Here is a 55996-nt window from a genome sequence, read left to right on the forward strand (position 1 = left end):
TTGCCAGATTTGTTTGTCCTGCGGTCTGAATGGACGGAGTGAATATTATTGAGTTGTCCGTTCCTGCTGTAATATCATTTGTCAAACATTCTTCTTATCGTGCTTTATTATCATTACTGTCAAGTTTGAACGAGTGTATTCTTTCTCTCTCTCTCTCATTTTCCCCTCTTTGTTTTCTACCACTCTTTTATAACACCCTGAAGACTTCTTCCTTTGAAGCAGTTAGAATGACAGGTCAAGTGTAGGTGGTGTGTAAACACTTGCACCTTGTGCAGTGTGTGTGTGTGTGTGTGTGAGAGAGAGAGAGAGAGAGTGGGATAGAGAGAGAGAGAGAGAGACTCCCTCCCCTTGTTCCCTCTCCTGCTCAACTTTCCAGCTGTTGTTGCATTCCTCTACACGTCGCACTTGGCTGCAGCCGCCGGCTTTTACGGTTGTGTGTGTATGTGTGTGTGTGTGTCTGTGAGTGTGTGTGAGTTCTGTTTGAAGTGTGTCGTCGTGTGCATGTGCCGGTCAGGAAAATCACTTCTAAACATCCAGAGGTTGTACACGGGGGAAAGTATGCATCTGCTATGCGGACGGAAACTGTGATCACAAAAAGGAAGAAGTGACAGGATCATTTCTGCCCACAGTATCCTGGAACTTGGAGTCGCTGCTGCTGCTGCGCAACAGGGTCATTATGACAGAAGTGGCCAGTCCTGCTTCTATAATGGTGAGTCCACTTCAAATATCCCAGAAGCCAATTGTTATATGATCCAAATGGATTTGTAGATGTGTTAGTTTCTTGAGGTTGTTTACATATTCTCCATTCTGCTTCATTATAAACACACAGAATAAAACTACACGTCCAGTCTCCTATAGGTTGAATAACCCTAACCACATGAGGACTGTGCCTTTAAAATATGCCAATAAGCTTGAATATTGTTAGTCCTACTATGTTCCACATCTCAGATTTATAGATATAAAGTAGTATGTTGTGTAATATCTGCCTGTATATCTGTGTTTGTATATTGTATATTGTATATTATAACTGTGGATATTGTATTAATTGAGTCAGTGTGGCTTTATAGCAGCAGTCCTGCATCCACTGATGTTTAAACCATTATACCTGTCGAGTTGTCTCTGGCTAGACTGAGGTTTGTATTAGCTCCTGGAATGAAAACATGTGGTGTGTTGTCTGTGTCCTGCTGATACGCAGTTACAGAAGCAACATCGCTAAAATAAATCTTTCAACCATGTAACTGTGAAAGTTTATTTATATGTAGTTTTGCTAAGATAACTGGACTCACAAAAGTGATTGAGTACAAACTGAACAACTTCTTCAGTGCTCTCAGAGGAGTGGGGACCATTGATGGTGTTTATCAGAATAAGTGAGGCACTGGCTCTTGAGTGTCATCAGTCTAATACACAACACAGCAGTAACATATCTTTGGAGACTTAGTTAGTAAATTCGTTCAGTAAATTCAGTGTGCTATTTCAACACTATTGCATCACATTTTGTTTCAAGGCCAGCTATTGAACAGCTTTCCTACATCTTTCCTACATTTTTTTTATAGGAGGTGATTTCATCCATTTCCTTTTCTTTTGTCTCCTCGTCTCTCCCATATATTTGGTTTGGGTCTATTTTTATCTGCGAGTCCATAAATCGACCGTCATCTTTCCTTTTCAGTCAATTAGTGGAAGTTTATTTGACCCTGTGAGCTACATGACTAATGTGATGCCGTCTGTGTACTGTCCCTTCATGTCTCTCCTCTTTAACCAGAGTCTTTGAAGCCAAAACATTTGTTGATAGTGGTCCTTTTCGTTAGATGCAGACTTTGAAGAGAACTTTAAAACTCTGAGTCATTTGCAGCAGCAATACACTTGAATTCCTGTGAGGATCTTGCCTTTTGCTGAATGATGGAAAAGAATGACATAGTGTAGTTTTAATATTACTTTGTTTTTAATCAGCGGTAGGAGATAAAGGTGTGTTCCATGCAATCACAAAGACTTCAGACCCTTTTTGGAATTTTTGTGACACTAAAACTCATTTTACCACATGTAGAGCCAATTCCATATGACAACAAGTATAAAAGACTGCCCGTCACTGACCTAATACCATCCCACTCAGAATATTAGACTGCAGGTATGTTTTTTCAGTGGCACTGGACATGGAAACTTGTTGCACAGCCCAGCCAGTGCCCTGACTTGAACCCCACGGGCCATCCCCATATCCAACGTGCCAGAGCTTGAGATGAAGAAAGAAAACCCCCCTGATACAGATGTGCAAAGATTGGCATGAAGGCTGTAATTAACCCAAAGGTGAATCGATGCATATGTGTCAATATTTCAGTGTTTTCTTTTCCAGTTTGCTTCATCATTATTTGGGCAAAATGTGAAAAAAAAGTGTGAGGGGGGTCTGAATCCTTTGTGGATCAACTGTAAATATGACAGCTTCAGTGTTTTATAGTCTGTGTGGGTGAAGGGGAGGAGTTTGCATTGTCGTCTATGTCGACACATCAAACTAATTAAAGTCTTGTTTGAGACACTGCCGACAAAACAAGAAGTGTAGTGGGATCGAGACGGAGCCTTTTTAGCGAGTCTCTCCATACGAGGGTCACTGTGAGTATTATCCAGCATCTGTGATACAATACTGGCTTTGTCAGGTGGGAGGAGGAGAGGGTAGCACTGGAATGTAAGGGGAGGGGAGGGGATGTCAGCGAGAAACAGAGGGATGGAGAAAAAGAGACGTGTTTTGGCTTTGTATCGGCGAAAAGAAGGACAAAGATAAATAGGAAGGAGATCCCGTGATAACCGAGAGACTCCATTGACTCACATTTTGGTAAAGCAGACACACATGATTACTCTGCATACATAACACCCAGACATGCACACAAGATACATCAATGGACCCATATCTTAGACCCATAAGAGCAGGAGATGTCACATACAATAAATTATTGTTGAAAAATAAAGACCCTTACACATTTTAAAATGGGCTATAGTAAAAGTTTGGTTACAGAATATAACTTGGTTATCCTTGTCAGTGGTAAGCAAAGGTCATTTAAATGGACTTGGTCTCCACACAATGAATCCTGATTTTCTTTTTTTGTTTCTATTATAATAAGAACAGACAATTGAGGGCTCTGCTGTTTAGTCCTCAGGCTTCATTATAGACATTGTTGTCCATTTGGACAAATATGTCCAAATTTCTGCTTTTTGGGGTTAAATCTTTTGATCAACTTGAAATGCTCGTTTGATTACATTATACAAATATATTTATAAATAAAAAATGAGTTATATGGAAATCAAATTGGCATTTAGAGGGTTAAAGTCCTCAAAATGCTTCACTGCTTGGTAGTTTTGTGCAGGGCTGAAGTTGGTAAAGAGATTTATGCAGGAGCAAATATTAATCTGTATGGTTTTTATTACAGTTTTTGGAAGTGAACATTTTTGTCCTCTAACAATTGAAGAGGGTAGTAAATTAAACTGGCGCCTGTTCTTTAAACATAACCAGTGTCTGTTGATCTGGACCTCCAAATGAATATATGATCTCTCCATTCTTGCCAAAGCGGTATTTCAACAACTCCTTCAGGAAATTCAGAAAAAGATTTGATTTATTTTTATTTTTTTGCATTGTAACAACAATATGATTATAAACATATATAAGGAATTGTGTCAATGTTAGTACAAATGTTCAGTTAAATTCACAGATGAACTGAGTAGAATCTGGTGGTCAGACGTCAGGGTCACTGTTATTACACTATCAATATTCCCATCCACATCTCACTGTGAAGTTCATAGCCAGCTCGTGTCCAGTCGTCTTGAAGAGGTGCCTGCTTTGAAACACACACAAGCCTCAGGCTAGAGTAATAAAGCAGCCGCATGCTACATGCCACATGCCCCAAAGAAGCAGATGGTCAACAACAGACATCAGTCTTCAAATAAGAAAACAGCAATATTGATGGTTTCCCTGTTGCCTGTTAATTTGTGCTGACATTGACGTTGAAACCATTATCTATGTAAGAAATACCGAGATGAAGGAGAAAAAAGAAAAATAGTAAGAGTAGTCAGGTGTATAAAACACACAAAGTGACACATGTAAGTGACTCAGTCATTACTAACGCGGACAATCAATCCATATCTGTGACATGAACAACAATGACAAATGTCCTGGGATGTGCTTATAAGAAAATGCAGACTTCATTACAGACAGACAGCAAAAATGAGAATTCAGGAGAAAACTAACACAGAGGAAAAGACAAACCAGATGGAGAGGAAATACACGAGAGGGGAGTAGACAGGGAGATGAAAGCAGATGATGAAGCAAATAAAAGTATAACTTGAAGCAGCCTGGGAATGCAGGGTCTTTCCTTCGTGTTTCATGGATCCCCTCTCTTGTCTTTCATCACTTTCCCTTTTCCTATTAGTCCATATTTTTCTTGTCCCTTTCTCTGCCTGCAGATGCAGAGTAATACTGTTTTCTTGGGGGGGGAGACTCAGCTGTTCTACAGATGGGATCAAAGACAGTGTGTGGATGCATTCACTGTCTCTGCTGGAGTCCTTGTGATTTTAAAAACCCATTGTGTGTTTGCGAAGTTATTTTTGCCAGACAAATTCAGATTTACACCAGATTTGGGATTATAGGTAAAAGTAGGTCACACCGCTGCCTGAAAATTGCCTTTGTTCAAATTTCCCATAAAAGGAAGAAAAAACTTTTGAAATCATGAGCGAGTTTGTGATGAAATGTTGAAGATACCTCTTGTACTTTCGTTGGACCCGACTGCCTCGTTCCTTGTATCGATTACATAAGAATGCCTCTTTTCCCAGATTGTGTTGCACAAGAGCACTGCTGAGTTTTTGCCATGAAATTACAAGTATAATCTTTTAATATAATTTCAGGCACATGCGTCACTGCTGCACTAAACACTGGTTCACACACAAAAGACCTTTGTATCCGTCTCCATCCTAGCTGTGCAATGCACTTGGCTGAGTATGATTTTTAAAAGTCAGTATGATTTGTATGTTTCAAATATTTATTTGTTGGCTAAAAATAGTAAACATAAATCCATAAAGAAAGTAAATGCAGGTACGTCTGAAAAATACCAGACGAGGAATCATCCTAATGTAACACAGCACATTTAATAGCTGCCAGGTGTCTGAAGTAGGATTTGTGTTCATTCCTGAACAAAAATGTCTCTGTTAGCGAGAAATGATTGATAATGTTGACGACATGCTCTGATCAGTTGCCAGTCACGCTTGTTTGACATAGATTGTATGCTAACAACAGTGTAGACTTTAAAATCCAGTATAGTCCAAAAGCCCTGATAGCATCAGGTTTGGTGTTTGAACCTGACATTATGGTAAATCTCAGCTGGAAATCTTGACACACCTCACTGCTCTGCTTTAACTAGAGTAAAACAAGGCCAGAGACTTGTCTTGACCTGCCCAGGCTGGAGTTCACCTGGAGAAAGAAGGAGGGGGGGCAGAGAACGACAGAGACACAATGAAGAGGAACAGACAAATAATGAAAGGAGGTTAGGGATAGGTCAAGGAACCTGGAGAGAATGGAGAGAGAGGAATGGAAGAAAAAGTCTTCTCACAACAAACTTAAACATTTGACTTTTCCCTCAATATCTCATGTGGTCTTCACAGCATTTGTCCAGCTGATGTTGCCATCATACATGGTGTGTTTGCTTTGTCTACACCAGTGATGGAAAAGAAACCCGCTGTGGAATGCAGGGCCTCGTATCTTCATGTGATAACAAAAAGAGCTGATGTGTGACTTTACTTGTGGTGGTGGTGGTGGTGGGGTGTGTGTTAGAAGGCAATGAGGGTGTCAAAGCAGCAAAGGAAGTGAGCTCAGTAAGGAAGCTGGTACTGAATTCGAGGAAGTGGTAGGAAGCTGGCTTTAATTTGAGCTTCCTCTGCTGGTAGATTGGAGGAAAGACAGAAAAAAGAGTGGGGAATGAAAAGGCACGGGGATGCGGCGCAAAGAGAGTGAACATATAGGCGACGAGGAGTAATCAGTTTGCTGAAGAAGCTGAAGAGTACTTAAGCAACAGGAAGGGAAACCAAATTAAAGAAATTAGATAGTGAGTGTGGGGAGGATAACAAGGAGATGGAAGAGAAAGGAAGGAAAGGGATGATAGAAGGTGCTTAAAGAGATGTGGTTTGGGTGGTTTCCTGTACGCTGCAATCATCTGTGCTTTGGTGAGAAGCATTTAACTCCTCCAGCTGGTTGTTTATACACACACAAATAGAGGCTTGCAGGATTGTTTTTGGCTGTTTGAATTGCAGGGTAAGGCAGGGGTTGTCCTTGACACTGGATGTGAGTGTGTTTACTCGAACACACAGTCTTCTGTTGAGGCAGTTCTGATTTTGTCTCATTTTATCTCGCTGTGTTTTCATTCTTCTTATTGTTTGACACAACTCTATCTTCAGCTCCCTTATGTCGTCCTAGATCTTTCCTTCTTTGAAACGTCTTGCTGTAAATTCCCAAAAGAATATATATTTGTACACAGCTAAAGTGCAACATCATATACTGTATGTTATGTGGGAAATATAATGATAGGATGGATCACATTCATAACATTCACCTTTTTCTCCACACACACTGCATTTATCATGAGTGTACATGTTAATGAGTTCTGTTAGAATATTTTTTTAGTTAAAAGACAGTTTTCCTCAACCTTAACCAAGTGGTGTGAGAACTTGGACTAATACTACATTATTATGCCGCAAGATCAGATATTTTGGTGTGAAAGATCAACATATTTGCACATCTACACACCTAAATTAATAACATTTTAACAACGAAGTGTCTAAGTACAATTATCTTTCCTAAAGCTAGCCTCTGTTGGTGTTTGTGTTTGTATTTTTCATCTGAGGTGGCTCGTTCTCCTTGGATGACTTTCACACGGAGAGCTCCTCTCATGTGGGAGCATGCCATGCAGTTTTTCTTTAAGTACAAATTAGTGTTGCTATGTATGGCCATGCATATCTGTGCAGCTCCGTGTAATATATGTGACTTATGTATGCAACATTGTGTGTCCTTGCATGTGTGTCAAGATTACCACAATTTCACATGATGTGCTTTCTCCATCTTTACTGCTGCAGGACTCTGAGATGTTGCTCCAACCAGAATCAGATCAAATGTCTCCCACTGAATTAAAGGTAAAGCAAAATAAACACACACACACACACACACACACATACACACACACCAAACACAAACAGAGATGCTTTGCAAAACTGATCTTTCCACTGTGACTGGTATGTGTAGTCTCCACCTCTGGACATGATCGACACAGGAAAGGGGCTGAAGGTCCAGACAGCTACGCCTCATCTGGTGAGCTTGGGCAGTGGGAGGCTGAGTGTGGCCATCACACTGTTGCCATTGAAAGAAGGTAAATCTTACTTCAAGTTCATTTTTCACAGTCATGTAAAACATCTATGAGATTTTCCTTCTCTTATCTATTTCCCCTCTCTCTCTCTCTCTCTCTCTCTCTCACTGCCGACCCATCAGCTGATTTTTGTTGTTACTGGAGATGTGTGAGAAGTGGGAAAGGCTCATTATAAAGTCGAGGAAGACAGGGAGTCACACAGTAGGACTGAAAATCAATATTAACTCAAGTTACATTCACATCTATGGTTTAAGTCTGTTTATTTTTATTGGAAAACCCTACTACTACCCCACTTCCCACAGTCAACCATGCAAAAATGATGAAAATACTACACTAACCCAACAACCCAAACAGCTGTGATGACTCACTCTGTGTGGTTTCATGAGTCCGTCTTATGTTGAGGGCAAAACCTGCAATCAACTTAAAGGCTAAAATCCACAATACTCCTCTGAAATATAGTGGTCAAATAATAATTTTGACAAATTGCACCCTGAAAATAGTGATGTAGAGTTTGTTATATAAACTTCCAGCACACGTTCCCAGTCTCCCATCTTGGCGTGTCTTTCCATTTCACTGAGGAATGCCAACAATGTGTACCTGCCATTTTAGTAGAACTCTCTAATTTTCCCCCCACAATGTGTCCACTGAAGAAGAATAACCTGTTAAAATTGATAGTTACGCAACGCCCTTTAAATCACAGGCTACCGTGCAAGTTCGCAAAGACGTGAGATTAGATTTCACTTGTAAAATATGCTGTCAAAGAGTTATTAGTTCTACACAGGCTTGTTCCAGTCATGCATGTCCTTCTTTATGTTCCAGGTGTGACCCGCATAGGCCGGGATGATGCACCCATTCCTCAAGATATCACGATCCAAGGGCCTGGCATCGCAGCAGAGCACTGTCTCATCTTCAATGAAGGTGAATGTGAAGTGTATTCTACATTTCTTTATTAAATTGTAATTGTTTTCATTGCAAAATGTGCATGGGCCAAATAATTCCTCCTTAATCTACAGAATCTTTATTTGCGTTTACAGCTTTTTATTTAATTTATAAAGCTCTCGACAATAAAGTAAAACCCAAACAATCAAAATAGCAAACAAACTAAGCAAAAGCAAATAGTTCAATTAAAAAATATATTAAATATTGGCAACGTTATACATTTTAGCTCATTGTTCTTCACATAGCCAAAGTCCTCAACTGTTTTATTCAATTGCCAACAGGGCTTTTAATCTTAATTTTTACCTTTAATCAAACAATGAATGTGTTATATTCAGAAACATTTAATCAGACTTGCAAAGAGTTGACGTAAAACCACTTCACTGGGTGATAACCATGTGTTATTGTAATCAAATGTGATGTCACACATGTTTACTTTTGTGTAATTTGTCATGGTGTCACGAATAGTGGACAGTGTGAAATGAACTCAAGCTTTCAGTAAAGCTGAGCCTTTTTGTCTTGACACTATAACAGGTGGTGTGGTGACCCTGGACCCCTGCGGTAATCTTTGCAGTTTGGATGGAGTCCAGGTCTCTGTGCCTACACCACTCACGCAGGGTAAGAACACATTTAACAGCACAGGCTTTGATATGTTGCCACCTACTGGTCATTAATAGAAAAGGTGAATAAAAACTGCTTATTCTATTGCATCTTTTGTGCATACTGTAGAGAGGGGGAGAGGGAGAGAGAGAGTGCGAGAGAGAAAGAGAGGGAGGTTAATTTGTGGTTTGGGTAATGTGCATTCCTCTAGTATGTGTGTGTATGAGTCATGTGGGTACAGTTAACTGTAATGACATTCTGCATGGAAACACCAAGTATATGTGTGTATTTGCACATAGATGTATAGGCGTGTGTGTGTGTGTGTGTGCGTGTGTACGTTTTCCTATGTATGTGAGCATTTCTGGTTTGGTTTTAATTTACTCATGATTTACAACAGTGAGCTGCTACAATGAGTCAGAGCTCCCAGAAAGTGGAGGATACACTATTTCTTAAATGCTGATGTATTCGACTGCAGAAAACTGGCAAAATACACACACGCTTGTGCCCGCTCACACACACACACACATGCACTCACACACACAGGTTTCCATGACTTCAGAGGACATTGCCTCGACTTACAGTCATTTCCTTGAGACTTACTCTAACCTTAACCATAATTACTACTGGTCTAATCCTAACCATGACCTTAACCTAACCTCAGCATAACATGTCTTCACCATAAAATGATGGGGACTTGATTTTTGTCCCCATAAAGAAGACAAGTCCCAGATTTAGATTCAGGTCCCCACAACATCAGGAATACCAGGTACGCACACACACACACACATAGCACCCTCCCAAATTCCACTGTCTCTCCTCTGCTATCTTTCTGTCTATCCCTGCCCACGTGTCTCATTATTCTCCAGTAGTCTTGATCAGTTTATCTCTTGTCTGTCTGTCTGTCTGTCTTCTTTCTCCTGGATTTTTGCAGCTACAGTCACAAGTCTTTGTGTTTAATTTCTTTTCCTCCTGTGTCACTTTCCTCCTTTCCCCTCTGTTATTTTAGAGGAACGTGCAGTAGAGCATCTTTTCTCTCTCTGTGTATCCGTCCTTCTGTGTACACTTCTCTTCTGCCATTGTACCCTGTGTGGCCTGGTCTTTCCGAGTTAAAAATTGACAAGCCTATTTATCCTCCAGCTGTGCCTGGCTGATTCAAATATTGACATCATGTTGGCACGTCAACTCGCAAAAGGCTGGGGCATTGTGAAGTAGCAGGGGATGAGGAAAGGACTTAAACAGAACGTGGGGGAGTTGAAAGGGGTTTTTGGTGGCACTGGGAGACAGAGAGAAAGAGACAGTATACACCACAGGACAGTCTGGAGATGATTACTTCTGTTTAGGAAGTGATCTGTTCTGGGTTTGGGAATTGACCTGGAGTAACATCAGCTTCACTCCTAGCTCACTGCAACAATTTCCAGTTACTCGCTTCACACAATATGTTCATATATAACATAAAAGGAAAAAAAATAATCCCAATCAAAAGTCACTGGGCCAATAACAGCACTAACAAACAAATACTACTACCTTGTTAAATTCTCTCTCTAATGTGGTTTACAAAAGCTATTAAGTGGATAGCATCTGTTTCTGATCTGTTCCTGTGTACTGCATTTCAGTTCTTGTGTCAGCAGACCTTAGGTAGCCTATAAAACTCAATATCCCAGCTACTCTTAATAGCCACTTTCACAGTGGGCACCCTGTCTGGGTTCTTGTATATTGTGTCTTGAATGAATGAAAATAACAAATTACCTAAAAGAAACTAGAGTAGGACAGACCCCCGACTGGGGCTGGTGGGGCAAAGGTTTTACCCAGAGGTTTGTGTGTGTGTTTTCTGTGTTATCTTCCCTTTCCAAATTCCTCTCCATTTGTCTCAGCTCAGTCAATGTGTCTCAACACACCCATAATCTTTATCCATCTCCTATCTATTGTTTTCTATTTGTAGTCACATTGTTGCTTTTGAAACAGATTATCATCCAGATATATTATATCCAGCTCTTTCACTAAGATTTAAGTCGCTCTTTATTGACAGAAGGTTTGGGCTTACATTCGTCTAAGGTATTTTTAAAGAAAAAGAAGGAAACTAGGTAAGTAGACAAAGAAAAGCCGGGGGGGCGTCCACTGAGTGTCTCACTATCTCTTGTTTTTTTAACCCAACTTGGAGACTGGGGGGTGATCGTGAACGACACTGTCAGGTTACATTAGCATTTTTATAACTATCAGTGGTGCCCTTTACTCTTGTACTTGTTATTTTGCAGACACGCAGTTCGGGCGAGACTCTGGGTCTCTCGCTTGTAATTAAAATTGTTTTCACTCGTAAATCCCAAACCTCTAAACCCCTCCTCCTGCTGCAGTAGGTGGTACGGTCCTTGACTCCGGCTCGTGGATGGTAAATCTGTGAACTTTTCTCCTCAGAGTGGAGAGTGTTTGGTTTTCGTCTCATTGTTGAGGAGAGAGACGAACAGCAGCCCAGTGACTGGCTCTTTTGTAGTTGAACTGTTTATTCCGTTGCTTTTTTTAACTTGACGTTTTGTGAGGACGCGTTACTTTAATTTATCAAGAAGAGGGTTGATTTTCGTTCGTGATAACTGCGCACTGAATGGGAATCAAAAGGTACGTTTTGTCTTTCTTTCATCTCTTCTCACTAACGCCGAGTAGCATTTACTCAGCCGCTTTCCACACGCACTTCTACCTACTTTTCTTAAAAGTACATATATTGTGCTACATTTTACTTGTAACCTACAGTTTTGGTGAAGGATATAGTTTATTTTTCTAATTTGCGACACTGTTCAACTATATTGTGTTCTTGTCTGCTGTTTTAACTCAGTATGTGCATGAAGAAATCTGTTGATAGAAATCTAACTGATGATGCCTGATTCATCTTGACAAGATAAGATGCACTTTCGTTATTTCCCTATGGAGGACATTCAAAAAGACACAGTTGCACAGAGAGGGTAGCAGCAAAAACAGAAAACAGGGCAAAACATATGATAAATAGGATAAAACACTTAAATATAAATAATAATAACAATACAATGATAATATATTTTATTCATATCGTGCATTTAAAGGGTGCTCAAAGACACCTTACATATGTTTAAAAGTCATGAAATCTAACACAAAGAAAATACACACATTTAAGGCAGAGAGCTTTGAATGAATACTATATTTACAATAACAATGTGTGATGTGTATTATTAATGATACACCGTTTTTTTTTTGGGAATAACCAGTACTTTTTCTCAAATCTAATGTCTCTTTATTATCAGCCTGACATGCTCTTTGAACTGGTCAAGTCATGTGCTTATTGGTAAATGTAGGACTTATCGTCATTAGGGATCATCAGTGATGCCTAAATGAGCAGCATAAGCTGTGTTTGTCAGCCAGGATAAACAACCTTTGCAAATCAACCGATGTTATTGGCTTTCCTTTTTAAAAAAAAAAAAACTATTAAAAGCCTATCAGATTGGATTAACTGGAAGCAACTAGAAATGGCTGTAGCCCATATGTCAAACCCCATCTGGCACTATAGATCAGCTGTAGATCAGTTTAAACTAATTTAACCTTGTAAAACCAAGCTTTCTAAAAATGTCAGCAGATAGAAAGCGCTAAAGTTATTATTCTACAGAGGCTGAGAAACAAGGCTTTAAAAGACAATGTGTCAGTGATGCTTTAGGTCAGACTTTACCTCTTTTTCACTTATCTTTAAAGGCAACAGCATGTAAAACATGTGATGGGACATACACACATGTTGTTTTCAGTCTTAATGAGTTAACTCAATGCTCTTTTTGACTAAATGGCAGAAATAGGCTGCAAAGCGCTGCTTCACATGGCATATTTTCCAGCAGGAGTATAGCTGTAAATCAGTGCTGCTCTTTAATTCAATCCAACCCACAAAGTGGTGGAAGTTATTTCTTTATTTGTTGCCAAGCTCAACAGTGTTCCATCACACCCTCTGTCTTTGTTGTCATGCACCTTTTAATGGAAATAATCTAGGTGCCTTGGGTGATGAATTAACTCCAGGATCACAGACTTGTGTGAGTGAAGGTGACAAAACTAGAGAGAGAGCGCTAGCCTGAGGACATGAAGATTGTTATTGGTCAGGATACCTGACACCTGAAAGCAAAACCTGCTTCATTGTTCTGGATGCATTGTTATCACAAGCCTTTCTTCTGGCTACCTGAAGCATATTTTTGTTTAGTTTTTTTTACATTATGAAGTAATGGAAAAATAGATCATTTGTTGCCGAGCTGTTTTTGCTTTTCTTTTAATTAGAATTAGACGTTGTTGATGTGGGCTGTCCCCAATCCTGAGGAGTTGTTTAGGTCACTAGACCAATGTTTTTGCAATGTAGGACAGAGGGGAAAATGGCTGAGTGAGTTTGTGTGGTGAAAGTGTGAATGAGTGACTGAACTAGTCTACATCATCTCCCCTGAGAAAGATCTGTCTGGGTTTTTATGGTGATATTGCTGAACCCACATCCCTAGAGATGCTCCATTTGTGGTTTTGAGGCCAAGTTACACACCCACTGGGACCCATGTGCATCTTTTGCATGCGTGGCTCAGTAAGTTCAGCTTTAGTTCAGTACCACGCTGATTTTCCGAATCGAGGCAGTGCTTTGAAGATGGGCAGTTTTTCAAACAACACGGACATTTAAAGAAAATGGAGGATAATTTTTTTTCATGGCACTTTCACTGTTTGATGGTAATCACAGTTGACCCAAACCTGACCGATTAGCAGGTGCATTGAGTTTCACACATGGGATCTTTGTAAGTTGTTTATTTTTCACTCTGACCCATTGGTCTTAATTTGGCAGTGCCTCCACTTATGTTAACCAAACAGAGCAACAGTTTTGAGTTTCCTCTCCCATAACCTTGTGGTGAGAGGAGTGTAGTTCAGTTCATTCGGATCTACACAGGGACAGAAATTGGCTCCAGGCGTGATGCAGTCCTTACATCTGTGTCCTCAAAGACTCTGAGGTCTGACTTTGTAGATCACAAACTTTCAATTATCCTGTAAATGTATATACAGGCTAATTTAAAGTTTTATACTCTTATTGAATAAGGTCTGTGCAATGCGTGTGTATTTGTAGGGGACGGGCATGCTTCCATGTGGGAGGCAAACTCAATTTGCTGGTAAACAAGTGAACACGTGAATGAGATTAAATGTGTTTTGTTGTGGATGGTTACAAAAAAGTTATGTAGGACAGCAGACATTAATCAAGTCAGCGTGGTAACAGTTTAGAGAGTGTCCCCTTTGTACTTTTATCACCGATGTGTATTAGGAATGAGACGAGACTACAGCTGTCCTTTTAATAGATCACTTTTATTTAGAAAGAAGAAAAATTTGCTTTCTGTTTACCTCCATGTTTGTTTTCTGCTCGCTGACTGCTAGTATTTGTTTTTCCTGAGGATGGCAGGGTGGAGAGGAGAGGAGAGGAGAGGAGGGGATTGTAAGCCAAGGAGCAGTAGAGGTGGGGGCTGTGAACAAATGAGGGCGACACACTTTGGGGGTTGCACATGGTGAGACCATAGAGGATAGGAAATTAGATTTTTACAAGAGCCAGCTAAATGTGTGTGGGTGCGTGTGCATGTGCGCGTGTGTGCTGCTGTGTTTGCCGTCATGCAAAATACTGGGTTGGTGTGAGTCACTCTGACACTGTTACAAGACCTATTCCCACTCACACATGAAGACAAACACTCGCATTACTCATGTCTGGCAATAAGAAGTGTATTATTGTTATTATATCTTGCTCATACAAGCTGACAAGTTGAAGTGTGTGTGTGTGTGTTTCTGTCTTTACACATCTTTTCTCTCTTGTCATGATGCCACTTCCTCACAGTTTTTGCCCAAACCTGCAATATAGTGTTTACACAAGCGCATTTGAAGAGGTTTTCAGCGCAGCTGTGCAGACTAAACATTTCTTACTCTGTTGTCATCTGTGTGGTGTTAGCTCCACTTTACCGCAGCGTTCAGGTCTCTCCTCGTGTTTTGAAAATTGCAGCTTTGAAGGCTTAAAAAAAATCTGCTCTCGAGGCACTGAGACAATGTCGAGACAGGTATGACCTCTTTTAGGTAAACTATAATAATCTGAAATTAGGCTGTTAACACTGTTTTTGTGGAGGTGCTCGTGAAACCATACTTAAAATGGAGAACAAGCAAGGAGAGATGAGAATGGGGGAAAGGGAACCAAAAAAAAAAATCAGTCTTGACATTTTTCCATTCAGTCTTTTTCCATTCACCCTTTCCCAATCCCCCGCTTGCTTCAGTGGTTTTGTCTAACTTCAGGTCCAAGGAATGTGATGTAACTGTAATGGAGCGATTAAGAAGTTGCTTGTTTTAGCCTTTTGCACACATGCTTACATTGTGGGGGTTTGCTGTAATGTTTATCTGAATGGATGGAGACTGAAAGGACAAAGGGAGCAAAGATGAGAAAGACACAACAGACAAATAAGAGGGAGGAAGGCCCTCAGTCAGTCTTGTGATTTTTCTGTCATCGGTCTGTACTTTCATGTCTCTTTTCTTCCTTGTTTTTACTTTAAAGGTCTCTCAGGCTTGTGTGTGTGTGTATGACCATCTCTGTCCTTTTCCATCTCGAGTATTTGGACAGCTGTGGCTGGCTGTGTGTATTACAGAGGTTGTGACCCTGACATCTTGTTTAATACCTGGCCCTCTGAGTCTAATTGATGGCCAGAGTCAACACCGTGGTCTGGAGTCGCTGGCAGTTCGTGAGCATAGGCAAATGTCTGGCTGTGAATAAATATTTCAGACTAATTTAAAACCTATAGCATATCCAAATATGTAGTGTTTGATGCATACTGTGCAGAATATACAGAACGTCTCCAAGGTTTAGTTTGGTGCTCTTTGAGATTCTTTTTCTGTCATCATGCCAATTAATTCACTAAATTACACTGATGTTTTGGTTTTCTACTCCTAATACTTTACTCTGCTTAGTTGTGTATTCTTCATCTTTAATCTCCGGGAATTTTAGTTGTATCTTAACCTTCTTTGATTGTTTTTTTTTCCAGGTTATTCCCTTTGTCTGGGTAAATCCTACTTCTTCCGGTTCAACCACCCTGAAGAGGCAAGCAGAATGAAGAGCATGCTTCCACAGAAGAGCCCTGTGTCTGCGTTGGCCTACAACACAGGTACACACACAAACACACACGCCGACTCCCACAACACCACAACAGCAGGTCTAGTGAACCGCTGAACTGCACTTTTACAAACTGTTCTATTATCTTTGTTCTACCTCTCTGCCTTTGTTCTGCCACATCATCATCTTTACAAAAAAAGAGACTCCTCAGTTTTCATCCTCACTGAACTGATTTTCACCCCGTTTTGACCTCTGGTCATTCATCAACTTTCCCCCCTCCTGATTTGACATCACTTCCCACAGAAATGTTACAAGTAAAGTAAAAAAAGAATTAACTTGCTGAGCCTCAGTTGTCCTTTCTTAAATGTTATGGAAATGTATAACAACCTAGATCTGTACACTGAGAAGAATCAGGTTCAGCTCACATGCACTCACCCTGACCAAGAGCATTGAGTTATAATAGCAGTATTCAAGTTTGCCATGGGAGAAAAAGAGACAACAGCTTTGTCTGGATGAGCGGAGACGCTCACTTTCCGAAACCTTGGTTTGGCATCACATATAATACTTCATTATATGCAACATTGGAGATGTTAAAATATGCATTAAATCTGAAATTTCCTTTGCTGAAAGAGAAATGGTTCAAATGGGGGCAGGTGCTTCTTTCAGAAATGTTCACACTTTTTCCAGAATGCACGCTCTCACCGTCACGCACGTTAAAACTTAAATTCAAAACATAATGGAATGTTTCTGTCATGTGGTGCCCCTCAATTACCATGGTGATGCAGCTGGACTCTCTTGTCTCTGTAGGGATTGATCCGGCCGTGAGCAAGGTGTGTGTGTGTGTGTGTGTGTGTGTGCGCACGATAATAACTTAAATCCTTGCTCTTGACATTCTTAGACAGACGGAATGCACCTTGGTCTCCTCAGGCTTTTAGGTTGTTTTCATTGAAGTGACTCGCATCTCCAAACACACACATTCTTGTACAGCAGTTTCAGTGAGGACATCTTACCCTATATGCCTAATCTTAATTTTTAATCTAACCCTATTCAACCCCTAACCCTAAAACCAACCCTTAAAAAGCCATTTAACCAGCCACAATGTCCTTACAAAGATAGTTTTGAGTGAAAATTTGTCTTACAGCCGACTACAGACATGCACATACTGCACACACGCTTCTTTTTATTATTATTATTATTGTTGTTGTTATTAGGCTGCCAAATTTCTATACCGCTACCCTTCAGATTGCCAAGACTCCCACTCTGAAATGTGCACCTAAAAGTGAAGACTCTCTCACAAAAAAGGAGTTGACCATGTACTCACTGTACTTCGGATGGAGGAGAGCTGATGCAAACCAGACCTCCAGTATAAATCTGCCCATGTATGGACACAAACACCCTGCATTTGTGTCTGTGCGTGCATGTGTGTGTTTCTCGATCTTATGATGGCTTTCATTTTCTGCCCCATTTCTCTCCATGACGTGCACTTTTAGGTACTCTTTAATGTTCCTTCCAGTATAACTCTTCAAAGCGGCAGTAGTAGCTGTAATATTCACACTTCATCTTCAACATGCATACATTGCCAGCATGCGCATACACGCAGCACACACACGCAGCACACACACGCAGCACACACACCCGTGTGTTTCTCTCAGGCGGAGCTACAGCTTTTGTGTGTGGCTGTTTAACACTGGGTGGTCTAAGTTTGAACATTGTAATAGCTCCTTTTCCATATAATACCACAGATGATTAAAAAAAACATGAGGGCAGGTTCCTCCCACATGACTTTTCCCTACCTAAGTGTTTTTACCTCGCTTTTTTGATGACATGGTAGTATAAACTGAGCTAGAGCTATCAATCAGATTCACGTCTGCTGAATTTAGTGATGTTATACAAAGTAAAAGGACATTTTTGGCTCGTGTGTTGGTTGGTTATCTCCCAGCTAAATTTAGGAGAGAGGAAGTAAGAAAATCACTCAGTTGAGGTTTGGAAATGGACCCCCTCACCACCGACAACTTCTTTTAAATAAAAGGCTGCAGAAAGGGTGGGGGGGCCCCTGGGAGTATTCCAAAATATTTTGTGGTCTCTTTCATTTCTCCAAATCCTATAGTAAAGAACTGAACCCTAGTTAAACTATTTGTCTTGGATCAGATGGATGGTTTTGTGCAAGAGTGTATTTGCTGTGTATGTGTTGATTTCTATTCTGGGGATTTGCTGCCAGTTGTGGATTGTTTGGTTTGAGTTTGCTCTGCCAAGAGCTACAAGAATAGCTGCAGCTTCAGGTACACATACAACTTTTGCTATTTTTCTCATCGTCCTGCCTCCGTTTGTGGTTCCTCGCTCCTCCCATTTTCCTTCGTCTCTCATTTTCTTTTTTCCCGTCACTGATTTTTCTCTCTCTAAATGTTCTAGATTAAATGGAGGGATGTTGTGTCCGTCTCTTTCTTTATACCCTCGCGTGGCTCGTCCTGTAGATGTACATATATATTTTTCTTTTTGTATCTGCCATGTCATTTTTCTTCTTCTTTGTGTCCTGTGTCATCCGTTTTATTTTATTTTCAATTTTATCCCTCTGTCCTTCCCAGACTACCTGAAGTTTAGCAGCGACTACAGCTATGCAGTTGCAGGTGGCACCAGCAGTGCTAGGGGGATGCGTTCAGCCTCCGAACTTCGGGACTTGATGGATACCCTGCAGCGCAAGAAGATTGCACTGGAGAACAGCTTGAGAGCCAATGGGAATGCCAACCCCTCTTACTTCAGTGTAACTCAGGTTAGGCATCTTTTAGTTCTTGGTATGGTTTAATAACCTGCTTTCTGTCGCATGCCTCGCACGGCTTAAAGTCTGTGTGTTATACACTGGATGTTTGTTTTGAGCTAACCAGGGTTTATCCACTATCCTGGGCTCAACTACAGTGGAAACAAAAGATTTAGCCCTCAAATGAAATTTGCCAAAGCTCCGCCATAATTCTCTCTGTTTTTCTGCCATTCTGCCTGCTTCTGTTATTTAAATAAAATTTAATGTGCAATACATATTACACTAAATGATTGCATGTATTTCTTAACTGCTGTTCTCTTTTCTATCGCTCAGTCTCCACCCACGACACCTGTCTCAAGTCCTACCACATCTTCATCAGCATATCAGGAACAAGCGAGGCGATTCTATGGCACAGATCGTCCACCCCTCTCTTTGAAATCTGCTCCTCCCCTCCCCCCGGGACGTCGATCGGACCCTTCTCCTTATCTCTCCTCCCGCACCTCAGTGGGCCGCAGCCAGGACAATTTCAGCATGAGCGATAACCGACGACTGCAGAACCAGAGCTCTTCTTCTTTGCTCTCCACGTGGAATGGTGGCGGCTCTTCATCTTCTGTCGCTGGAATGGAAAGCTCCCTCCATTCCCGTCCTCCCTCGTCATCGTCCCGCACTCCATCGGCAGGAGGCGCAGTCAGCATGCCCTCAAGCCCCCGCCTTGGTCGTCGTAGCTGTGGAAACCAAGAGCCATCACCAACCAGTCGGCCGAGAAAATATTCGGCCGGCTCGCTGAACGGGCTGTTGGGAGGAGGGCACAGTCGCTCCCTGCCACGCCTCTGCCCCTCATCCTCTCCTCATGACAACAGCAACAGAGTGCTGACCTTGTCGACGCTGCCATCACGACGGTCTGATATTGGTGGAAGTTACAAATATAGCAAAGACAACTACAACAACAACAGCCAGGACACCAACCACAACTCGTATATCTCCACACAACAGGCCTGCAATAGGAATCAAATTCAGACCACTTCTCAGGGAGAAGGTGTTGTGTCCATGTCCATCTCCCTCTCCTCCACGAAGAACTTGCCATCTACCACCTCTTCCATTTCTGCTACAGCAGCACCTCCTGATGTGACCATCCCATCCAAAGGGGGCTCTTCTTCCCCCCGTGTGGCCAAAAAACTCAGCCTGACTTCCTCCAGCACCATCAGCCCCACGACTTCCATCTCTTCAGACACTGAATGCTCTGCCAGCAATGGAGTCATACAAGACTACAATTTGGTTGACAAGGAGAGGCGAGGGGCAGATCTTGAATTCATTGGTACCCAAGGTCTTGGAGAGAGGAGGTCATCATTTGGGAAGGCAGGGCTGGAACCTCGGATGGGATTTGGTGACAGGAGGTCCTCATTTGGAAAGGCAGGGGTGACTCCACCGGGGGGGTTCAGGGAAAGAAGGGGTAGTATCAGCTCACTGAGTGGGAAGGAAGAACTGACTGACTACCACCACCGTCAAAAAGAAGAGAGGCTGCGAGAGCAGGAGGTGGAGAGACTGGTGAGTAGGAGTGTGCACTTGCGGTTTGTCTGTCTCTGTCTATACAGAAGCATATTTTATTTCTAATCAAATGATAGTCTACGATATAGACCGCAGCCATAGCTTTGAATGCAAATCAGTAGTTGCGAACTATGGTTTTTACTCAACTACGCAATTTGATTACACTACTGTCTTTCTCCCATTATACAAACAATAGCAGGGAATGAGTTTATTGAATGAAGTGTGCTACGTCACTGACCAAAAACAACTTTAGTTGGTGGTTTACTTTATTCTGTGTCTTTCTACTAACTATTAACTCTCAAATATTTCATTCTTTGAGCTGGCAAAGCATACATTTGGTCCCCCCATTAGTCCAAAAACTCACTAATCTGGACTTTGTCATGTTTTTCTCGCTGTTTTCTGTTGTTTACCGGCTTCTTCTATTATTTCTGGGTCAAAGTCTGAGGGCAGGCAGTGTGGAGCATACCCGGAGTGCCTAGGCCAACTTTGTCTGACTTTGATAAATTCAATTTAGCACAATGTCAGTCTAACATGTATTTTAAAAGTCCAGTTTTAGTCGGAATGTATTGACTTTTTTCTCTCTTTTTTTGTAGTGTCATGTAAACATACTGACTGACAGTTTGCAGCATAGAAGATTACTGATAGGAGATAGGAATATATGTTTATATATATGTTTTGCAGTGTTGGCAAGACATACAAGAAAAGGAATGCATGTTGGAATACCTCCCTTCATCGCCGATCTCCTTCTTGTCCTCTCAAACATACTCTCCCAGGGAGCTTAACACACACACACACAGTGAGGTTTACCACTCACACAGATGCCTTTGCTACCCGACTGATTCTAACAGGACTATTCTTAACCTTGTGCTTGGATTGTGCTCTTGTGTGTGTTTGCGTGTACGTAGTGTGTGTTTATGTCAGTCATCTGGAAAACCGCCCAGTGTGGTTCGGTCCACTGAAGAGCCACGGAACACATCAGTCAGCTGTTGGTTAGTGAAATTTTGGAAGATTAGAGAGCAGGGTTTTCAAGTAGCAGGTGGATAAATATACAGCTGCTCAACATACTGTATAATAACAAGTGGGCTCATAATTCTGCTTTCCCCCTCTCTGGATAACGTGTGTCCCTTTCACTTTCACACAGAAAGAGAGAGTCAAGTTAGTAAGTGAACAGTGTCTTCTCCTTAAATTGTAAGGAATACTTTACTGGACAACCCAACCATTGTACAAACACAGTGGTTTTCAGCTTACCTCCAGTTACTGTATATTATACTTAAAAATCAAGATGGAATTTTATGGACCCATTTCTCCTTCTTGGATCCCAGAGCCTTTTGCTCCCTTTGCCTGGTATCATGAAAGAAAATGAATTTAGCCCCAAATTGCGGTATCTTTTTTGGTTTGATGAAATGTGATCCTGTCAGACACATTTAAATCTAAACGTAACATGTCTTTCATTTGCTGTCAGAAATTATTACTGCACATGTTTGAAGAGCAGGTTCAAAATTACCAAAATCAGTTACAAGCAGGATGAGTAATTCTAATTCTCAAGCACTACCTGCCCTCTAGTGGTAGTGCAGGGAACCTACAGTGAAAGACCAAAACACGGTTACATGTTGGCTTTTAGCCATATGATAATTAGCCATCGAGAGCTGCTTGTCTTGGTTATGCACGTTTTGATTCACAAAGCTATTATTTAACAGTGCGGTTGTGTTTAGTAAGGGTCATTGACAAGTTAATAAGACAAATAAAGGAATGTGAATCAGGGGAAGGAGATTAATGGTTCAACAGCTACTCAAGGTAGAGGAAAAGGAAGACTTTCATATTTATCTGAAAAGCAAAGTAGAATTTTCTCAGATGGAACAAATCACCAGCTCATATTGTATTTGCCAACTCGCTCCCTGTCTTCTTTCCATTTTGTCCTTCTTTTCATCTTTTTATAGGAGTCCTTGTTCTCTGTCTCCCTCTCCGTCTGTCTCTCTCTAGTTGACAGCTGATTACTATAAGGGTTCCACAGAGGCTTGTGGCCATTAGAATAGAGCAAGGTGACAAACTGACACTTGTCTCAGCTCCTGGTTCACATTACACACTTGTTCACACCTGGCTGTATGCATGCAAAAGTAATGTACATTATTATGACTTAAGAAATGATACAAAAAACATTTTGAATTATATATTATAATCTCCTCCCTAATGTCATAATAATAAATATATAATGCACTCTTTTAAGCCTCTCTAAACAAACACGCGTCTCCATTAAGTCTTCCATTGTCCAAACTTCACCTGGTTCAGATTCCTTTTAAGTACAATTCCCTGGAAAGTGTCCTGTGTTATGAGTAGCAGTACACGGACACATTCCCATGTTCAGAGTCATGGCTTGTTGAAGTGTACTATTTGACAGCTGTTCACCTCCTCATTAGCTCACTCACCCTCTCTATCTCACACACACACACACACACACACACGTCCTAGTCATGTGTTCCATTTTTACTGCCTCCCTCTTTCCCTCTCTAATATTACTTACTTGAAAAGGCTCCCACCGGAGAAGTTACTGCTGAAGCTACAACAGGATATATTGACTCTGCAGCTCACGTAGCTTCTCATATGTCTCTGTTAAAGCAGGCAGAACTTGGTGAAAGGGTAAAAGGAAATATGGCTCCTGGAGTTCCTGTTAAGAGGAATTAGACTTTGAGAGCATGTGAATAATGTAGAAAATTAGATGCACTAGAAATGATATTGCTCAGTGTATTAAGGACAAACTTCTGCAATGCTTCTCCAGGTAACTTGCATTCAAAACTTGATTTTTATAATGGATATTACTATAAAGTTTTGTAGAGCTTTTGGGAGTCGGTTTGGTGTTCAGCAGTTAACATCACAACTCTAATAGAAATGTATTTTTACTGTACAAAAAGTAATGTAAGGCTACAGTGTTTTTTATTGTGTAATGAACAAAAATGAGAATGAGCTGCAGTTCCCAGGTCTGTGTACAATCTAACTCCTGTGTGTTTATCTCAGGAGCGACAGCGGCTAGAGACCATATTGTCTCTGTGTTCAGAGCTGGGCCAGGCTGACAGGGATGGAGGTGCCACGACAACAAGTCCCACTTCAGCAGTGGCGGATCTCCGTAAAATCAACCAGGAGCTGGAGAAGCTCCAAGTGAACAACGATGACGACGACGCGCCTTCTGTCTTTTCTGACTGTTCGTCTGTCATTGAAACCACTGGAAATGGACGCATCGCCTCTCCTGCATCAGAGAATGGCTTCTACGATGATGAGCTACAGTTACGACAGAGGCGCAGGAGCGGTCACAGAGACAATCGGGCAGAATCTCCCACTGTCAGCTTGCGAAGCTTTGCCCCCTCACCTTCTCCACGTACACAGAGAACCAATGAGGTAAACAGCGAAATAGGACGTCTCTTTGGACGGAAGTAGAATACTAGTGTCTGAAACGCTTCCTGTGTGCACATGAAGTACTCCTAATAATATCACATGTTTTAGTGGATGTCGAGCATTACATTTGATGTCTTGATATCTGAAGTAATTCTGCCATATAGATTTGTTATTGTTAGGATTTTTTGTGGGATTATCCTACTCATAAACCCAAACTGCAACTGAAAGTTAGTGAACAGAACTGAAACTGTCAGTAATTGTAACTATTCGGTCATTCGGTGGTGATTGGAGGTAGAGTCTTGAATTTGTTGGCATGAAATAAGACTTCAAGAGTAACTTCATTGACTTTGGCCAGCTTTAATCAGATTAATCAGGATTAATTGACAAAAACACCACGTTGTCAATGGTCGGTCCTTTTTAACACTCATATTTACAGAACATTTATTAAATGTTTTTTTTTCTTGGTTTTTAGCTCTGCAATGAGCATGAATATTGGTATGATTGTGAATATTGATGGTGGTGATAATAGTTAAGAGTTTTGACAACATATTTACACTGGTAAAATCTGTGTTGATGCAGGCTCTAGAGGATGCAATTCAGCACTGCAGACAGGATTCAAGACCTTCAGAGGAGGAGGTGAGGCAAGTAAAGGAGGAGAGGATCGAGGTGCTGAACAACATGGAGGAGCTGGAGAGAAAAATCAAGGAGCTGGACAACCAAATAGACGAATCTGCACGAGAGGTAGAGCAGGACAACACAAGGATTTTGTGTTATTTAAGTTAATTACACTGATTTGTTTTTAGGTGAAATATTTATTTATGTATCGATATCGTTTTACTAACAGTAAAAATAAACAAAGACGTTGTGTTTATCTAAGGTGGAGGTTGAACGAGCCCTTGTGGAGGCTGAGCAGGAGTCAGAGGTAGCTGCTCTCCAGCAGGAAAAAGAAGCCCTGGAAGCACTTCACAACAAGATGACTGAACTAGAGACCAAGTCCCAACAGGAAAAGGAAAAGGTATAAAGGCTATGCTCTGTTAAAGAACGACTTAGAGTTAGGATTAATGAGGATGATCCAAAAAGCTGGCTGGGTCAAAACAATTGAGTTTTCTGCACAAAGAAATTGCTTCTGAGTTAATGGAGAGGAAATACAGAGTATAAAAAGTAGAGAATAACGTTTTCAAACCCCTCGAAACATGCGCTTTAATCAGCTGCATGCATTTCGCTGCCCAAGATTGTGTGTGTGCGTGAGTGTGTCTGCGTGCTCTTGAAATTACATGTGCTACTCCAAGACCCTCAAACATTTAGGGGTCATGTGACTGACTGATAGGTGTTAATCCTTCTCATGCTGTCTCAGTTCCAAATATATATCTGTTAATGCTACCCAGAGTATTACAGTCACCAAGTGATCCCATCTTACACACACGCATCCGTATCCATCTGAATTTAAAGAGGCTTCAGATAGTTTTCGAAATCCGTCAGTTTTAAAGAAATGAGCTGTGTTTTGTTGTGGTAATGCTATTTTCTCAAGTGTTCAAACAATAACAACATGTGGTAAACTGAATGGATAGGAGGTAGTTTGTTCAAAAATTAAATCTGGGAAGGAATAGGCCGGGTGTAAAACGAGTGATGGATTATTTTCCAGAAGGACAACCAGTGATCAGTCAGTGTCTGGACAGAAGCCACTTTCAGTAGAAGGCATATTACAGACCCAGCAGCATCTTGAGGGCATGAGGGGAAAATAGTTCTCTTGTCCAATGAAAGAAAGACTCACTGTTTAGCAAACACCAGTCACTACTCATCATCATGTGGCTTACATCCATCCCACCCACATGCCATATGGAGAACCTGAAAGATTTCAGAATTTTAATACATTGACAAAACTTTCCAAAAGCACGTTTCCACTGTGTGTACACGTGTGCTGGCACTCGCTGGATGTCACGATTACAAGTGAGAGCAAAGAAAATAGAGACGATTTCACCTTCTCGCGAATGTTCCAAACTTCTGTTGAAGATGAGATGCAGTTGAGTGCTCCAGGGGCGTGTGAGTGTACAAATGCGTTGTATTCATAGAGAGGACTATTAATATGTTAATTTACCCTCTGCTGATACATCCCTTACATTCATCCTCGCCTTTCTCACCATCAGTCCTCACCCTCAGTCATTTTCATTCAAACAAGCGAGGACAAATGTGCAGGAGAGAGAATTAATGACACATTGCTTACTAGTCTGTGTAGCTTCTCATTCATCATTTCATTCATAGTTCTCCAAATGTCACTGAATCAGGCAACTGATCCTCTTTTTTATCCTCTTGGATAAAATGTCTTCAAGACGAACTACAATGACATTTGGACATGAGATGCCATTTTTCGACTTCCATTTTATTCAACCCCTTGCACCTCTCCATTTCTATGTTAGATTTTTTTTCTTCAGCTTTCCTTTTCCTCTCTCCTCCCCTCCCTCTTAGCTCACATTGCTGACCTGGTCGTCATAGTAATTAACAGTGGCTCCCCCAGTCCAACTAACCTGCCATCCTCTCTATGTTGTGTGTATGTGTGTGTATGTCTTTGTATTTATGTGTACATAAAAACATGTACATGGTACATGTGTCGTCGTGTGGGCTTGTGTGTGTGTGTGTGTGTTTGTGTGCGCGTTTTTGTGTATGTTCATGTGTTGTACACCAGGCGTGTGAATTGCTGCAGGCAGAGAGGGGCAGAGTAGAGAGGTTGGCTCAGATTGTGTGTGAGCAGCGCTCCCAGCTGGACAGCTGCCCTGAGGCCACCAAGGAGCCCCTGCAGGAGCAGCTAGCCAGGGTCAGTACACACTCAACACCTCACGCACACAAGCACAGGATGATACCCTGGGCTCCAAACGTCTGAGACCCACTTTTATTCAGGTGAATGTGAAAAGTGGATCTCAGACTTTGGGGTGTGTGAACCTGTGGATCCATGCAAGGAAAACACAACACATAGGGCAGCATGAAACCAAGCTTACGGAGCATAAGCAGCAAAGGAAGCAGCAGTGTATGCCTTCAATGCATTCGCATGTGCACATTATGCATACAGTATTTACACTCAAATATTTAATTCATCTTGTGTATGAGCAGGTGTTCACATGGCCAGACTCGCATGAACTGAGAGTCGTATGACGCTTGCGGACTTGAAAATGCCTACACTTTTCTCTGAGAACTTGCTCTCCACTTCCACCACTCATCTTTAACTGGTATAATTCTTCTCTCTGTCTAACCCTTTAGGTTTCTGTGTCTACTCATATCTATGTGTCTTCAGAGGGGTTGATTCTGTGTGAGTGTTTGGTGTCTGAAGGGTCAGGCTTCGAAGAGCTGTTACAGAAATAGAAATGGACATGTTAATATTTAGTTCAGGGCTTCACTAGTTTTTTGACATATACCTGATTTCTTAAAGGTGACAGCACTTTGTGGCTCTCTGCATTGAGCGGGAAATGCTTGTGGTGTGTTACATTTTGCATGACGACACTATAAAAACATCGGTCTTGTAGTATGCATGGAAAATAAAGCATCTGTGAGACTGGTTCCTTTTGTCAACATATTAAGGGATGAGATGGTGCTTCTATGAATGACGACTGCTTCCCATTTTCTATTTGTTTCAAAGCTTTAGGAAAAACATGTTCATAATGAAATAAATAAGACAAACATAATGTTACAGGCCAATTTGTTGACAATTGACCTAATTTGCATACACGCTTTAATATCGAAGTATCATCTACAGGAGGTTCTGTGTGTCACATGCATCCCCTTGTGTTGCTTGTTCACCCGTGCATTGTGATTTTGCTTGTGTCTGTCAGGACTGCGAAGTGCTCGAGGCAGAGACGAAGCGTTTTGAGGACCTGGAGTTCCAGCAGCTGGAGCGAGAGAGCAGACTGGACGAGGATAAGGAAACACACACACAGCAACTTCTGCGGGAGATCGCCGATTACCAGCGCAGCACAGTCACACGCAAGGTAGCTGCTGCTAAGAAAACTGAATCAATTCAATACATAATATTTGTAGTCCTTTTATGCAGTCTTTTTTTTTAATATATGTGTGCGTAACAAGCTTGTCTTCCTTTTTTGGAAACTTCAGGAGCGACTATTAACTCTGAAGAAGCAGGGAACACAGATTACCCAGCAAGCTCAGCGAGAAAAGGAAAGCTTCGTTAAGGAGAGAAGCAACCTTGAATCGATGCTGCAAAGGGTACAGTAGAATCACTGTTTGCATGTGTACATAATTTGAATTTAAATAATATGTTTTCTAAATAATCATAAAAGACCAACAGCAAAATGTTGTTTTTGTTTTAAACGATCCTTTTTCTGTTAGGAAAAAGAAAAACTTGCCACACTGGATGGAAAATATGCCGACCTCACCGGTAGCCGGGGTTTCACGCTGAGGGAGGTAGGTTTACGTGACAGCTGACGGACGAGAAAATGACAACTGTGCTCCTCTTTGAACTTTTTAAGAAATGGACATGATCCACTCATTATTTTTAATGACTGGGCCTTCTTTCTGTCCCTGCTGGATTCAGCCTGCATGTCAGGTTTTAAGGTCTTGTTCCCTTGACGCTTTGCCACAATTTTTTCTCTTCCGACTAACCTCCTTTCTTCTATTTGTAGAACAAACCTATTACATTTTGTATTTGTTTCCCTAATTGTTTTGCTTGTCCAGATTGACTGTTTAAACCTTTTGGGATGTCCCTGGTCTCAAGTCAACTCTTTTCACATTGTGTAGTAGCCTGTAGATTCCGATATATTCATAATAATATCAAATGTTGATTAAATAACCTGTCGTAGATGTATGTATTTCTTTTATCAGCCTGTTCACCTAAATACTGAAGTTCATGGTTAATAATTGATATTTTTAAACTTAAATTATTAATATGTGATATGTGTGAATGTCAAGAGCTTGCTTTAATTTAGACCTGCCATCAATTTTTGCACAGAATCAGTTAAGTGCAAATGTAGAGTCTTTCCCCTCTGCGTTCAAGTACTGTAACTGCAACATATTCAGGCTGAGGAGGTCAAATACTGGTAATTACTCTAATATGAAGAGTGTATTAGGTCTGATGTAATTAATATATTTCCATTCATTAAACTTAAATCTGGATTGGGCCAAATCCATAATCCTTGGGATTTTACTGGGACATCTGCTTCTGTTGTTCCTCTTCTGTCAGTTGCCTCCTTTTTTCCTCCACCTTTTGTTTTCTACTTGAAACTTCACGTCCATGCAATGAAATGTTTTGAATGAAAGCACGAATGAAAGCAATGACATTTGAGACAGAATAATTCAATGGTTTCTCTGCACAGCATACACTGACTCACAATAATCCAGTGGACATCTTGTTAGAACGATAATTGTCTTGTTTACTTCACCTAATCATTGTTAACCATACTGTGTCTAAATAACTTGTTTTGTTGTGTTTTACCTGGAAACTAAAATTGCCACAGAAGCATCATTCTAACAACTAATTGCTGTAACATATTAATATGGCAGACTCACTTCATGCTATACCTCACCCCTTTTTCTCTCCTCCGTTTCTCCATGATACTTTCCAGGGCTATGTCACAGTCAGTGAAATCAATGAGCTTTACTCACAGCGTAAGGGGGACCCTAAGTCCGCCCCTGCTCTGACCAATGCCGCCCCTGAGTCCGAGGCAAACCCCTCCCCTGATGACGATACCACGAAGCCACAGGAGGATGAGGTGTGTGTAGTGGTGCAAAGGTTCCTGGTGTCTTGTTTAATACACAGACTTCAGATGATGCACAGTGTGTATGAAAGTGTTCTTCTCCCTATTTTCCCTTCCCTCTTTTTTTACTATTTCCGCCTTCTGACATTTTCCTTTCTTCTTTTTTAAGCTCTATTATTCTTCTTCACCTGCCGACTGTGCTTCCTCTTCCTCCTCTCATCTATATCCCCGCCCCCTCCCCAAAACCCCCTCTGTGCATTGGCCAGAGAACATGGTGTCATACCGTGACCCCTCTCCCCTCCCTGACTCTCCCCCACCTCCTCTTCCTCTCAAAAAGCACCATCAGCATCTCAGGCAGGTAATGTAAATGGTAATTGGTTATTAAAGTGTCATGGGTTAAATTAGGTTTTAGTATGAAATGGACCCTTTTTTGCAGCCATTTTGAAATTAAGACAAACAAAGGTATTACTAATCACATTAAGGTCACAATGACAGTGGCAAAAGATTAGATTTAGATATTTTTCTTGGATATATTATGAAATTGTATAAATCTAAGAGACTAAATTCACAATGTATGAAGTTGTCATCTATTCAAAAATGAATTTCCCTGGCCTTCACCTTGCTATATCAAGTTTCTCTACCACCAGAGGGCACCAAAGTAAGACATCTTATAAACCCCTCACAGGCAGGGACTTGAATACTCTGACTTTAAAAAGTGGGACCACGTCAAATGACTTAAAATGAAATTGAATCTCATTAATTATTCTATTGATTTAACTAACTTAGTTTTCTTTTTGTGTGTGTTTGCGTGTGTGATCTCTTCTTTGTTGACCAGCATTTCCGTTTGCTGGAGGAGAAGAGGAGGTCTGAAAGAGAAGGTGGTTCCCATCTAAGTGACACATTACCCAGGAAGAGAACTGCTCCCAACATGACGCGCCAGTTCACGTGCGCGACACTCGGACGCAATTTCCCGTCCAAGGTACACGCGTGTAAACAAGTCTGTATGCATGAACGAGACAAATAAAGAGAGAAGATGGGAATGGTCACAGTTCGGGGTCACTAAATTGTCACTAAGTGTTTGAAAACAGTCAAATAATTGTAATTTATCGTGATTTTAATGAAGTTCTACTGTTAAATGTGTCTCTTCTCGATTCTTCACAGTCCCATCCACCACTGGTCCAGAGCACAAGTTGTGGTAGCATTCTTCCAAGAATCTTCTCATTGTCCAGCAAGGAAACTGAATCTCGGTCTTTGCATAAAGGTACACACACACACACACACACACACACACACACACACACACACACACTAGCTCACCCATCCACAAACCCCCTTGGAAACCAAGAATAAGGTTAAAGATAGTACATGGAGGTGGATTAAGTACATGTAACACCACTGTCAGTTTTCTCACTTTATTGTTCCTCCCTCTCTCGCCCCCTAACAACCACAACTGTGGGTTCGTGACATGAAAATGTACCTTATATGGTCACAATATCCCTGAGGTTTCATGTGTGGGAGTGCACATCATTGTGTTTTGTTTATCTTGTCGGTGAAGATTTGGAGGAATGTGAGTGGAGGAGAGCTGGTCCATCAGGGGACATACTAGAGTATTGTTTACAACAGCAGTGTGATTATTCGGTGGAGGCTTAAAGAACATTTTCTTTGTGCTATGATGTGTGTGAACATTTCGACTTGTTATATCAAGTGATGGATGTCTTATGTATTCATTGTGTTCACAGTTTATCGTTGGAGTGGAGTCGTTCACATTTCCGACCACCGGTCATTTCCCATCATTAAATATTCTGCTCTTCACTCACCACTCCAATCATTATTCCCACAGACGTTTGAGTTTACAGCTAAAAGATTAAAAGGACGACCAGTTACGTCACGGACCTTTCGCTTTATTTCCATGCCAAGTTTAATATGTATACGTTCTTGGTATTTTAATAAAAATTATATTTACATAGCATTCCGAGCATCCACCTTTTTTAATCTGCTCCAGATCAACGTTTATTTGCTGTGTATTTTGAGACAGATAAACACAATTTGGTGTATAATATAGGTTCTGGTGTTGTGTTTATTTTCTGCCTGATATTGGCACATGTGTATTTGGTCCCTCAGTCCCTTTGGTCCCTTGATCTGGCTCATCAGATGGGTGGGTCTGCTGCATGTGGAAGATAGCATCAGTTTTTTAGTTTGCTTCTTCCTGTACCCAGAGTCTCTGCCTGAGCGTTATAATTGTGTCACTATTCTCTCCCTCTAGTCCAGAGGATGTCTTATCTTCCCTTCCAGAGAACTTTAGACTGTCGAAATTATACGTAGTGCCACATTTATTTGCTAGCCCTACTCTGTGGACTTTCTGGACTCTCTGGATTTTACTTTCCTCTAAATGTAAAAGAGCGTGTTTCACGGTGGAGGGTCATTTTGATTCAAAATTGAAGCTGTCTGGGCAAACTGTTGTCACAGAAGAAGTGACAGAGACAGGTAGATGAGCGGGGATATTGTAACTAATTTTAGTCTTTTAGTCTTTTTTTATTATTCATTTGTTTACATTTGTGTTTTCAGGTCAGCCTGGCTCTCGAGCAGCTTCCCAGACAAATGTCTACCTCGATGCCTATGGGTACCGTGACAACCAGGCATTTGACACAATGAGTGTGGACAGTACTGACTCCATTGAAACTAGCATCTCTGCCTGCTCTCCTGACAATGTCTCCAGGTAAGTGTGTGTCACTGGCATGTGTTAATGCATATAGTGTATTATTATGGGAATAATTAAGCCTGTTGGTGGTATGTTTTTCTGGTTTTAAGTGTAAAATGTCTTCAAACTGATTTGATATAGGGGCTTTGAGAAAACTGTCAGTCTAAGAAAGAATGACATGTTAGCTTAAATATAACACGAGACATACAGAAAATGTTCAAATCAAAAACACCAAAATGTCCCCTTGTGTTCATAATATGAAACACTGACTGTTTAAAAGGGAATTGGCGACAGCGACAAAAACAGAAAAGAAAACTGATTTAATGTAAAAAATGTGTAGAGTTTTCCCGCCTTTCATGGACCCTCTTAGGAATTGTTGAACTGCGTGTGTTGTGCGTTGAGGGGAAGTCTTGATTAGTTGTTCAGGGTCAGGTTACACATGACAGAAAACATGAAGACTGTGTGTGTGTGTGCATGCTGAGTGAATGTGATTCCTCAGTCAACCCCCTCAGGTTCAGATGAACCAGTATTCGTATGGAGGTACATTTGGGGGTTCAGTCCGTTTGGACTAAAACCATGTGTGCATGCTTTCCTTCTCTCCCCTTTTTACAGTGGTAGCATCTGTCTTTTTTTCCCTCCCCTTCTTTTGTTTCTTGCAATGGTATGGTCTTGCCTCTGTGCATAGATTTTGCAAAGTCCTAAATCACTTGCAGATTGATCTGCCCGCTTTTTTTGAGTTTTCCCTGCATCTGTGATTCTCTGTATGGCTTCAGCTGGATTTGGCTGTACCTGCTTGCGTTGGACTGGATGATGTGTGGTGTAACGTGGATCAGTGCTGTTTTACGATAGAACTGGATTATTTTTTTTCTCATCTTGTCCGGGATGTGTCCCATTTTGTGGAGGTACAAGTGTTGGAGCAAGATAAAGTTCTTTTTAACTAATCCAAACACTTGAGCCAATAGAGTTGATGTGGGTTAGTCTGCAGTGATGATGAGTGCGATTCCCTCTCATCGAATGAGGTAAGAGAAAGAAAAGGGAATAGGAGAAAGTTTTGAATGTTACAGGAATATTGCAGTAAGGGACAGTAATTACAAAAAAGCATGTGTTGTGTTAGATTAGTTGAAGCCTAAATGCAAAGTACTGGGCTAAAATAGCTGTCAAGGGCTGATTTATTTGTCTTTTTGTTGAGTCACTATTATTATTACATTAATGTAATAAAATTTACTTGTTCAAAAAAATGTTCTATAACGTTAACTCTGGTTCTCAATAATTTGTTTAGACTCCAATGTCCACCACTGATTAAAGTGTGTTGCGATATCATCAGAGATTTGTTGTATATTTTCCTATGGTACCAGAAAAGAGAGAATTTTTGTGTTTAGAATTACAGGGGGAGTTAAAAACAAACAAACAAATAGTTTAATGGCACAAAAACACGCACAAATTCTTTTAGTTTGAGGTAAGCTGAGAATCCATGTCATGTGCAGATCATCTGGAGACAGTCAGCAGACGATCGTCTCGACGAAAGACAGACATTGAAGATCTGTGGTGAGATGGAAAGAGAAAAGAGGGCTTCTATTCTTAGAACCCCTTAACATCAAGGCTTCCTTTCCAAATGGATTTCCTTATTGATTCAGCACACATGCATGATAAATCAATAATTATGAGAATGCTTTTTCATTTAGACAGTAATTTAACACACTATCCCCCCGGACTGTGTTTATTTTCTGTATATTCTCACAATCTAAGTAGGTTTACACATTTGCTACAAACAAAACTAATTGCTTCATATTTGTATGTTGTGTACTGTATCATGTGAAGGGGAAAAAAAGACAAAAAGTTATAGTAAAATGTCCACTGCAGCTCGAGTAGGTTTTATTCATTACATTGATTGCAATGTAGCATGAAAAAGTCGACATGCTGTTTGATCGTGACTGTGCACCAGGTGGTGGTTTTTACAGGGGAAAAAAAGATCCTTGTGTTTTTGTTCCTGATGTGTGTCATATGTGTTTCTCTGCTCCAGTGCCAGTACATCAAACGTGGCCAAGCTCGAGGAGATGGAGCGTATGCTGAGAGAAGCTCAGGCAGAAAAGAACCGCCTTCTCGAGTACAAGGTCTGATATAGAATGTAGACAGTTTTTTCCCCCCCCCAAAATGATACTAGGGGACACAACTCAAACTAAATTCCAAGCTGAAGTAGCATGTAATTAAATTATTCTCCAGGAGCAAGAGATGGAAATGCGAAAGCAGGCGCTGGAGGAGGAGAGGAAAAGGAGGGAGGACCTGGAGAAACGGCTACAGGAGGAGACGAGCAGACGCCAAAAACTCATTGACCGGGAGGTGAAACTGCGAGAGAAACAAAGGGCACAGGTAAGAGAAGTGTTCCACTCTAAAGTCTTTCATTTTGTGTATGAATGAACATCTTGCTTGTTTTGATAAAGCAGATGCATCTGTGTGGTTTCAATGAATTGTATATTACCATTATTGCAAACCTTTCCTTCTTAACAATCCCGTCCACTCTTGCCCCCCAACCCCCCCTCCCCCAGTCTCGGCCACTAACACGGTACTTACCAGTGAGGAAGGACGATTTCAACCTGCGGGCTCACATTGAGTCAGCGGGCCACAGTGCAGACACATGCTTCGACTTGTCCATCTCCGAAAAGACTTGCAGAGGCTACTTGGTCAAGATGGGAGGCAAAATCAAAACCTGGAAGAAACGCTGGTTTGTCTTTGACCGCAACAGACGCACACTCTCCTACTACGCAGGTAGGACAGAAGACGCATTCACACGGTGTACTTCGTACCCACATAAAAACACAGTTACTGATTCAAATACACAGACGAGTTTGTGTGCTGTGTCTTCAGAGATTTCCTTTCAGTAGTTTGCTTTTAACTCTAATGATTTAAGGGAAACGCACTGTTCATGTTGCATCACAATGAGAAGAAACATGAATAATTTAGGAGGCACTTTATCATATGTGTAATGTCAAAATAATTTTTTTTAAATACATCATAGGTGGTGTACAATGTTTTCTCATTGTCTTATAGGTTATGTTTTCTGAGTAATCTTGAAGCTGAATGAAATAAGTATGAATTTTGTCTATCTCCATGTTGTGCAGATAAGCATGAAGTCAAACTGAAAGGAGTCATCTATTTTCAAGCCATTGAAGAAGTATATTATGATCACTTGAAGAATGCACATAAGGTATGTGTATGTAATTCCTGTCTTAAGTATATTTTATTGTAACATCTTTCTCAGTTACGCTTGTTTCTTAACGCCTTACTTCATTTTGGTGTCTTCTTCCTTCAGAGTCCAAACCCATCCTTGACCTTCAGTGTTAAGACTCATGACAGAGTCTACTACATGGTTGCTCCCTCTCCGGAGGCCATGAGGATCTGGATGGATGTCATTGTCACGGGTGCTGAGGGATACACACAGTTCATGGTGTAGTGGGGGTGTTATGGGTGGCAGGATTTGCCAATCTATTCCTTTTTTTTTCTTCTATAAATGGACTTTTGAAACATCTGAATGGATGATGATGATGATGATGATATTGTTGTCTTCTATGCTGAATCATGAGCACAGTTCCTGTTGAGACCGCTGCCTTTAGTTAAAACTAAAGATATCAACCTTGCGTTTTATCTGCGTCGTTTGCAGAATGGGCGGGGTTTTCCAATTTTATGTGGACCATTCCATGTGAATTAGTAAGCTGATGATGTATTTGATGGTAATTCTGACAATGTAATGCAATCGGGTCAAAACGAAGACATGACGTTCAGGAAATTGGTGCTAGGGTGCGCTGCGGTGCTCGGTTGTATCTCAAGGATTTGTTTAGTGTGACTTTTACGATTGAAATGTTGACCTGCGTTTATGACGATATGAGCTCACTGTAACCCCCCATTTTTTTATTTTATTTAGTTTGAGTTCTATATTACGTCCACATATCAACATCTCAGTATTAACATCGTTAAGTCATGGAAAAATGTGTAAAGGGTTTTAATGTTCGATTTTTATTGTCATTTTTTTAATTCCATTCTACATGTACTATATATAATGCATATAAACTGAGTCATGGTAGTTGAGTTGATGTATATGATTTAAGTATATGTATCATTACCGTGGAATTTTCAGATCAGAACTTATATCACATAACCTTATTGTATGTCTTCATTTTATACATATATATATATATACAGTATATTTACACAAATATTCTCAAACTTAAGCAGGGCCTGTTTTATATGCGTATATCATTTACTTTGAGCCTCTAATGAATCTCCCAGGTGCTATTCTTAGAGCGTTAGTAACACCTCTAATCCATGCCACAGCATGTTTACCTTGGGATATAATGATACACATGATGTTTTAGTTCAGTCAGTCATTAAAGATAGATTAGATGGATTATTATTATTAACCGTGTCAACACAGGCTCAGAAACGAAGCTGAAACAATTTGACATTTAGAGTTACAGCAGAGGATTTATTTGTGATATATGTAAATTTTGTTGTAGTTAAATGTTAAAGTAGTTACACAAGACTTAATTATTATCCATTAACGACTAAAGACTCCAGCCTGTGCCTTTTTTTATTGTCATATTTTGTATTTTATCATGTGAATTGTCTATATTTTTAAGAGCTCCTTGTAATTTTACACTTAAAATACCAAACTGTGAGAAATTACACAGAAATGGTCTTGAAAGAGGTCTTTGTTAAAACTGTCTTTTTTTCTCATGTCGCTTAGACACAATCTATGGTACAATCTGTGCATTGAGACAGATTATTGTGTTGCTTTGACTCATTAGCTTTCGATGCATTGATGATTTTCTTGTTTGTTTCTCATTGATCACTAAAGCTGCTTCAATCATACTGCATAAGAAATGATGTCTGTTTTCTGATCGGTGCATTTATCATCTTTTTCTTTCGTCTTACCGACCAAAGCGCATGTTCATGCGGTGCAATATATAAACTACATTATATTTAAAAGGTATCCCGCGCTACTTTTTTCTCATTCTGTTATATTGCAGGGTTATGCTAAAAGAAATGTTAAATTAATTTCCCCCTATCCGTCTATTATCAACAGGTTACACCGTACAACACAGCAAAAAACTGAATTTTAGAAATGTATGCAATGTTAAAATGAACAAACTGTGCTAATTGTAATTATTTTATGCTGATCCTATTATACTGTATTTATGCCATTACCCGTGCATGCATTTTTTGTATTTCTACATGAATAATAAAATGTATGTATCTCTTTTTACATTGTCTACGTTTTAAGACGTCTGTTTTTGAGCACACTGACAACATTTCATCACAGAGATCTCCATTTGCATTAAGCTTCTCCACAGTAATCAACAAATACCAATGTAACTCTGTGCATGTGATTTCTAACAGCTGCTTAAAATTTGTATACTAGTAATTAACCATTGTTATCTGACTTTAGCCATCATGTTGATGTTGCACTGATTAATAGTAGTCAGTAGAAATACTGAGGAAAGTTAAATTCTCACTCCCTGTTCCTGAAACTGGACATAATGAGAAATATCCACTTGTGACAGCAGAGGGCGCTGCTGCTCAGCAAAATGACATGGCCATTGCTTTAACGGTCCTCTTAATTAGTGGATGATTGATTACAGGTGGGATTGGGCTGGCAGGTCAATGTGGCATGACATTGTTCAATAAGTCTTGAGTGAAGCATTAAATAAAAATGTGTAATGAAATTCAAGGCCCATAAAAGAAGACCATAGCTAAACGGAGTCATTTTAACAAAGTTAAAAGGTCACATAGAATTACAGACAGCAATAATCTTATTTAAAAGCAATCTTCTACCAGGAAATATTCAAAATGTGTTCACTGAAAGGGAAGGGGGTTATAATTTAAGGCAAATATTTAATTCCAAAATTCTAAGGCTGCACACTGTCGGTTTGCATGTGAACAGTTTGGTGGAGGAGCACAATGAATGTTGAAAGATAAAACAGATAAACATGTACAACAATGATTTTCCCAGGTTTTTGACTATCAACAGGTGTTCACTGTTGTCTATGCATTTTTCTTTTATTTATTTATATATAACAATTGCCAGCACAAACCAGAAATGTAACAAAAAATATAGAGAACATGAAAACAGTAATTTAATTTTATGGAGAAGGGGTGGATTTAAATAAGTTGTACTTCTTCCCACCTTTTTTTGGATAATGTTAATTAAATAAATCATTGTGTTGTTTTTCTCAGGTTGTCTTTGATTATCCTCTTGTGTCTTTGTTGTTGTTGAAACATGAAATATCTAAACAGAATATAACAAAAGTGGCTGATCTGACTATTGTGACCGAGCATCACAGGAAGCCTGATGTGCAACATTTCAAAAAAATTATATTGATATAAAATAATATATTGCAAATCCAGAAATCCAGTGCTGGCACTTTAAACTGGAGTTGCATGAGAATAGGTGGTAAATGGATATGTTGGCCTTCACTTCCTTTCAACTGTGAGACCTGACCAACCAGTTTGTTACAACTAAATTGTTTACACGTTACACTGATATCATGCCGCACACAACAGTATAAATAAAATAAGCCCAACTACGTTGTTACTGTGCATAATGCAGTTCACAGCAGGTTTCTGTTGAACATACTGCCGGTCAGGAGTTGTGTTTAAATGAGCTTGTTTAAATACCATAAAGTTAATGTTTTCCAGCAGTAGAGATGTTACATAGGGGACACAAAGGAGAGAACTGACACTTTCACAGAGGGAAAACGTCCTGTTAAAATCTGTTTGGGGATGAAATAGTTCCCACGTAATCCGTTTGCAGTTGTGGACACTGGAGACCATGTGTGACATATAAAGAGGCACCTTCTGCACAACTTTAAATCAGGTCACTGGTGACGTTGACCAGCCCACATCCTTGTGCTCTAAATAAGATGCTTTGCTCATACAGTTTATAGGTGATGTAATTTTATATTGCACCCTCTGGTCATTAAATCTGTCATCTGCACTCTGGTAATGAGTCTAGGAGGACTCTGCACTGCAGGTCTTATCTGAAGAAGGACATGGACAATATCATCAATGGCTTAACATAAGACACACAATAAAAGCTGGATGTGCTCTTGGATGTTTTCTAACACTGAATAAGAACCCAATAATAATGTTGGCAGACCGTGATTACAGATCTTGCATAATGAAACCTGTGGTCCACTCATTAGGTCGTTTGGTATTATGAGTTGTGTAAAGGCTGTAAGGGTATAGTTAAGGGATATATTTAACGGCATTAACAGATTTATTGATGATAAGTCTAGGCTTCAGTTTCCTGTAGTGGCTATCCCATCTGATTCACCCTGGATCAGTTCAGTCAACAAGCCTTGGCTATAAATAGGCTCGGATCACTTTGTGTGCGTGCCTGCGTGCGTGCTTGTGTGTGTGTGTGTGTGTGTGTATCTTTGTGAGGACCAAAAAACTTAAAAAAAAAAAACATAGGGAGAGGAAAGTGAGGATATTTTGGCTCCCTAAAATAGCTTTTTGAGGGTTAAGACTTGGTTTTAGGCTTAGGTTAAGGGCATTTAATTGTGATAGTTAAGGCTAGGGTAAGGGCATAGGGAATGCAGTGTCCTCACTAAGAACGTTGTACAAGAATGTGTGTGTGTGTTTCTACTGAAATTTGATCTCAACGTGTGGGAGAGAGGGACACCCCCCTTGTGGTGTCTGTAATCGAGCGCCGAGCTTCACGATCGGCACCTTCGCAATTATGCACGGTTCTTGTCGGACTGGAATCCTCGTAAACACCGCAAACCTGACAAAGACTCGGAGCAGCAGAACCCAGTCCGCACACCCCTCAACTCGTCAGCCTGTGCATGTTTGTGTGAGAGTGAGTGAGTGAGCGAGCGGAGGAGGCGGCGGCGGCGGCGGCGGCGAGCTATGTTTTATCACCCATCTCACCAAAAAAAATGACTCGACATGGCTGTGGCTTTGACACAACACACACGGCTCTGCACGCGACCGTGGGAATCATAAGCAGCTGAGAGAGTGAGGCGCAAACCTCACCATCTCGATGAAAGTCGTAAGGTATGTCCGTGATTGTTGTTTGTTCTTGTTGCTTCGTGCTCATGGCGGGTACACAGCAACGCCACAAGGCCAGCGTTATATTTTCCCTGTAACACAGCAGCTGGACAGGCAGTGCGGCGTGTCTGTAGGTGTGTGAATGGGGGGGGGGGCTTTGCTATGCTGTGCTAAGCTAACCCCCGCTACATATTAGGTGATGACAGCCCCGGAACACATGCGTTGAGATGACTACTGACATTGTTGTTTTACGAGATTCAGTCGTTCGTTGAAAACGAAAGAAAACGACAAAAAACGACCACCGTCTTGCAAGCGCATGTTAACGGTTAGTGCCAGTCGTTATGGGAACATTAAAAGACGACAACAAGCTTCCAGGAAGTAACCAGTGCAGTCAGTGTATGTAAACATCATTTCCCAGAAAATGTGCACCTAGGCCTGCAGCATATTTAAGGTGGGACCAAGCGGGATATACTAAATGCCTGAGACAGTCATAACGTTGCCTTCAGGGCTAAATCTTTCAGTCTCAATCATTCAATGTTAATATTTGCAGTTTGCACATCTGCTCCAATTCTTGCATGTGTGCAGTGAGAGTCAATAAGAAAGTGTGTGTGTGTGTTTTTTTTACAATACCCTGGTGTTGTATCGAGGCATGGGACAATACCAACATTTCCTGTCATAATTAATCTGACCAAAATACTATAAAATATGCTTTAAATGTTCACTGTATTGATTTATGAGGGTTTATTTTGGAGAAATTTAATGTACTGTACACAAGTACATTGTTGTAGTAGTGTATAATTGTTTTAAAGTACAAATAGTTTTTTGTTTCTTAAGTTTTTGTAGCCTAAGAATATAACTTACTTACTAACGCATGTGTACTTTTAGTTTTCTACAGGACCTGGAATGGTAATTAATTTTATTTAATTTAATCAAATGAAATATACATGATTTGAGCCATTCACAATTATTCTGATAATGGAATTCACCACTATCACCTTATTCTGAGGGATTTTTGCATGATCATTTTGTATATTGTCCTAGCCCTAGTTGTAGTATTCTATTGGTTGGATATTGGTTGGATCAGCACAGCTCTGTCATCAACTACAGGAAGTAAAAAAGGAATGTAAACAGACTGCCTTCGTATATCCCAAAATAACTGTGTGTGATTCCCCTTTACATAACCATAGTCTACTAATACACTTTCATTTCAAATCTAATCTGAATTCGGGGTTCAAAACAAAGAAATCCTTGTAAAAGAGAAGAAAACAAACCTTTTCACAAGTGAGTGTATTTGCTTGTGTTCTCTGTCAGACTCTTCCTTCCCTTTTTATACTTAAGTTGACCTCTGTAACTGTTTGCCCTTGGCAGCAGTGTCCTCCATGGAGCTTGCTTGTGTGTAACTAAACAGCCATTGCTTTGTAAGCATAACAAAAGTCAGATATTCAGATCTCTCCTCAGTCAAAACTATGTCTGCCTTGCAGCACGCTACATTAAAGTACTGGTGCTCACTGGCCTTTAATGCATTATAGGGAGGTAAAAGCAGAGGGCTCTGTGAAAAAGGCCTCAGGTTCCTCTTGGCTTTCTTCTTGTTTACAGTGCTTTTCTAGTAAGCAACATTGTTAATTACATAACACAGGGGAGTTTTTATTGTATATAGTGCTTAGGAAATGCAAATGAATAAAGGTAAATAAATAAAGGTAATAAACATGGCCTGATATCAAGGAATGATTTAGTCAAATTAGCCAGTATGCAAAAAGCTCCATCAAATACACACACACACACACACACACACAGTGGTGTGATGACACTGGTCCTTTGTCAGTGACATTCCATTTACTGGCTGCAAGCTCCAATGTATGTTAGAGATGCCAATTTTGTCTTCTTTGTCGTCTTGCAACTGTCAATACTCAAAAGAGACTCTTTGGGGTTCATAATAATTAAAATACTTTACAATTTAACACTTTAAAGTGGACTTTGTCAGTGATTAAATTAAATTAAAATGAAATACCCAGGTGTGGTATTTAGATTTAGGTCCACAGACATAGACCTTTAAACCTTTCACTGTGGGTTTAATTAAAAAGGCTGCTAACAGTAGGTTCATCAATTTAAAGCATATCTGATGAGTACCATGTAGAGCTAAAGCCATAAAAAAGCTTTTATGGACCAATAAAGAATCTTGATTCATGTTCATGTGACCGAGACTTTAACATGGCTGTAATTAGTGAACTCTTTGTGGTCTTTTGGTCAGTGGTAGTTTATGCTACTTTCAGTCTCACTCACAGTCATTATGACGGTTGATGGATCTTTACAGTGATGGCTTGATTACAGCAAAGATAAGTTAAGTTATGGGCCTCTAGACCTTCTCCTCTGTATCCAGGATGTCCTTGCTTCTGCTGCTCAGGTGTAGTACACATGCATGTGGATGGATGAGGTTGTTCTTATGGACTATGGACAACAAAGTCTGTCCTACATGTCTTAGCACAGCACCCAGCTTTACAAATTAGGTTCGAGTGCACTGATTCGTTACTTACTTGAAACTGACTTGTATTTTTCTTATATCTGTGATGTTTCTAATTTGTGTAGTGTTCTATAGCACCACACTTTAAAGTAATCTGTTAGTAACAGGGATTCAAAAATGACTCAGTGTTTTTTGTAACGACCAGACAAGTAATCATTCTTTTACATTTTGATGAGCTGATGATTAATAACACGAGTCTCTGACAGTGACAAGTCAGAAAATTTCGATCCATGTTTCCCTGTTTTGAAATGTTTTGTTTCGTACGCTACCAAAGCTATTCAGTTTTAATTATTTCTAAACCAGAAAATATTTACATTTAAGATTTACATTTGAGAAGCTTGTTTTAATTATTAAAAAACAAAAAAAAACAACACTTATATGTTAGGTGTGCTACCAAGATGCCAGTTGATGCACCTATGTATGACTGCCGCCATTGTGCAAATGATAAAAATGACAAAAATGACAAAGATTTAATCTGTGGCCTGTATGACAACATTCCACGACATATCAGCTGTGGTCTTATCAGCTGTGACGTGTTGGGAGCTTTAAAAGATGCATATTTGATATACGTCTTCCTGTTCGTTGCCGAAATCTGCAATGCTTCTATGAACATTTGATGGAAACTCAAAATGTTTGATATTCAGTGTAAAAATGGTTTCAGGAATAGACCAAATGATTTCAGTAGGAGGACTTAATTTAAGATAAACACTGGAAGTGGCAGAAAACATTGCCAAATTAAATTTGCCTGATGCAGGTTAAGTCTCCAAGAACTCTTATTATCGATAATTCGAGTATTAATCAATTACTAAAAATCAATTACGATAAATCGGTTTGAATGTTTTTTCAATAATTAAACTTTAGTTATTTTTCAGATTTTTAAATCTGATTGATTCTGGTTTGTGGACAAAACAAGACATTTGAGAACATCATCATTTCCAGGTTTGGTAAACTCTGATCAACATTTTCTCACTCTTTATGGACCAAACAAGTACTCAATTCATCAAGAAGAAAATTGACCCTATTAATCAATTATGGTTAATAATTGTTAGTTGCAGCCTTTAGTGTGATATATTTATCCTCATAATACCAAATGGTGCCGAGCTGTAAAAATACAGTTCTGATAACATTTGATGAACCCATGTGGACACAAATATAGAAACGGTGCATTCTGATCGAGAAGAATTTGACAGATGAACTGACTTTTTTTCGTGAAGCTTGTAGGAAAATGATGGTGTAGGTTATTCCAGATCCTTCACATGTTGACACTCCACTCCAGAGAATTCACTGATTCACCTTAATATACTCATAATCACCATAAGAAGAGGCAGGAGATAAAATATCCTAATAACAATAGGTCACTTAGTAGTGCATGGAGAAATAAATTCACCCTCTTTATTTGCGCCATAATATTTCACAACTTTATTTGAGGGTATCATAAATGAAATTATTATGTCGTCATTAGTTGTTCATTGATAATGTCATGTGAGGATTAACCCAATAGGCTGTTGGCACAGTTGACATTTTGACTTGTACATGATTGGTGACTTTGTTCAGTTCAAGGTTTCTATGAAAAGGTAAGATAAACAACTTTCACAATACCAGGAATCCGAAATGTAAAAATAAAATGTGGCCATTATTTTCGATACATAATACAGTATACGCTGTGTTGTTATAAGTTGTCAAATATTTTACACCCAAACCACATCCTTGCAATGTTTCTCTCCTCTCTCCTGTTTGAAATGACCTCCAATTTGTGTTCAGTCATTCAGTCATAAACATTGAGGAAATGTTTGTGTTGCCTTCATGTGCAAATTTCTTGACTGTTGTGTAGATGGGGAAAAGAAATCCATCCTAAAAAGTGGTATTCTTGGCACAAATAAATAAATGTTTTTATCGCCATGTGTGTACATGTTATTTCACATACAGTCCAAAGTTGGGACACAAACGTCCAGAAGTTCTGTACAGTGATTTTATTCAGTCATTTACCTTTTCTAATAAAGATGCCCCCCGACAGGTTTCAGATGTTTAACTCAAAGCCTGTGATTACTTACAGATTTTTTTGTGGGATATTTGTTTGAATGTAAGCTTTCAAACCTTCTTTCTCACCTTTTCCTTCTTTCTGCTCCTCCTCCCACAGTTGGGTTGGATGGCCATGGACCCATTCAGCCAGCTTATCCTCACTATCTCAGTGACCAGTTTCTTCACCTTCCAATGGCTCTTCCACAAGGTCAGTCCCTGGATGTCCATGCGCATCAGCCCAGGCTTCGTTGGCCTCAGTGACAAGCAGAAGGTGGAATGGAACTCAAGGTGACTTATGGGTTTGATGTTATTTAAATATACACATGCTATGTACCGAGGGGAGGGGTGAGCGCTGCTCATGTGTTGGCCAGTAGGGATTCGTTTCAGCTGGGTCCAAAGATAATCACTGGCTGTTAACCCATATATATTCACATGTAGTTGCTCTACATGGCTCTCCGTCAAGGTTCTGGTACTTTAGTGGGACCTCCATGAAATGGTAAATTTTGTCAATTTAATCTCATACTAAATTTAGAAATGATACATTTATCTTTTACCCACCTTAAACCTTGTTTTGATTGTTTACAGAATGAAATCAACAAATTCTGCATTGCAATCTGTCCCTACTATTTTTTTTTATTTTTTATTTTTTCATACATTCGTGCAGTACATGCAGTCATTGTGGTGGGTGGTGAGATGATGAAAATGTGTTCCTTCGCACTACAAGCTTGCATTCTCCCTGGTAAAAGGATCAGTTGGTCTCTATTCTGTGACGGAAGTGAGGGGATGTCCAGTTCCCCTGCAGTGTGTTTGCATACAGGCTGTCCATGTGCCTCTCATCTAATCTCATCTCATCACCATCACAAGCTGCAGGAAAGGGCCCAAGTCCTTTTTCATAAATTTATAAATTCTGCATCCAATCTGGAAAAAAAGTGCAAAGTTAGCTGGCACCTGGCAACAGAAGCAATGTAAGATCAGTCAATGGTCAATTTGTGGTCAGGTAGTCTGGGCAGGTGGTGTAATGGGAGAAAGTGCATCTGACTGGTTGACTGGTACAGTATGCCACTCTGCCTGATCCAGCGGCAGGATTTTATTTATGATTGTTGTTGTCGTTGAGTGTGTGCCGAGGATTAAAAGTGCAGTGCAAAAGCATGAAATGGCTCCAAGGCACTTTTCATGAATAAAGACTGATCCTTTTGAGAAGCTTATTGAACAAAAATACAAAACAAAAGCACCCTAACGGTATGACTGGTTTCCATTTTAGGACAGTGTCAACGTTTCACGCACTGTTGGTGGGACTCTTCTGCCTCTACATCTTGTGGTTCGATGACCCCGTCAATGAAGACCCAGTCTGGTGAGAGTCTGGCTCTGTATCACGTGTAATATTAACTTTTACTTCCAATGCTTATCGACCAATGGCGTGGCCAGTCCGTTCACCACATGTCGTAATGTGGATTTATGGCGTTTGGTTGGTGTCTTCTTTTTTTATCCAAAGCCAAAAACAAGTGCAGAAGGTTTCCTCTTGAATTAATTTTATTCATAATACTCAACCTTATGACACATGCTATCACCGTGGTCTTTTTGGCTCAAAGAATTGGCTCATTGGCCCAGAGTGTTAGGGGACAGAACCTAATGCTGGTAGATTTTCATAATGATCTACATCCCTGCATGATGCACTTTCCATTTTCTTACTATCTTCATTCCACTTTCTTTTTTGATACTACCAATAAGAAAGATTGTCAACATCGCACGCGTAAGCTGTTCTTGGACGTGAACTCAAGGAAAAGCTTGCTCCTCCATGCGATTCAGGAAAATGTCTGAAAGCAGCTGCAGGACATTTTCATTCCACAAACCCAGTCAAACCTAATGTCTATTTTCAATAGGGGAGATCCTACACTGGTGAAGACTAATGTTGCCATCACAACAGGCTACCTCATATCTGGTAAGACAAACATACTGGGTAGTGCATGCAAATGGTATCATGCATGAGGTGCTATTAACTTAGTAAAATAATCATTTTTAAACAAAGTATTTCAGTTCACAGTAAAATTGTAATCTTTTTCTCGTTCTTTTTTCCCTTGTACTCTTGTTTTACAGATCTGCTGCTAATATTTTACTATTGGAAGGCGATAGGCGACAAGTTTTTTGTAGTTCACCATCTGGCAGCGTTGTATGCTTACTACTATGTACTGGTGAGTGCCCTATTGTCCAATAGCAGAACATGCAGGCAAGATGGGAAGGAGACAACCAAGGGTGAACAGCTGTGTCCCGTCACGCTGGGTGATTTTAACTAATTTAGCCAATAATTTAGCCATTATTATTCATATATATATATATACATATAAATAGTAAGATTTTTGTTGCTGTTTTTCTGGGGTTATCTTTTTTAGATTGTTGTTTTGTTTTGAATTTGTTGGACATTTCACTGAGGTTAAGCAGTTTATATTGTAAAGGCCCTCTTACCAAAAATAAGGTAAACCTCATATTTCCTTATGGCAACTTCACAATGTGTTTTTAAGTTTTAAAGTGCACTCCTACTTTACAGTTGGCTCTTATCTGGATACAGAGATTGTTCTGTGTACTCAGCTGTGCTGTTCACTCTTGGTTCAATCTGAAACCCTCCAGGTCGCCAGGATCTGTCGCATAATTATTACAGCGATGAATGACTATGGTATTTTTTGCATGGAATGCTCAATAATGGTACCGGCTGATGACCCCCACCCTCCCTCACCTTACCCTTACAGTATCTGTGCTTTCTGTTTGCTCTACCGACTTACCCCCTTAAATGTTGTGTGAACTTGGACGAAAGCCAAGCTTTTTTCTGAACTAAGCGCAGCTGAATGCTGAGCTGTAAGCACTGTGTGCATGCTGGCAGCTTTCTACACAGACAGGCTTCCTTTCTTGTTACTGTGCATGCCAACAAACGATTTATAACGCTCTTAATTACTCACCTGAATATCGACTGTACCTTCAGGCTGTCTGTTTTTGTACCAGAGCCTAGTTCTGCCTCCTCTTTCTCTCTCTTACACTCCTCTTGACACAACTGACCAAGCCACTCATAAAACATCATCCGTGTGATACCAGATGGTCAAGTGTATCAAAAAAATAGCTATGTCCTTTTTCTAAGACAATGTTGAATGTATTCTGTCAGGTGTACCCTGGAATTACTACAATCAATGTTCTGTATTTTCCTCATAAGGACATACAGCGTGGATTGCTCTGCTTCTTAATCCCTATTTTTACGCTACTTCTTTGTTAGCGCTACATTTATTTTTGCCTATATCCTTTTAATATTGATTAAAAAGCAGTAAAGCGCCATAGACATTTTGTCTAACGCCCGCAGTCCATATGTAAAGTACATTACACGTTTTCAACCGTCCAGTCATTGGCTGGATTCACAAATTTCTCCTCTTAATGTGACATCACACATCATGTTTTCATCTGTTTTTGTACGTCGCCATCGCCATTCTACTTTAAATCCAGCCATTCATGTGGAGAAACAGAGCAGGCTGCTATTTAAAACAATTAGGTAGTGGAGATGAAGTAGGCCATACTGTTCACTCATGACTGTTTTCCACAGACTAGATCTGAAATTCATGTGGGAAAACAGAATGAATGTTCCATTTAAATCCACCGTCACGTTACTGCAGGCATCATTACAGTTACAATTAACAATGCCAAATGTTTTCATTTTCATTTTATTAAGTTTTGTACTCCACTTTGTCACGTGTTGTCTTATTAGTTAATGTGTCGAGTGTGTTTACGTGGTAGTTTATGTCAAATATACAAAAAGGTGTAACTTCTCGATACATAACTTAGTATCTTGAGGTATATGCTCTAATTAAGGCCCAATTAAATGTGTTTAGAGTTGGAAAATCTGTATTAAAATATACAAATCAGCCTAATTTAATGAATGCTTTGGCGTGGTTTGATTATTGACTCGTCATCTACTAATAAAATTGAGTTTAGGTCTATTTCTCATCGAATAACAGTGTCGTTTGTGTGTCAAATTGGACAGCTGTGTGCAGTTTAATGCTTAAATCTATGAAACTATATGCTGTTTAAATATTAAATGCATGCTCTCATTTCGTCGTCGTGTCGCTTCTGAGTTGCTTCCAATTGTGGTGGCATCTTTTTTTTTTTCTTTTCGTCTTTCAAATGTATCCGTCTAGTCTGCCTGTCTCTGTGTCCTTCCGCTGACTTTAACATCAGTAGCCCCCTCTTCAAACCCCCACATGCAAAAACTACCGACAACTAGTTGGGTCGTGTCATCCCTGTTCATGCAAAAACTACCAAATGAGTTAGTGAATCATTCAGAGACCAAAGCAGGTCTCGGTCTAGATAGGGACTTTATTCCTATCTTGTCTGCTGTTATTGCTGCTGTGTTGCACTGAGCAGATCTATTGCCCAGTCACAGTATGGACTTACCAGTTCCTAGAGGTACCAGCATGCTCATGCTAGATGAAGAGTTCACATCATGTTGTAGAGAAAAAGAAATGCAGATATACCCCTGTTTATGTTGCATAGTAAGTATGTTTCAATGGCCCAGCTTTTGTTTCAGCTCTGACGGTAAGTCTTCTTTTACATGCTCTAAAAATCAGGCCACAAGCCAAGTAACCCTGGATTCTGTTTTTGAGATGTTTTTATTCAAGCTGAATGCTGTGATTCTTTTTAATCCTTTTATTGAGTGTGTAAAAACAAAAATGGTAACATTTAAAATGACCGCACTCGCTGAAGCACGTGTCCAGATCGAGCAGTTAATGTTGCTTACGGCACAACATGAAGTCCGTCATTTTAGCGTCACTGTTTAATGTTCAACAGTTGATTAAGTATCGTAGGCCGGCTCAACAGCATTTAATATCAGATTTCCTGAACCCACATTGGTTTTATCATAGTCCTCTCTGTTCAGCAGCAGGTAAAAATTGCCATGAAGCAGAATAAAAATAAAGTCATTTATGCTTAGTTTACAGATTTTTAAGATCAGGACGGTGTGGAATTCAGGCCATCGTCTTCGAATTTGTGACATGTTTGACAGTTGAACATTTTACTTTTTCTATGCTGCATGGCTTGTAATTGCTCCCATAAATAGTGGCTGGCCAAATGATTGTATGTATGTTTGGTTGTACTGTTTGTGTTTTAAAGTCTGTGATGTGTCGTTTCTGCTCAGTATCTGTGTAAAGTTGAGATCTTATCCGGATGAATTGCCTTTCTGTGTGGTCTTTACACTTTGCCCACGAGGAGGAGAATGTCTAGATCATGTTTAACCCTAAATAAATACAAAATGCTGTATTTTTTATTTATTTAATGTGATGTAAAGGCAGTCTGTACTATATCCATGCATTGACCAGACTGTTAGTAATTTGCACATCACGGGGCCTTTGTGTCCATTTCCTTGTGGAGTTGATGGCTTTCTGCTCACAATAAATGAAGAGAATGAATCATTCAGAAGGGATATAATGGATGATGGTCTAATTTTGGCCTGCAAATTTTCAAGGAGTGATTATGTATCCTGACGGAGAGATCTGTCAAAAAGCTCTTAATTTGTTGGGGACTAAATCTAATTTTAGCTCAAAGTTTCCCAAGCCCTCCAATTAAATCTTGAATTTAAATGAAATTAAATTATGAAATAACTTATGTCCTACAAGGTCTTGAGATATGAAGTATAACTTCACTTTGATGCTTTGTCGAGATCTTTGCTATGCAAGTGAAATGAAACTGCTGTTGTTCTTGTGATATCCTGATAAATGCTATTGTTGCCCTGAGGAGCAGATGGTACGCCATCTTGATGCCCGCTGATTCAAATGACTCTGTGTCTTGTTCTTGTCCCTTTTTATTTTTCTCTTGTCTTCCTGTTCTTGCCTTGTTCTTCCAGGGCCAAGGAATGTTGCCTTATTTTGCTAACTTCCGTCTGCTCGCTGAGTTTTCTACACCGTGTGTGAACCAGCGGTATGTACCTTGTTATTAATGACCTGGGGCCTCATTTATAAAACTGTGCACAGAGTTCACATGGAAGCGCATAAATATTTATTTATTTTATGAAACCATCTGCACGCATGTCCCACGCCAGTTTCCATTTATAAGTCACAATCAGTTCATAATTTGCAAGGTTTAATCATCGCCCATAGCTGCCTAAAATAAATAAATAAATAGAAAAATGCTCCAAATAATATGAATTGATCCAGAGTAATTGGAATGTCACGGGAAACAGAATTTTACTTGTTGGTGAATTGGATTTATACAAAACTCTTTTGGAACGCTGGCATGAAATGAAACCCTGAACACTGAAGCACAATATATGACAATTATGGATAGATAATTCACTCTGATCTTCTCAGCGGAAGCAAAAGTAATATATCCTCCAGTTGAAGTTATTTCATACCACAAAAGTATTGTTTGATAATTGCAGCATTTAATAATAATATCAATAACTAATAAATGAGGCCCCTGAGCTTTAGGCCTTGAGATTCAGGGTTGATGTCTATCCTGGATATTATTTGTTAGTTGTATTAAATGTGAGAAATGTTCATTGTGTGCACTTATGGCACTGTTCAGACCTGTTATTCACATCATCCATGTGGACAGCCTCAAATACAACTGTTCTCACCCAGCAAATGTGTCCAGGATGCGTCTCCTGTGACCGCATGAGATTATTTGAATACAGAGTTATTCAAATAATATATGTATAGCGTTAATGAGTCGTCTGTGAGCAGACCTGAGGACGTATTGGGAGTGTTCAGACCTGTACAAACCTGTTCACTTGTGATCCAATCTCTCAGAGTGAATGTTGACACCAGGTCTGAACGGCGTCTATGGTTGCATGCTCTTTATGTCTAGCTGAGCCCTGATCTAGCTGCGGTCATACCTGACAAGTCTGACGTTAAACTGTGATTGTCTTAAATGTAGTAATGTGTGTATCGTTATCCTGCTAGACACTGCTTTGTGTTGTGTTTCAGCTGGTTCTTTGAGGTACTTGGTTATCCCAAATCCTCCCGGCCCAACATGGCAAATGGCGTTGCCATGGCTTTAGTCTTTTTCATGGTCCGCATCGCCGTCATGCCAGTCTACTACAGTCGTATGTATGCAGTCTATGGCACTGAGGCCTTCTACCTTGTGCCGTGGGGTGGCCGCGTAGCTTGGATCTGCTCCAGTATCTGCTTGGACATCATGAACGTTATGTGGATGCATAAGATTGCCCGAGGCTGCTACAGGGTGTTGCGCTCGGCTCAGCGGAGTAAAGCCAGCGCACCTCAGGAGAACGGGAAGACCGATTAAGGGAACCAGGGTGTTAGCGGCGAGCAAATGCCACAACAGGGATGAAATGACGTCACAGTTTGGACCCTTACATGTCGAGCTTCTTCAGTAGTGGCACATCTGGAACTTGTGACATTACTGGGCTGAATGTGATGAGAGAAACGGAGTTCACTAAGATGCAGTGATGGAGCGTTTAACCGGCCATCCATAAGCCATGAAATGACGTCTTAGCAATACTCTGTGTGCATGGCCACTTCTTCTTCTTTTTCTTTTTTTTTTTCCTCTCCTCTCAAACAATTTACAACGACACAAACAGAAGTCGTCCTGGGATAATGGACTGTTAGCCCGACCACCATTTGTCAAAAAAAGTTTACCGTTCTTTACATATTTATTGCTCAATAAAAGACATTTGCGTTGACGATGGAAGCAAAGATTTAGAGGAACCTTGAAGAACACTTTCCACATTATTGGTCAGTGCCATAAAAATCATTGTGCACTGCCTCATGGAGGTGAAGAGTCTAGCATCTTTTTTTTCTTCTTTCTTTTCTTCATGCTTCTTAAAAATCCAAATACCTGATTCAGATTTGTAATGTAATCGCCAAAAATGAACATCACTCATTTATGTCAATCAGTCGAGCGTTTCATTTAAAAACCAGCCTTTAATGTGAATTAATGTCGCAGTTGAATGATAAATCAAAAAATGTAGGGTTGAAGGGCATTGGCACCATGTATGTAGTGCATTTCTTTGGTCTTGCGGGAATACATATGGCACAAATGTTTCAAGGACATAATGTACTGGCTACATAAAGTCCACAAGTGCTAAAAGGGAAACTGAATGTCTATACTGTGTTTTTACTCTGATACTAAGGAGTGCAAGAAGTCATTTTTCTAAAAGAAAAGGGAGTCCACAGTAAAATCTGACTTGTAAATCTGTATACAAGTAGATTTTTTCACAGAACGCAAACAGAAAGGTTTTATTTATATGAACAAGAATATGTCGTTAAAGATCCGATCTGAGAGTCTGCGTTATATTTATTCTCATGCATTGTATGTTAAAACAGATGAACCCAGTGTTCCATTAATCAGATGCTTTTATTATATTCACCTCACTTCCTGTTTCTTGTATGTTTTAGGCACAAGAAAGGTTTGTTTTATCACAGACAACGTTTGCCAACGAGCTGCATGCTTCTGTGTCCCCCAGTTGATTTCTGCAGATTTAAGTTTGGTATAAAATCACAGACAATAACCAGTGTTTCATATGTCAAATATTTTATAATTGTTCAGGAGCATTGGCATAAAAAAATAGCTTCTGGCTTATGTTGTGTTATGATATACAATCAGCTTTCATGATTGCCATGTCTCTGTTTTTGAAGCGTTTTCTACCATTATAGAAAGTGAACACATGGAACGACTGCGCTCAAACGTATTAAGGGTTCATGTCTCATTTGTTCAGATGAATAGTTAGGATTCACAGATGATTTACGAAAACAAAACCTACTTGAATTTTCACTGTCGGTGTATGGTTTTTACTCGCTGTACATCAAATGCTGTCACAGAAACAGGGATTGCTAGTTTGCCTTGCCGTGTGTTTGAAAGATTTGATTTTGTTGCCTTTGTAAAAACAAACTAACTGCACAGTGAATATTTTGTGACTCGAGTCCTCACTGCACTGTGATCTAACTGTTTTCCATTTCCAATGTGATTGTTTTGGAGTTTTTTTTTTTTTTTGCCTTTGTACCAGATCAGTTTCAAATGTAAAACCAAGAGGCTTTTAATGACTGCCAGTTTCAATGCTTTTACTTTGGTTCCACATTTAAAAGCTTAAAAACAATATGTATGTATACATGCCAGTGCTCGAGCCATTACTTGTCCATTCTAGAAAAATGTGATTGTTTGTTGTTTTTTTTTAATTCTTTTAATAATAATAATCAGTGCCAACATGTTTTATTGGTTCACATCAGCTCTGTTCATGGCGTGTGCTGTGGTTAGTCACAGACAAAAGGCTACATTTACACTGCATTGTTCAAGTGACCCATTTCTAATCTTTTCTCTCTCTTGTGGCTTAAATCAGATATAATTCACTGATTCAGATGACGTCAGATCCGTTTCTTTTTGGCCTCTTATTCGTTTTCATGTCAGTAGCCCCGCCCTCCGTGTAGTTAGTGCCCCCAAAAGTTAACCTGTGATATCAGATATGGGTCACTTTTGAAAGACGATGTAAGCAGGCCCTCCAAATTACTCACACATTGGCATCATATCACAATTGAGCCTCAAAGTCTGCAGTGTAAATGCAGCCATGTTAACTTTTCTTTGAATTACACCATCAAACCTGTGTGTTTGGGTCAGGATGATGTAAAGTTATTGTGCGTGTGTGTGTGTGTGTGTGTGTGTGTGTGTATATCATGTACATTACATATATATCACTCACTCACATCTTAGAAGACAGGAAGGGGTGTCAGTGTTTCACTGAATGTTAATTGGAAATCAAGCAGTTTTTTTGTTTTGTTTTTTTTGTGGACAGCAGCAGACGACCACTCCTGGTCAGATAGGTGAAGATCTGTATGCATCATCGAGCATGGTCCAAATGGTCTTTACACATTCTGTATAACTGCATGTCCTGTTGCATGGGGATTGCACTGTAAACGACTACAACAACAAAAGAAGCATATACAAATTGTGTTCTTTTCCTTAGTACATGTACATAATGTTTATTTAAACTTTATTCTTGTACTGTGTCACCTAATGTAATCCAGAGATGATGATGATGATGATGATGATGATGTTATAAGGAGAACATTTTAAAGCGGATATTTAGTACAATCTCCAGCACTGAGGTAATCAGTAAGAGAATACTTGAATACTAATCAACACAGTTTTTAACAACCTGGGCAGTGCAAATAAACATTAATACTATGAGCATCTTGCATCATATGTGTACCCTTTTTTTTATATTAATATTATTAATTAGTCCACAAGGATGGATGTCATGGTGACGGCAAGACGCTGTTGGCTGGTTGACATGGTGTCAATGGTCTCTGCTGTGAATGCTGCATGGAGAAAAGATGTGAGTAGGTGGAGGATTCATTGACGATGAATATGTTGGAGAAAATAATAATCATTCACATTTTCTTTTCTTTTTCTCTTTTTATCAGGGAGAAATGTTCAGAATCCAGAAGTGGGTACGTACAGTCCTCTATGTTAAACACGTGACGCTTATCATTGTTCATACAATCTAAAAAACACTATGTATGTCATTGTACATAATATGCAAATTGAACATAATAGGCAAATCTGAACTGACTGTCACACTTCCATAATTATCTTTTAGGATCTTGAGTAAAAGTACAAGTGTCTTACCAGAAAGTGACTTTGGTAGAAGTTGAAGTCGCACTTTTAAAATGTATTTTATTTTATTTTATTTATTATTTTGTATTGTAATTTGAGCGCTAAAAGGATTAAAACAGTGACGAGTTAGGATTGAGCCATGGTGGATCAGTGGTGGTGGGGTTCTCTTTCAACTGGAAGGCTGTGGGTTCAATTCCTGGCTCTTCTATTGTGTGTTCTTGAGCAAGACACTTGACCCCATGTTACAGCGTGTGAAACTATGTAGTGTAAAGCAGCTCATCAAGACTACACCATCGCTATATAAAAATAGAACATTATCAATTCTTCTTTTGTATTTAGTAGTAACGAGTATCAAAGATAGTTTTGGGGAAATGTGGTGGAGTTGAAGTTAAAGTTGCTAGAAATGTAAATAACAAAGTACATATATGTGAATTCTGTACTTACAGTACAGTAACAAAGTATTTCTACTCTGTTACATTACAACACTGAATAATACTGCGTTTAAGTGATCCTTAAAGTCATTCTGGCATCAGCAGCCATATCTAACCAATTTTACACCCCCCATCTTAATTTATAATTTATCATAATTTACCTTTGTAAGGTGAAGATAACACTGCCAAGAACATGATTGAAGTCACAATAATAATGTAACATAAGCTTTTATGGGAGAAATGACTCTGATCATAGTCTCACAGGAGCAATATACAGAAACATTTTACATACTTGTGCTATGAAAACAT

At 39.9% G+C, this 55996-nt stretch overlaps 2 protein-coding genes and 1 long non-coding RNA gene across 7 annotated transcripts; 2 read left to right on the forward strand and 1 right to left on the reverse strand.

The window, feature by feature from the left end:
* Positions 1 to 383: 383 nt before the first annotated feature.
* phldb2b (pleckstrin homology-like domain, family B, member 2b) lies at positions 384 to 37337 on the forward strand. Of its 5 annotated transcripts, XM_044027689.1 has the most exons (24): positions 384 to 709; positions 7096 to 7152; positions 7262 to 7385; positions 8202 to 8300; positions 8853 to 8936; positions 15941 to 16060; positions 18591 to 18775; positions 19094 to 20305; positions 23315 to 23692; positions 24269 to 24430; positions 24567 to 24704; positions 26370 to 26498; positions 27508 to 27663; positions 27785 to 27895; positions 28019 to 28093; positions 29251 to 29397; positions 30218 to 30361; positions 30544 to 30643; positions 31948 to 32098; positions 34101 to 34191; positions 34301 to 34447; positions 34624 to 34843; positions 35197 to 35282; positions 35388 to 37337. In XM_044027689.1, the coding sequence occupies exons 1-24, from the start codon at positions 677 to 679 to the stop codon at positions 35526 to 35528; spliced, it is 4290 nt and encodes a 1429-aa protein (XP_043883624.1). In that variant the 5' UTR covers positions 384 to 676; the 3' UTR covers positions 35529 to 37337. The 5 variants fall into 5 exon arrangements, with proteins under 5 accessions (XP_043883624.1, XP_043883643.1, XP_043883634.1 ...); XM_044027708.1 differs by lacking the exon at positions 29251 to 29397; XM_044027699.1 differs by lacking the exon at positions 26370 to 26498.
* On the reverse strand, positions 33924 to 34715 carry LOC122770709. Its single transcript, XR_006360542.1, has 2 exons — positions 34649 to 34715; positions 33924 to 34423 (listed from the first exon to the last, which is right to left on the reverse strand). It is a non-coding gene; the product is annotated as an uncharacterized LOC122770709 (long non-coding RNA).
* Positions 37338 to 39602: 2265 nt separating the features above from the next.
* LOC122768366 (TLC domain-containing protein 4-B-like) lies at positions 39603 to 54830 on the forward strand. Its single transcript, XM_044024345.1, has 7 exons — positions 39603 to 40132; positions 44782 to 44951; positions 45925 to 46014; positions 46544 to 46602; positions 46758 to 46852; positions 50533 to 50606; positions 51614 to 54830. Exons 2-7 carry the CDS (start codon positions 44791 to 44793, stop codon positions 51930 to 51932), a joined length of 798 nt encoding a protein of 265 aa, XP_043880280.1. The 5' UTR covers positions 39603 to 40132; positions 44782 to 44790; the 3' UTR covers positions 51933 to 54830.
* The last annotated feature ends 1166 nt before the right edge of the window (positions 54831 to 55996 follow it).

Source organism: Solea senegalensis, linkage group LG1, assembly GCF_019176455.1.
Source record: "Solea senegalensis isolate Sse05_10M linkage group LG1, IFAPA_SoseM_1, whole genome shotgun sequence".
Taxonomy (NCBI): domain Eukaryota; kingdom Metazoa; phylum Chordata; class Actinopteri; order Pleuronectiformes; family Soleidae; genus Solea; species Solea senegalensis.

Excerpts from the sequence above, each read along its gene's own strand:
- LOC122768366 (XM_044024345.1), top strand. The coding sequence starts at position 44,791 with ATGGCCATGGACCCATTCAGCCAGCTTATCCTCACTATCTCAGTGACC. Across the intron at positions 44,952-45,924 it reads AAGGTGGAATGGAACTCAAG|GACAGTGTCAACGTTTCACG; the intron begins GTGACTTATGGG and ends TTTCCATTTTAG. Across the intron at positions 50,607-51,613 it reads ACACCGTGTGTGAACCAGCG|CTGGTTCTTTGAGGTACTTG; the intron begins GTATGTACCTTG and ends GTTGTGTTTCAG.
- phldb2b (XM_044027689.1), top strand. The coding sequence starts at position 677 with ATGACAGAAGTGGCCAGTCCTGCTTCTATAATG. Across the intron at positions 8,301-8,852 it reads CTGTCTCATCTTCAATGAAG|GTGGTGTGGTGACCCTGGAC; the intron begins GTGAATGTGAAG and ends ACACTATAACAG. Across the intron at positions 26,499-27,507 it reads TGCAGGAGCAGCTAGCCAGG|GACTGCGAAGTGCTCGAGGC; the intron begins GTCAGTACACAC and ends TGTGTCTGTCAG.